This window comes from Lithobates pipiens, unplaced genomic scaffold (assembly GCF_037356315.1).
Source record: "Lithobates pipiens isolate NorthernLeopardFrog02 unplaced genomic scaffold, aLitPip1_a1.2 Scaffold_16, whole genome shotgun sequence".
In the NCBI taxonomy this organism is placed as follows: Eukaryota; Metazoa; Chordata; class Amphibia; order Anura; family Ranidae; genus Lithobates; species Lithobates pipiens.
Genome location: NW_027507748.1, coordinates 644998472 through 645070305, shown reverse-complemented (window position 1 = coordinate 645070305; position 71834 = coordinate 644998472). Strand labels below are relative to the sequence as shown.

General features: G+C 44.8%; 2 protein-coding genes across 2 annotated transcripts; both read left to right on the top strand.

Annotated features, from left to right (window-relative positions):
- Positions 1–26960: 26960 nt before the first annotated feature.
- Positions 26961–68033, top strand: LOC143984043 (hydroperoxide isomerase ALOXE3-like). Its single transcript, XM_077484321.1, has 14 exons — positions 26961–27136; positions 28807–29011; positions 38065–38146; positions 38379–38507; positions 40410–40513; positions 47185–47357; positions 47697–47840; positions 51494–51697; positions 61281–61367; positions 61738–61907; positions 61987–62108; positions 63612–63712; positions 64470–64644; positions 67677–68033. The coding sequence occupies exons 1-14, from the start codon at positions 26972–26974 to the stop codon at positions 67871–67873; spliced, it is 2058 nt and encodes a 685-aa protein (XP_077340447.1). The 5' UTR covers positions 26961–26971; the 3' UTR covers positions 67874–68033.
- LOC143984042 (uncharacterized) lies at positions 43097–46291 on the top strand. The gene is made up of 2 exons (XM_077484320.1): positions 43097–45971; positions 46183–46291. Exon 1 carries the CDS (start codon positions 43224–43226, stop codon positions 45966–45968), a length of 2745 nt encoding a protein of 914 aa, XP_077340446.1. The 5' UTR covers positions 43097–43223; the 3' UTR covers positions 45969–45971; positions 46183–46291.
- Positions 68034–71834: the final 3801 nt, after the last annotated feature.

The following is a 71834-nucleotide window of genomic DNA, read 5'->3' as shown; positions in this document are numbered from 1 at the left end:
CCTACTCCATCCTCCTCCCTCTCCTCCTCAGCTGCCTCCTCCTTTTCCGCTGCTAGCGTCTCTTCCACTGCACCGCCCAAGCTCCCCAGAACCTATTCCACATGCCAGGTGAGACGTTGCCATGCCGTGCTGCGTCTGTTGTGCCTGGAAGCAAAGAGCCACACTGGCCCGGCACTCCTTTCAGCTTTGCGTTCACAGGCAGATGAGTGGCTAACACCGCTCAATTTGACAGTTGGTAAAGTGGTGTGTGACAACGGTGCCAATCTGCTTAGCGCATTGAAACAGGGCAAAATCACGCACGTGCCGTGCATGGCACACGTCTTAAACTTGGTCGTGCAGCGATTCCTTGTCAAATACCCTGGGGTCCAGGACATCTTGCGGCAGGCAAGGAAAATCTCGGCCCATTTCAGAAGATCTTACACGGCCATGGCTCGCCTTGCTGACATTCAGCGGCGACACCATCTGCCGGTCAGACGTCTTATTTGCGATTGCCCGACGCGATGGAACTCAACCTTCTATATGCTTGATAGGCTGCTCCAGCAGAAACGTGCAGTTAACGTCTACCTGTATGAACTCTGCGAAAGAAACGGTTCTGGGGAGCTGGGTTTTTTTTCACCGCGCCAGTGGCTGCTCATGCGCGACACATGCAGACTTCTGCGGCCATTTGAGGAGATCACCAAACTGGTCAGTCGCAGCCATGGCGCCATCAGTGACATGGTACCTTATGCCTTCTTTCTGGAGCGTGCATTGCGTCGTGTCATTGATCAGGCTGTGGAGGAGCAGGAGCGGGAAGATGAGGAAGTCGCAATGCTGGATGAATTCCCAGGGGGGGCTACTCTATCTGAGACAAGTCAACAACAGGAGTCTGATGAGGAGTCAGAGGAGGATGGTGCCGGGGCGGATGAGCAGGAGCAAGAAGAGCATGCTTTAAACCTTTCTGGGATCCCTGTTGTGCGAGGATGGGGAGAGGAGAATGAAGAGGACGACATTATCCTGGATGATGAGCAGGAGCCAGGCCACCACACCGCTTCCACTTTAGTGCAAATGGGGGCCTTCATGCTCCAGTGTTTTAATAGGGACCCCCGTATAAAAAGCATGAGGGTCAAGGACCAGTACTGGGTGGCAACGTACTTAGACCCCCGGTACAAACACAAAATGGCGGAAATGTTACCGCCGTCGCAGAGGGCTGTCAGAATGCAGCACTTCCAGGCCTTGCTTCGAGAAATGCTGCATTCTGCTTTTGCGTGCGCTGGCAGAGGAGCAATTCCCACTCCCAGAGAAGGATTTGCGGGTACCAATCCAACAGCGCCTGCAAGAAGAGGCCGGTTTGAAGATGTGTTGGTGACTTCGGATATGAGGTCATTCTTTCAGCCGACCCATCGACAGGTGTCATCCGGATCCAGCATCAGGGAACGCCTAGACCGTCAGGTGTCCGACTACATTGGGTTAACGGCCGATGTGGACGCTCTGAGGAGTGATGAACCCCTAGACTACTGGGTGGGCAGGCTTGACCTCTGGCCAGAGCTTGCCCAATTTGCAATCGAACTGTTGGCTTGCCCCTCATCCAGTGTCCTGTCCGAAAGGACGTTCAGCGCAGCAGGGGGGATTGTGACCGATAAGCGTACTCGCCTAGCTCACCACAGTGTTAACTACCTCACATTTCTAAAAATGAATGAGGCATGGATCTCGGAGGAATTCAACACATGTGATCAGTAGACCATGTATATGTCTATAAACAATTTTTGGAATCAAGCACACAGACCTTCTTAATTCATTTGGCTCACTTCCCTGACCCAAAAAAGCACACCGTACTATATGCCCCTACCCTCCTCTTTGAAGAGGTTGAGCGGTGTCATATTTCTACTGGGGCTGCTTATTATGAGGGGTTCCCACCATCCCTGTGCTGTGCTGACTTCCTCCTGGGTGTTCTTATTATGAGGGGCTCCCACCATCCCTGTGCTGTGCTGACTTCCTCCTGGGGGTTCTTATTATGAGGGGATCACACCATCCCTGTGCTGTGCTGACTTCCTCCTGGGGCTGCTTACGGTGCTGCTGTCAGCGCTGTATGTCACGGAGCTGCTGTCAGCGCTGTATGTCACGGAGCTGCTGTCAGCGCTGTATGTCACGGAGCTGCTGTCAGCGCTGTATGTCACGGAGCTGCTGTCAGCGCTGTATGTCACGGAGCTGCTGTCAGCGCTGTATGTCACGGAGCTGCTGTCAGCGCTGTATGTCACGGAGCTGCTGTCAGCGCTGTATGTCACGGAGCTGCTGTCAGCGCTGTATGTCACGGAGCTGCTGTCAGCGCTGTATGTCACGGAGCTGCTGTCAGCGCTGTATGTCACGGAGCTGCTGTCAGCGCTGTATGTCACGGAGCTGCTGTCAGCGCTGTATGTCACGGTGCTGCTGTCAGCGCTGTATGTCACGGAGCTGCTGTCAGCGCTGTATGTCACGGAGCTGCTGTCAGTGCTGTATGTCACGGAGCTGCTGTCAGCGCTGTATGTCACGGAGCTGCTGTCAGCGCTGTATGTCACGGAGCTGCTGTCAGCGCTGTATGTCACGGTGCTGCTGTCAGCGCTGTATGTCACGGAGCTGCTGTCAGCGCTGTATGTCACGGAGCTGCTGTCAGCGCTGTATGTCACGGAGCTGCTGTCAGCGCTGTATGTCACGGAGCTGCTGTCAGCGCTGTATGTCACGGAGCTGCTGTCAGCGCTGTATGTCACGGTGCTGCTGTCAGCGCTGTATGTCACGGAGCTGCTGTCAGCGCTGTATGTCACGGAGCTGCTGTCAGTGCTGTATGTCACGGAGCTGCTGTCAGCGCTGTATGTCACGGAGCTGCTGTCAGCGCTGTATGTCACGGAGCTGCTGTCAGCGCTGTATGTCACGGTGCTGCTGTCAGCGCTGTATGTCACGGAGCTGCTGTCAGCGCTGTATGTCACGGAGCTGCTGTCAGCGCTGTATGTCACGGAGCTGCTGTCAGCGCTGTATGTCACGGAGCTGCTGTCAGCGCTGTATGTCACGGAGCTGCTGTCAGCGCTGTATGTCACGGTGCTGATGTCAGTGCTCTGTATTACGGTGCTGCTGTCAGTGCTCTGTATCTCCTGCACCCTCTTGTTTGCCTACCCTGGTCCCTGACCTTCCCTCTCCTCCATTGCCTTCATTAGCTCCATAGTCCTGAATTGTCAGAACAATTTCCCAAATAAAAAAAAAATGCTTGTAGTTATCGATCCCAAATTCACCTCATACATGTATTATGCTATTGTCCAGGTGGTGGGACTACGTGCTACCCCCTAATAATTACCCCGTGGCCGCAAATTCGACCTAAAGGTTTGCGAAATTCGCCTCCCATTGAAGTCAATGGAGCCCGCGGCGAACGGTCGTTTTCGCGAACGTTTGTGTCCGTTCGCGTTTCGCGTTCGCGAAACGTCCCGTCGGAAGTTCGTCCATCACTACCCCATATACTACCGCATAAAGCCCCCTGATTGCCCCCTAGTTAACCCTTTCACCTGTGATCACCATATAACTGTTACAGGTGACGCTGGTTGGTTAGTTATTTTTTTATAGTTTCAGGGCACCCGCCATTTATTACCTAATAAAGGTTTAACCCCCTGATCACCCGGCGGGTGTCATTTGTGACTAATAACTGTTAGGGCAGTTAGGGTTAGCCCCCTTTAGTTCTAAGGTACCCCCCTAACCCCCCCAATAAAGGTTTAACCCCGTGATCACCCCCCGTCGCCAGTGTCACTAAGGCTGGGTTCACATTGCAGCGGTTTGAGAACGGATGTGATTCGCACCGCACTGCAGTGCAAATCACATCCGATCTCTGTGCGATTCGAGTTCAGCCATTCGCCGCACCCGCCACACCCGCCGCACCCGCCGCAAATTCGCACGGGACCCTTTTTTTGGCCCGCAGCAGAATCGGATCGCATGGGTGTTCACACCATGCGATCCGAGTTTGCAGATCGCACTGCGATATGCGAACTGATCTGGGGGTGTCAGTAACATTTCACTGACACTCCCAGCAGTTCGCATAGGGCAGTGTGAACTGCCGCCGGGAGGCATGCGATGCGGGAACCCGCCGCGCATTCGTGGCGTTCCCGCATCGCTCCAGTGTGAACCCAGCCTAATAAGCGATCGTTTTTCTGATCGCTGTATTAGTGTCACAGGTGACGCTAGTTAGGCAGGTAGGTATTTAGGTTCGCCGCAGCTTTTTATAGCGCCAGGGACCCCCATATACTACCGCATAAAGCCCCCTGATTGCCCCCTAGTTAACCCTTTCACCAGTGATCACCATATAACTGTTACAGGTGACGCTGGTTGGTTAGTTATTTTTTTATAGTTTCAGGGCACCCGCCATTTATTACCTAGTCTCACTAGTGTACCCCTAAATTTAGGGGTGTCTACTTTCCAAAATGGGGTCATTTGGGGGGGGGTTTGTGCCATCTTGGCATTTTATGGCCTTCAAAACTGTAACGCCCTTAGAAAGCCTGAAGGCGGTGCTTGGTTTTCGGGGCCCCGTACGCGGCTAGGCTCCCAAAAAGTCCCACATATGTGGTATCCCTGTACTCAGGAGAAGCAGCAGAATTTATTTTGGGGTATCATTTCACATATGCCCATGGCATGCGTGAGCAATATATCATTTAGTGACAACTTTGTGAAAAAAAAAAAAAAAAAAAAAAAGTTTGTAATTTTCCCGCAACTTGTGGCAAAATATAAAATATTCCATGGACTCAACATGCCTCTCAGCAAATAGCTTGGGGTGTCTACTTTCTAAAATGGGGTCATTTGTGGGGGTTTTGTGCCATCTTGGCATTTTATAGCCTTCAAAACTGTAATAGGTAGTGAGAAGTGAACTCAAAAATTTACGCCCTTAGAAAGCCTGAAGGCGGTGCTTGGTTTTCGGGGCCCCGTACGTGGCTAGGCTCCCAAAAAGTCCCACATATGTGGTATCCCCGTACTCAGGAGAAGCAGCAGAATTTATTTTGGGGTATCATTTCACATATGCCCATGGCATGCGTGAGCAATATATCATTTAGTGACAACTTTGTGAAAAAAAAAAAAAAAAAAAAGTTTGTAATTTTCCCGCAACTTGTGGCAAAATATAAAATATTCCATGGACTCAACATGCCTCTCAGCAAATAGCTTGGGGTGTCTACTTTCTAAAATGGGGTCATTTGTGGGGGTTTTGTGCCATCTTGGCATTTTATAGCCTTCAAAACTGTAATAGGTAGTGAGAAGTGAACTCAAAAATTTACGCCCTTAGAAAGCCTGAAGGCGGTGCTTGGTTTTCGGGGCCCCGTACGCGGCTAGGCTCCCAAAAAGTCCCACATATGTGGTATCTCCGTACTCAGGAGAAGCAGCAGAATTTATTTTGGGGTGTCATTTCACATATGCCCATGGCATGTGTGAGCAATATATCATTTAGTGACAACTTTGTGAAAAAAAAAAAAAAAAAAAAAAAAAAATGTTGTCATTTTTCAATCGCTTGAGGCAAAAAAATAAAAATATTCAATGGGCTCAACATGCCTCTTATCAATTTCCTTAGGGGGTCTACTTTCCAAAATGGGGTCATTTGGGGGGGTTTTGTACTGCCCTGCCATTTTAGCACCTCAAGAAATGAGATAGGCAGTCGTAAACTAAAAGCTGCGTAAATTCCAGAAAACGTACCTTAGTTTGTAGATGTGACAACTTTTGCGCAAACCAATAAATATACAATTATTGACTTTTTTTTTACCAAAGACATGTGGCTGAATACATTTTGGCCTAAATGTATGACTAAAATTGAGTTTATTGGATTTTTCTAATAACAAAAAGTAGAAAATATCATTTTTTTTCAAAATTTGCGGTCTTTTTACGTTTATATCGCAAAAAATAAAAATCGCAGAGGCAATCAAATACCATCAAAAGAAAGCTCTATTTGTGGGAAGAAAAGGACGCAAATTTTGTTTGGGTACAACATTGCATGACCGCGCAATTACCAGTTAAAGCAGCGCAGTGCCAAAGTGTAAAAAGACCTCTGGTCATTTACCAGCAAAATGGTCCGGTCTGAAAGTGGTTAAATAAATTCTGTTTATCTAACAGATATAAGGAAATAGCAGGCAACTCCATCTTGTGGCAGTATGCTAGTACTTACAGTATGTTAGTGGTTTATTAAGACCAGTTTAACGCATTAATATACCTGTATTTATACTGTAAAGCACTCAATCTGACATTTGCCAAACATAGCCAACTGGTGCAAGGACAGTGACTGATTCACTGCTGTTTAGATCCCTGATAGCTCACCAAAGCCCCGTACCAGGGCTGATAAATAAAAGAATAAAAAATAAAGTAAAGGAAAGTAAAAATATCCCCCAAATGACCCCCCTTTTGGAAAGTAGACATGCCAAGGTATTTAGTAAGATGCATGGTGAATTTTTTGAAGTTGTAATTATTTCCCACAATTCTTTGCAAAATCAAGATTTTATTTTCTTTTTTTTCACAAAATTGTTATATTAGCAGGTTATTTCTCACACACAGCATATGCATAACACAAATTACACCCCAAAACACATTCTACTACTCCTCCTGAGTATGGCGATACCACATGTGTGAGACTTTTACACAGCGTGTCCACATACAGAGGCCCAACATGCAGGGAGCGCCATCAGGCATTCTTGGAGCATAAATTACACATATAATTTCTTGACTACATACTCTGCACTGTATGTAATGCAATCCTGGTAATTAGTGCCCCTTTAAGACCCTCCTACTGTTCATGAAATTTTACTGACCACACCCACTATTTGATGTGATTTGGAGGGTGTATGGGGGGGAGGGGTCTTGGGGGGTCATGGTTGAGTTCCAGCACCTATTGTTTGAGAAAAAAAAGCCTCTCTAAGGCCTTGTTCACACCATGGTGCAGAGACGTTGATTTTTGTGCACATGTTCTGCATGGGCACAAAAAACGAATTGTTCTCTATGTGCTCTGTTCACACCACAACACTGGTATCACATCAAGATGTCATGCACATATGTTGTGAATGAGAAAGAATTGATTCTATTATGCAACAATATGTAAACGGTAAATGTAATAAGAGAAAATGTTTAATAAAGACTGAATTATAAAAAAAAAACTGACACTTTTTCTGGACAGCTTGGTCTGTTAAAGGAAGCTGAAAAAAAAAACCAGACCTACTGGCCAATATTCCAGGTTAAAGCGGAGGTCCACCCTAAAGTGGACCTTCCACTCATTGGAACCCCCCCCCCCCCTCCGGCGCTACAATTGGCACGTTTCAGGGGGGAGGGGGGTGCAGGTACCTGTACAGTACAGGTATCTGCACCCACTTCCGGCGTAGATTCTGCAGAAGGTACGCCCCTTTCCGAAGGTCCCCCGCTGCCTGCTGGGAAACACACGGATCCCAGAGACAGCGGGGACCATCCTTATTGCGCAGCGCGACTCGCGCATGCGCAGTAGGGAACCGGGAAATGAAGCCGAAAGGCTCCACTTCCTGATTCCCATACCCAAGATGGCGGTGGCAGCATCTGAGAGACGATCGAGAGATCGGCTTCGGGTGCCGACATCGTGGGCGCGCTGGGCGGGTAAGTGTCATTATTTTAACAGTCAGCAGCTGCAGTGTTTGTAGCTGCTGGCTTTTAAAAAAAATAAAAAAAAAATAAAAAAATAAAAAACACGGCGGACTCCCGCTTTAACCACTTGCATACTGCAGTTGGCATATATACGTTGGCAGAATTGCATGGCTGGGCAAAGTAACGTACCCATACGTTACTTTGAAAATCCTGCCGCGCGCTCCATGACCATGCCCACAGGACCTGCGGACTCAATCGCAGTGGGGATCCCCGCGATTGTGTCACAGAGCTGAAGAACGGGGAGATGCCGATGTAAACAGCATCTCCCCGTTCTACCTAATGACTAGACACTGATCGTCTGCTCCCTGTCATCAGGAGGAGAGATCAGGGTCATGTCACACAAGCCCATCCCCCAATCAGTTAGAAACACTCCCCTAGGACACACTTAACCCCTCCCTGACCCCTAGTGGTTAACCCCTTCACTATCAGTGACATTTTTACAGTAATCAATGCAATTTTAAAGCATTGATCGCTGTATTAATGGCAATGGTCCCAAAAATGTTAAAAATGTCCGATGTGTCCGCCATAATGCCGCAGTCATGATAAAAATTGATGATCCCCGCCATTACTAGTAAAAAAAAAAAATTATTAATAAAAATGCCACAAAACTATCCCCTATTTTGTAGACGCTAGAACTTTTGCGCAAACCAATCAATAAACGCTTATTGCGATTTTTTTCATCAAAAATATGTAAAAGAATACGTATCGGCCTAAACTAAGGAAAAAAATGTTTTTTTAATATATTTTTTGAGGGATATTTATTATAGCAAAAAATAATGTGCTTTTTTAAAATTGTCGCTATTTTTTTGTTTATAGCGCAAAAAATAAAAAACGCAGGGGTGATCAAATACTACCAAAAGAAAGATCTATTTGTGGGGAAAAAAAGGACACCAATTTTGTTTGGGAGCCACATCGTACAACCGCGCAATTGTCAGTTAAAGCAGCGCAGTGCTGAATCACAAAAAGTGCTCTGGTCAGGAAGGGGGTAAATTCTTCCGGGGCTGAAGTGGTTAAAAAGATAAAAGAAAAAAAAAAAAAAAACCTAATGCAACCATCACATGTAAAACCCCATACACATTATCAGTTTTTCTGCTGTTTTTTTTCCTTCAGATTTACCAAAACTATATAATATGAGGTCAAACCTTAGGAGTTTCAGTTTGTATGCAATCAGGCAGGCCCTTACACTACATGGTTTTGGTAAATCTGAAGACAAAAATCAGTAGAAAATCTGATAGTGTGTATGGGGCTTTAGAATTGTTAAGCTGCAATATATAAACGGTTTGCTTTTGAGTTTAAGCCCTGGTTCACACTGAGCTGCGGGAATTAAGCCGTGTGAGTTCAGCTGAATTTGCACGATTTCATGTCAGTCTCGATTTCGGTGGCGATTTCACAGACATCTGTGTGGGTTTCTGCACAGATGTCAATGGAAATCGCAACCCAAAAATCGCAAAAAGTAGTACAGAAGCTAGTAGTACATGTAGCACTAACCCCCGAAGGAGCTGCTGGTTATTTTTGGGCTTATCGTTACCTTCCGTTCTCCTTGTGACACGTCTAGGGGATGTCCCGTGGTAGATGGCCCAGTAACTTGAGACTGACAATAGATCCACTTGAATGGATTTTGTTTGCAAAAACTCAAACCATTGAACAGTCTTTCATCTTGGGATCAGAAGGTTGTGAAGGAGGTTCAGGCACTGTCAATGTCAAAGTCTATAAACGTTAAAGAACTTGCTTACTTTGACTGCATCCAGAGAATAGCCATTCGCAGCTGGATGAACACTCAGGTTGGACAGTCCCTCTCTAGCAGCCAACAAGGTGCTTATTCAAGAACAAAGTCTTTGTCACAGACGTTGTTGCAGAACACTTAGGGGAAACTAAGCTGTAGAACACTTAAAGGACACCTGGATCTTTCAGCCCGCTTGGCGATATCCACAAGACCGGATTCTCTCGGTTACTTCAGCCCTTCCAGGATCTTGTCAAACGGTAAATGTAACATGGTGTTCTTCTAAAGAGTCCTCCCCTGGAATGCTTGAAGTACAATGGGTCTCTCCCGAACCAGACCGCACCCAACCACCTCAGAATCCTCCTTTAGTTTCCCTGCCTCAGGCTAGCCAGCCCCAAGGCATTAAAGTCGGGTGGATCCGCACCCCAGGCCATAGCCTTCCTGGGGGCTGGTCAGGAGGACCAGGACCAAGTAGTCAGCACATCATACTGGACCGGAACCCTGAACCATGTGACGTCCGTGTCTTAAATACCCTCTCCCAGAGAGCACAGCGAGAGGACCACTCCCACTGACCTGGCTCCGAAAGAGAGTAACTTAAGCGCCTTACCAGACCATAGTTCCACGCCTGCCACAAGAGACAGTGCCCCCTGTGGCCAGGCTGAACATCTCACAGCCCAGTCAGACTGACACAGAAGTCTAATTTAGGCAAATAGACCCAAACCAAACTGTAGCTTGGGTAAAGTTTTAACTTTGAAAAAACACATAGCGCATGCTCTTCAGGAGCCCGCCGCTACATACAGATGCAAATGCAGCGTCGCACTGATTAGGTCGGTGCAATTGCCACCAATTTGACATGCGATTTTACATGTCAAATCACACAAATGTGAACCAGGGCTCATATCGCTTTAAATCTCCCAGTGGCAAAGAGGTGTGATGTGCTTGTGTGGCTACACCCCTCTAACACACCCTCTATATAAGTGCTCTTTGGTTCTCACTACACACTCTGCTCTCTAGTCTGCTGTCAGGTGAGTAATCAGACTGGACATGGGCAATAAGTGTGGCTGGCCTGTCTACCAGGATGTTTGATGTAGTTGGCTGGTTTAAATGTGTTAGTTACAATGTTTTATGATGCAGAGTGTGATTAAAAAAAGCATGTGTGTATATATGTGTAATAATATAATATATTATAATGCATATTGTATTTAATTATATTAATAATCTTAAAAAAAATAAAATAAAAAAAGTGTATGTATGAAGCTGTGATATTTTGGCACTGAAATCAAGGCTACCAGTTAAACTGTAGCATACAACGCCATGAGTATCCTTGCTCCAAGCTGCATATTAGGGTTACCACCTCATCCCTTTAAACCTGAACACATGAATTACATAGGTTCTAAATCTAATTCAATGCAGATAAGGCACTAGGTGAGTTTAATCACCACCTTAACCAGCCACAGAACCTGTGTAATTTAAAGTGGAGTGCCACCCAAAAATGGAACTTCCACTTTAATTACTTGTGGCCCCTGACATGCCATGTTTGTAATGTAATTGTTTTTGGGGGGAGCAGGTACCTAGTTTTCACAGGTACCCAGCTCTCACTTTCTCTCAAAAGTTCACCCCCCTTGCAATCTTCTGGGACATGTCACAGGTCCCAGAAGGTTGCCTTGCCCATGCTCGCCTGGCTGTGAAGCCACAGCTGGGTGCCCACATTTGCAATGGAGGGGGAGAGGAGCGAGGCTTTGGGTGACTGCATCGTTGGACCGTGGGACAGTTTAAGTCAGCAGCTACACTTTTTGTAGCTGCTGACTTTGAAATGGGTGTCACTCCGCTTTAACGTGTTAAAGGGATGAGGCAGCAACTACTGCATATCCATACTGACACTAGTTACCTTTTTCGTGGAACCCCCACTATCTGCTGTGTTAAATGGGTGACTGACCTAGGCATTGAAATTAAAGCATTTGTTACCCTAACATATTTCTCTGTTCTATCTCTTTATGTGAAATCCCTGGTGATCCTGCCAGTCCCCTTGCTTTCCTATTAAACGCTGACCATGCTAAGCAAGAGAGCACATATTGGTCAGTTCTCTAGCTATGCTAGGAAATTGGTATGCTCTCGGCACAGCGCTAATCACAGGCAGTGAGACATTGTCACATCTGTGCGTTTCCTTGCATTTCAGAACTGCTCTGCACCAAAAATCGCAGTAAAAAAGGCACCAAGCTTCGCTCTAAAGTTCTGAAGTGTCTTTGAGGCGATATGTATAGGGCTGACCTATGCGTGATGAGTGAAAATGCTCAAATGCCTCCCCCTCGCTTAAAAAAAAAAAAAGGCATGTGGGAATGTGAGTTCCTGCTATGCAGAATTATGAACGGGGCTTGAAAGCTGAGTGTTTCTGTCCACTCCCTCTTATGTACTTGCATAGTGTATGGCCATCTTTATACAATCTGATTGTATGTTGTGTATATTTAGTGAGAAGGGTGATCACTGATTGCATTTCATTTTAAAAAAAAGTGCAGCTTGGAGGGTAGATGATGTAGGGTGTGTGCTAATGAGGTCAGTTGGTCAACGCCTTCCTGTGTCATGACCTATAATCTGTCCAGGAAGTAAGGCAGAAGCAATGGATACGTTTGGAAATGTGGATGTGGAAGGTAAGTGCTCTGTAGATTTTAGACATGTGCTGTTCGTTTCGTACGAATTTCCAAAAATTCATACATTCGGAAGCATCCGAAATACTAATTTCTATGCTTCCGAATTGTATACGAAATTTCGTTGACAAATTTTGGATCCAAATTTTGTTACAACGGAAAAGTGACTGGTGTTTTGTTGACCAATCAGGTTTTCTTCTTCTGCTGCTGAGTGATGGTTGGGAAAATTACCTTTTTTTTTTTTTTTTTAATATGGGAGTTGGAGACTGGTACCTGTAGTCGGTGGAAGATTCAGACTCGGACAAAATAAGAATGTTTGTTAATATAGTTTTATTATGGTCATAATAATTACAAGTATTCGTTATGATGAAGTTAAAAACCCAGGAAGTCAGCACAGCACAGGGATGGTGGGAGCCCCTCATAATGGGCACAGCACAAGGATGGTGGGAGCCCCTCATAATGGGCACAGCACAAGGATGGTGGGAGCCCCTCATAATGAGCACAGCAGGGGTACAGTCCCAGGAGGAAGTCAGCACAGTACACGGATGATGGGAGCCCCTCATAATGAGCACAGCAGGGGGCCCCAGGAGGAAGTCGGCACAGGGATGTTGGGAGCCCCTCATAATAAGCATAAGTCAACGACTGCCATATTGAGAGGTATATTTTGCTTCTTAAATTCATCATAACGAATGTTCGTAATTGTTACGAAAAGTAACAAACCTAACAAATTCGTATTTTGTATGAATCCAAACTGAATTTCGGAACACGAATTGGGAAATACGAATTAACGGCTAATACGAAATGAAACAATTTGACGGCGCACATGTCTAGTAGATTTAATGGAAAGTGTGTGTATGAGCTGGAATTTAGAAAGGGGGGGGGGGGGGGGGGTGAACTTATTGAAACGGCAAATTTTTAAGTATCGCCAGAGTGGTGCTGTGGATAACAAAGGATACACATGTGACATCACATACATTTTGAAAGATTACAAAGATTGGTACTGGACTTTATAAGCACTGAGATTCAAAGTATTTAAAAAAAAAAAAAAAACACCTTTTATTAACGGTGATTATTAAAAGGCTCTGCAAAGTATAAAATTGCCTAATGTACTATATCGCCACAAACCCATGTACCAACAATTCCTGAAAGAATCCTAATATTAGAAGGCTTGGTATGGGTAGATCAAAAAATGTGCAGTGGCTCGGCTCTACATGTTACACGTGTGAACGCTGCTTTAGGCATATGTTAATATATACAACAAACAACCAGGGGTAAAAACCACCATAAAGAAATGTCCAAAAGAATGCAGTGGAATTTGAAGATGTGTATCATCACAGGTGTAACTGATCAGATCTATGGATACTATACAGGAAACCCCGCTTGCACGGTATTGACCATGGTATGAAATATTGTATAAAGAAAAGGCAATGGGAGCCTAGAAGTCCTACACAATGGTGAGGCCCCATTCACACCTGAGCATAGAATTTTCAGGCAGAAAATCGTGCTATTTTTTTTTTAAGGCATTTTACTGTGATTTTTGTGCAGGGCAAAAGGTCACCAATGTAAAAAAGAAAAACGCCCAAATCTGGACTTTTTATTTATTTTTTTGTCGCTCAAATTGGGCAGAACTTGTTTGAGCTTCAGGTGTTGGGCTTCAGGCGACTTGGAGTGGAGATGTGAACCATCTCCATTAAGAATAATAGATTTTTTTTTTTTTTCCCCTCCAGCGTTTTGTAGCTTCAGGCTTCAAGCTACAAAACGTTCAGGTGTGAATGGGGCCTGAGGGCTTCAAAGCTTTCAAGTTCTCAGTGACTGCAGCAGGAGGGGGATAGTACAAGGATTCATGTACACGGGACGTTTTTACAACCTCTCCTGAACGATTTAACTTGACAGATGGTAACTGACATTTAAAACATCAGTTTTGCCGTATTTGCGTTTAAAAAAAAAATTAAATAAATGAGACCGCATGGGAACTAAACAAGTTACTGCGTTTGGATGCGTTTAGCGCTTGAAATGCCTGTAAACTCAGCTTCTGAACGTGGGGATCCATGCAATTCCAAGCCTCAGGGCTAGATAGCCCGAGGCGAAGCAACTGCAGGGACAGGCCTGTATGGATACGGGGCCCTAATGATTCAAAGGTGGTCCGGTGCCGTCTCATCTAAGGAGAGGCCCAGCAACTGGAGAAGCATCCAGGAGAGGACTCTTCGGGAGAAGGCGATGCGCAAGGCTGGCTTCTCTGAAGGAGTCTGGAGGCTCAGTTGAAGGACACTTTGTGGGATGTTTTTCTAAATTTGTCTGACCCTCCAGTACATCCAAGTCTGTGGCAGAGACTTTGCTTTACTTAACACCCTACCAGCTGCTATAAAAGAAATCCAGAGAATTACCGTTTCACAACTGGATTCTCCCAACCCCCGGATAGACCTCCTCTCACTAGGCCTAGCCGCTGGTAGGGTGTTAAGTAAAGCAAAGTCTCTGCCACAGACTAGATGGAGGCGAGGTCAAGAAGGTAACGGTAAGCTTAATAAAACCAGCAGCTCCTTCAGGGGTTAGAGTTAGTTATAACAAACTATGAAACAGTTGTTCAAAATTTTCGGCCCTTTTTTGTTTTATTTAGCAAAAAAATAAACCCAGCAGCAATTAAATACCACCAAAAGAAAGCTGTGTGCAAAATATTTCATTTGGGTACACTGTAGCATGACCGCGCAATTGTCATTCAAAGTGTGACAGCGCTGAAAATTGGTCTGGGCAGGAAGGGGGGTTTAAGTGCCCAGTAAGCAAGTGATTAAAGTGTTACTAAACCCACAACCGTAAAATCGGCCTGTATATTCCGTAAAGCATGCTTGTTATACTCACTGTGGGGAAGTGGTAATTTTGGCAGCAGTTTAGTCTTCTGCAATTGTATTGATCTTATTTAGTTGACTAAATCTCCAGTACATTTTAGTCAATTAAAATCTAATGGGTGTAGCTAAATTTTATAATGCATTTCTATACAATTTCTAAACTCTTGTACTGCTGGAGTGAAAAATCTAACGTTTATGGTATTAAAGAGGAACTGCAGACTGCTCACAAAATTTGTAATATCTTTGCCACTCTGAAGCTTTCCTCCAACCACTTTGCATATTTTATATATACTGTGATTCTGTACTTGCCAAATATGCTGCAGAAATCTCCCTCCACTGAGTCTGGCTGCAGCCATTTTAACTGTGGGCAAATGAAGCTGCTGCCTGTTCGCTTCCTGGATTTACAGAGGCACACCTGCAGCTCTCATTGGCCCTCCTATGACTCACACCCCCCCCCCCCCCCCCCTTCCTGGCTAACTGTCACGAGAGTGAGAGCTGTGCATGTCATAAGCTTGGGCTTTTTACCAGACACGAAACAGGAAGTGGGCCTGTAGAAGGTATTTACTGGCAGAAAATGTAATAGATGAAAAGTTGGAAAAATGACTGATGGTCCGCTTTAAGGTTTGAACATGCACTAAAGACCAGTGTTACCTTTGACGTCAAATTTCAATTTAGTTTTGGTCTTACTCTTTTGACTATAAAATTTTCCTTTTAGCCTTTTGACTAAAATAGTTTTAGTATTAGTCGTCTCAATTGTTTTAGTTGACTAAAATAGTATTTAGTAGACAAAAATGTTTGTCTATAAAATTAACATTGCTCTGGGGTTAATCCTTTGCATTGTGTAAAAAGGCTGTGTGACTGTTGTCTGAATTCCCCCACCCCTTCCAGAGTCCCTAAACCATCTTCAGTGCAGAGGCTAGGGGACAGGCTGCACATGCTAAATTTAGTGTGTATTGCTAGTGTGGCGGTTTTCTCCCTTAGCCTTTCAGGTCAGCACCTTGGAGAAGAGCGCAGCTCCACCTCTTCACAGGAAATACTGTGTGACAACAGCCCCTTAAATTCAGCTGCTTCCACCATGCCATCAGTTTGTTTCCTCTGCCATGGTGGAAGGGCTGCGCTATCTCCAAGGAGGGGGGTTTTGAAAGTACCTTTTTCAGTTTTGGATCGGCAGACCAGCCCAGCTCTGCAAACACCCCCCCCCCGCACGAGACGGTGGGGTTGCTCTGGTGCTCACGTCATCCGTCTACCCTATTATTATTATTTTTTTTTTCCCCTTGCACTTTGGGGTGGGGGAAGTGTGCTCAGATTGGGTGTACATGCCAGGTCTCAGCATGTCTGCTCCAAGTCCCAGATGGCATGTGATTTCAGTTGCGGGGGGCGGGAACTTCTGGTGGGGCATCAGCTGCTGCGGCGCTTGTGGTGGAGGCAGTCGCCAGCAGTGATGGTGGATGCAGGGACCCAGAATCCCAGCCAGGCCCAGGTAGGAGAGGTGCATCTTTCCTTCACTGGGGTTTATTTGTGGTTGTGTGATTTAACCTGCAGCTGTCTGTTATAGGGGTACATCCTCCTAGCAGCTCAGCATGGATGGGAGACTCTGGAGCACTTTTGGTGGTTGCTTTGGGTCTCCCTCTCCCCTGTGGGTTTTTCTGTCATGTAGAAAGTCACTACCAAAACAGAACTACAGGAAGAAAATGCCCTTCATGCAAGAACCCACTAAGGGACTCATGGGCCAAACTGCTCTGCAGCTCTTGTATTGTGGGACTAGTAAGGTAGGAGTCTGCACAGAAGTGAAAGGGGCTCTTTTCCTTGGTGAGAAATATTGGCAGAGACTCTAGGGTCAGTACAATCCCTCATAAAGAAGCAGGGCCAGAGTTCCAGACCCCCCCCCCCCCCCCAACAATCAAATCAAGTCTATACCACCCTGGAAATTCAAGAAAGCCCAACTATCGTTGCATGACGAAATGTACCAGGGTCTAGAGGAGGCAAAACAGTCTTCCTAGTTCATAAAGTAGTGGCTGACATAATTGGGAAGAAGTGGAAGAATCTGGAAAAGTGTGTGGGTTTTTTTTCTCCCTTCACCTTTCAGGACCGCTTTTTGGACAGAGCGTAGCACCACCTCTTCAGAGGAAACACTGCGTGACAACGCCCCTTTTAAAAGCGGCTGCTTCCACCATGCTGTCAGTTTTAGCGTTTCCTCTGCCATGGAACCACTGCTGGGGAACCAGAGGGGCTGCGCTGTCTTCAGGGAGAGGGTTTTGGCAGTACCTACAAGTTTTATGCTCAGACCAACCCAGCACCTTCTCGTACAAGAGGGGGGTGTTCCGGTGTCCCTTCCTTCGCCAGCTCACAGGAGTAATTGGCTGCTGGAGGTCATCTGCCCATGGTGTTCGGGGGGCCGCGGGCGTGCTCAGAACGAGCATTCCATGCCAGGCCTCGGCATGGCAGTACCAAATCTTAGACGGCGAGTGACGCCAGTTCCGGTGGGCAGAGACTTTCGGCGTGGGCATAGCAGCGATTGGTTACGGCTGCTGGAACGCAGGAGGAAGGGGTGGGCTCTCTGTCCAGGACTTCCTTTTGTTTGGCACATGGAGGACACCATTCAAAAGCACACAGGCGGCAGCTGCTGCAACGTTTATTATGGAGGAATCGTCAGCATCAATGGTGGATGCAGGTGCCCAGGTTCCCGGCCAGTCCCAGGTAGGAGAGGTACAGCGGTACCTCTTTCCTTTTTGTCACTAGGTGTTTTTTATTTAAACAAAAACCTGCAGCTGTCTGCTTTGGTGTAAATGTTCCATTAGCAGTTCAGCAAGGAGTGAGACTCTGGGCACTTGGGGTGTTGGCTGTGGGTGCTATCTGTTCTCCTTTTTAGAGGCTATAGCTAATAAAGGACCTGGGGGTTCTTTTGTTTTCTTCTGTTTCAGAAAGCTACTGCCAAGGGAGAGAATACCCCTCATGCAAAAATCATTTAAGGGTCTCTTGGGCCAAACCCCTGTGCAAATCCTGCATTGCGGATTTAGTAAGAGTCCTCACAGAAGTGCAAGGAGCTCTTATCTGCTGTAAGAAAATAATTAAGAGGCCCTAGGAACAGTGTGTTCCCTTGGGAAAAAGCATGGCCAGAGTTCCAGCCAAGAACAGAGCTCAGTCTAGTATCCCTCTGTCCACTTCCATACAGGTGGCAAGTGAGTCTGGGGAAGAAAGGGGAAAGCATTCCTCCCTCAACCATTGATGGAGGAGGAAAAAAGCAAGATCTAGATATAAGTTTTCACTTGAGGTGGATGAATTACTCAAGGCAATTTATACTACCCTGGAGATCCAGGAGGAAAAAACCCAGCTGTCAGTACATGACAAGATGTACCAGGGGCTGGAGGAAATTAAACAGTCTTCCCTATGCATAAAGTTTTAATGGACACTATTAAAAGGGAGTGGAAGGCTCCAGGAAAAGGGCAGTACTTTAAAGCCCTTAAAAGGAGGTTTCCTATTGAGGAAAATTAGGAATTTGCATGGAATAAAAAACAAAAATAGATGCCACCTTTTCACAAGTGTCTAGGAAGACTGATTTAGCCTTTGAAGATATGGGGATTCTCAAAGATGCAATGGATGAAAGGGCAGATGGGCTAATGAAGAGAGCCTGGGACTCCTCTTTAGCCAATCTGAAACCCGCAATGGCAGCTACAGTTGTGGCTAGGAATTTGGAGTGTTGGCTAGACCAACTTAATCATGTGGTAGCAGGTACCTCCAGTAAATATATATTGGAGTCCTTCCCTACATTGCGTAAGGCCGTCAAATATATGGTAGATGCCTCTGCAGAATCTATCAGGATGTCTGCCGGATCCTCCATGCTTCTTAACTCAGCGAGAAGAGCCCTCTGGCTAAAGACTTGGTCAGGGGATTCCGCTTCTAACGTAAAACTTTGTGGAATTCCCTTTTTCAGGGGACCTGATGTTCGGGCCAGAACTGGAGATTGTCCTTGATAGGACTGCAGACAAAGAGAGCTTTCCCTCAGAAAAAGTGGTGCAACAGAGGAAAAATTTTCGACAAACCGATAAGGAAAGACCAGACAAAAGACCCTGGAATCCTCAAAGGCAGAGGCAGGGTACTTTTTAGAAACTCTGAGCAATCCCCTAAAAAAACCCAGTAGGCGGGAGACTTCAGGATTTCTTGCCAGTTTGGGAAGAAACGACAAGTCCATTTTGTTCTGGGGTTAATCAAACAGGGTTATCTAGAATTCTTACAAAGTCCCCCAAGTTGGTTTTACATCACAAACCTGCCAAGGGATCAGGAGAAGGTTCTGGCTATGAAATCTCTTCTACAAGAGCTGATAAAAAGTAACAGTACAGCGCAGATAAAAACTAACAGAATAAGTATAAATATAATACCTATAGAAAAGTCTATAAATGAAATATAAGATGGGCTAAATAGGTTTTCAAGAAGAGTCCACATGTGCAGTGTGTCTTCATTCAGTAAAAACAGGTGATTATGTGATCCCTTCCACCAAAGGGCAAGATGGACTCTCACCTCAAATACTGGACCCCTGATAAATCGGACAGGTCAAAAACGCATATTCCCATCAAGGGTTAATCACAACAATCAGCATACAAACAGGAGTGCTCCGGAGGTGGATCCTTTTATGTCCTAAATGCCAGCATGATTCCATATAAAAGCATAAAAGGCAAGATCTAGTGCTCTCCGTTTATGAAGGATTTATTAAAAGAAATACAAAATAAAGTGATACACACATGCTTTTGCACTGATCTCCAGTGCCGAGTGGTAAGCAATGGCATAAATACAGGTACATTCAGATGTCCATGCACGGATCAGTGTTGCGGCTTGCGGGTGACGTCACGACTTAAGTCACGTGGTCTGTACACGTTGCGTCCCCGAAAGTAGGCGGGACTTCATCAGCGGCGACGGCATGACGTCGGACAGCCGCTTTTAAGCTAGCAACACTGATCTATAGCCAATGAGAAGAGCAAGTGTGCGCAAGTCAGCTGCACAGGGCAATTACAACAAGCGTGACCCCGGAAGCCCAATGCGCACACAATGAATGTCAATAGGGAGAGGAGGTACAAAATCAACTAAAAATCACAATTGTTAAAAATAACTGGAGGGACACAACAAAAACGTAGTCATTGGTAGTGATTAGTATGCCTCAAAGTTAGAGCATACAAGGTAAATACTACACCTCCAGCTGTCCTTTAAAAAGGACTGTTTAAACACATATCCCACACCGAGATAGCGATAAAACATTACCATATATATATATATATATATAATTTTTTTTTTTTTTTTTTTTTTTCTCTAAATGGAAATAAAATTTGTACAAAAAAATAATAAAAATACATCACCTATCTGAAATAAAACAATTTAAATCGAAATCAACATTCAAGAACCTTGGCTTCATGAATCCAGTATGATTCTCGCTGACTTAATTGGCGTATGAAGTTACCTCCACGCCAATGTTTTGTAACTTTTTCAATCCCCCCAAAAACTCAAACTTTTTGGGTTTTGAGCATGTACCAATTTAAAGTGACGAGACACATTATGTGTTCTAAGGCCTGCCTTAATATTATTGACATGCTCACCAAGCCTAACGTGAAGGGGCCTAGAGGTCCTACCTATATATTGAAGGCCACAGCCGCATTGGAGCATGTACACAACCCCCACCGTAGCACACGTAATTGATCAATTTTATATTCCCTCTTACTTGCAGCAACAAAAGATTTCCTCTTTTTTATATTACATCTGGAATGTTTGCATGCTGTACACCGTCTGCACACATAGAAACCGGACAAAAAGGAAAATGGCCTACTTTCTGTTTGCACAGGGGGATCAATAACACTAGGGGCTATCTGATCACGTAGTGAGGGGGCCTTTTTGTATATAAAAAGGCGTTCAGGTAAGAGGTCCCAATTCCCAATCCTGTTTCAGTATGAACCAATTTTTTGCCACCAATTTTTCAAATTTTTTGTACTGTACATTACAGTCCAAGACCATTCTAAAATTAACACCTTCTCCTATTGGTTCTTTTACTCTATCTCCAACCAATATAGATCTGTCCAACTGTTTAATTCGAGTGACTTCATAGTCAAGCCCAGGTTTGTCATAACCTTTCTCCTGAAATCTAGAGGACAAAATCAGAGATTGACGCACAAAATCAACCACATTGGAGCAATTACGCCTCAATCTAACATACTGTCCTCTGGGGATATTACACAACCAAGACTTATGGTGGCAACTCCCGAAAGGAATGTACGAGTTGCGATCGGTTGGTTTAAAGTAATTTTTTAACAACCACCTATCTCCATCTCTACTAATCTCAAGGTCCAAGAACACCATCTTATCCTGACTAATATTCCAGGACAACTGAATATTCTTATTGGCATTCATGGTCCCAACAAACCTATCCAAACAAACGTGATCCCCCTCCCATATCATAATCAAATCATCAATAAATCTTTTATAACAAATTAATTCAGGGGGCAACTATGGAAAACGACATCCTCCTCCCAGTGGGCCATAAATTGGCCACACTGGGAGCGAAGCTGGCCCCCATAGCCACCCCTCTTGTCTGCAAATAAAACTGTTGATTGAACCAAAAGTAATTTCTTGTCAAACAAAAGTCTAGACACTTACGGAGGTACTTTTTATGGCCCTCAGAGATCAGAAAATTTGGACATGGCCCACTGTACCGAAGCCAGCGCATCATCCTGCCCAATGATAGTGTAAAGTGAGCCTACATCAGCAGTGACAAGAGAACACTATGCCGAACACTCTGATTCAAGAATTTGAATAATATGTTTGGTATCCTGGAGGAATGCCTTGGTTTTTGACACTAGGGGCTGTAAAAAGCTGTCAATATATTGACCCACCCTAGAAGTGATGGAATCAATGCCATTAACTATAGGCCTGCTGGGAGGATTAACACAATCCTTGTGTATCTTTGGCAGGCTATATATAATGGGAGTTCTACAGAACAATGGATCTAAATAGAGTCCCTCTTTTTTTATTAAGAATGTTCTTTCCTTTCCCTTCCTCTATCAACCAATGTAATTCATCCTTATACTGCAACATAGGATCCTTACTCCAAATTTGATATGTATCAGCGTCACTTAAAAGTCTGTTCAACACACATCTCCCAGGTTCCTCAAGGTCGAGGGTTTTTATGGTCAAAAACCATCAGGAAAGTTCCGCTTGAATCGATCCATAAATTACAAAAAATTCAGGATGGATACGATTTTTCTCGGTGAGGAACTTACGGACCCCCCCCCCCCAAATGTTAAATGGCTTCCATCGACTTGAGAGATGCCCATCTCCATATTCCAATAAGTTTCCTGTGTCTTGCAGTCAATCTGGGGGAAGGGCCTTTCCTCCTCCCAGAGTATTCACAAAGGTGATGGCAGAAGCCTTGGCGCCCTTGAGGCTGAAAGGGATTCCAATAGTGCCCTATTTATATGATCTGCTACTGTTTGCCAACTCAAAGGGTCAAGTAGAAGTCAATCTTCAAATAACTCAAGCACATCTAAAGAGTTTGGGTTGGCTTCTCAACCTTCAAAAGTCAAAGCTTATACCATCTCGAAGGGTAAGGTTTCTGGGGTACGAAGTAGATTCATTAGAACAGAGAATATTTCTGCCCCAGGAGAAAATGGAGAAGATTCAGTCTGTTCTGAGAGCACTTCAATGCAACTCAGATTTCCGTAAGACAAGCCATGTCGGCTCTGGGCCTGTTGACAGCGGCAATTCCCTCGGTACAGTGGGTCAGGTTCCATGCCTGTCCACTGCAGGTGGATAGCTTGAGGGTTTGGTCCAAACCAGAGGCAAGAAGGTCGTCTAATTGGAGAGAGTTGAAGGCTATTCGCCTAAGCCTTCTCACCTTCCAGGAAGTTCTAGTGAAACAGCATGTCCAAATATCGTCGGACAATATGACAGCAGTATATTTAACAAAGCAAGGAGGCACTAAAAGCAGAACCTTGATGGGGCTAGCTTATCAAATCCTGAGATGGGTAGAGCATGTTGGCATCTCTATCCACAGTCCATTTGAAGGGGATGGAAAACGCCTTGGCGGATATCCTCAGCAGGAGAGAAATAAGGGAGGCTGAGTGGTCTCTAAATAAGGAATTATTCAAGACTATCTCCAGGAGCTGGCGTTTCCCTCAGGTGGACCTCTTTGCAAAACAAGAAAATGCTAAATTGCCAGACTTCTTCTCCCTTCAGAGGCAGGATCAAGTTCTTGGAATAGATGCGTTGGCCCACAAGTGGGACTTCCTGCTGTCTTATGCTTTCCCCCGTTTCAGCTGATTCCAAGGATGTTAGCCAAACTCAGGCTGGAATCCACAGAACTAATCTTAATGGCTCCTTATTGGCTGGAAAGACCCTGGTTTTCAATATTGATAAACCTCAGTGAAACCTCCTTAGAAGTTGCCAGTCAGGGTGAGAACCTCCATCCAGATCCAGCTTATCTCAATCGAACAGCATGGTTTCTGAAGAATAAATCTTAAGACAGAAGGGCTTATTAAAGAAACTTATTAGGCCTCATGCGCACGAGACGCAGGTGAAAACTCTGCTAAAAAAAAACTGAAACGCGCGTTTTGCTGCATTTGCATGCCGCGTTTGCGTTTTTATAAGCGTTTATAAAGATAACATCATGTAGACCCTCCCCAAGCTCTCAAAGCATGTTTTTTTTAACTATTTCTGCTATTTTGATCAGAGTGAGCAGCAGCATAGAGAGCAGTTGTACACTTGCATTTGCCTCTTTCCGTGGTATATATATTTTGAAATGGATCCCATATTGAATATATGTCAGGAAATGCTCCTGATGTTGCTCTTGATGAGACGGCAACATCGTCGCAAATTTCGTGAGAGGTCCAGAGTCAGAGCTCATCGATATTGGACCCATCTGTTGATGGGACAGCGAATGTCCGTTGGATATTTCACAAACCTGTATGTGCAGCTGCGTACCTACCCCGACAAGTTTTTTTTTTTTTTTTTAAATTTTAGCCAGATGTCCATTGTCACATTTGATCTGCTCTTAGAAAAAGTACGACCTGGTCTGACATTCGTGGACACCAATATGAGGAACAGTGTGTCACCAGAGGAACGTCTGTTGGTAACGATCAGGTATGTGTATATATTTATAAAATCTATTTATCTATAGATGTACAGATGAATTTTTTTCTCTGTCCTTTATTTTAAAAAAAATGTCTATAGCAAATTATCCAATTTTTTTAAAATATCAAAAATTTTCTTGTGGCAATTTTTAACATGTTTTCATTATTTCTAATATAAAAAAATATTAAAATTGTTAATTATTTTTTAATCTTAATATGTTTTTATTCACTTTTTTTCTAGTTTCAAATTGTTTTATTTAAAAGCAAATCTATGTTAATTAGATTTTTTTATAATTGTTTTTTAAATTTATTTGGCCAATTTTTTTAATATATTTTTAACATGTAAAAAATTGCCACAAGAAAATTTTCGATATTTTAAAAAATTGGATAATTTGCTATAAATGGACATTATTTAAAAAAATAAAGGACAGAGAAAAAAATTAATCTGTACATCTATAGATAAATATAGTTTATAAATGTATACACATACCTGATCGTTACCAACAGCAGTTCCTCTGGGGACACACTTTCTCATATTGGTGTCCACGAATGTCAGACCAGGTCGTACTTTTTCTAAGAGCAGATCAAATGTGACAATGGACATCTGGCTAAAATTTAAAAAAAAACTTGTCGGGGTAGGTACGCAGCTGCACATGTTTTATATTTTTATCGTGAAATATGTATTAATATATTTTAATTCTTTGCTGCTGTATATGGTAGTATAATATTTTTTAATGCCTTATTAAAATATCCAGAATCCTAACACTAACCCTATCCCTTACACTAAGGCTCCATGCACACTGAAGCTCAAAAAAGCTATTTCTGGACGCCAGATTGCTGGCAGAAAACGCTGGTTGAAAAACCTGCTTTTAACAGCGTTTTATACTAGCGTTAATGGGCGTTAATGAGCGTTTTACAGCGTTAGCGTTAATGGGCGTTTTTTATAAAAATACACAGAGGACACTCCAAAAATCCCACAATGCATTGAAAAATAGAATGCCGAACACTAATGAATGAGCGTTAATGAGCGTTTGTCGTTTTTTGCCGCTGAAAAACGGCACTTTGAACGCGAATTTCTGGCGTTCAGAAAAAAGCCCATAAACTCCACTGCTCATTAAAGCTGAAAAACGTCCATGTGTGCATGGACACATAGGCTAACATAGAGTGGAGTTTATGGGCTTTTACAAAAAACGCCCAAACTCCAATAAACTGCAGTTTATCAGCTTCAGTGTGCATGGAGCCTAACCCTAAACAACCCTAATCCAATCCTTAATCCTAAACAATAACCCTAACGGATAACCACTTGCCATAACACCCAACCCTAATGACCAAATTACATTGCCGCAGATGGTCACAGTTGACTTTGATGCAGAAAAGTGCATGACATTGGGGTTCCTGGCAATAATTGGCCCCAAGATTTGGGCCCCCAAATTCGGGTCACAAAATGTCATTCTCAAATCATATTTCTGAGTTTTCAGGTCCAAAAAATTGGGTTCCTTTAAAAACGCATATAAACGCGTGTGGAAATTTTTGCATCTGAACCCATTTTTTTTTTTTTTTGCTTCTGGAAAAACGAGGTTAAACGCAACTGCATAAAAACTGCAAAAAACGAGACTGTGCATGGACACATAGGATAACATTGAGTTCAGGAGCAGTTGAAAAGTGTCCAACTGCATCTGAACACACGTTTAACTGCGTCTCGTGTGCATGAGGCCTTACTACCCATCTTGCAAGTAGGAAAAAAGTGACAAGGCATTAATTTCAAAGTCTGGAAGGTGTATAAAACCCGGTGTTCCAGAAAAAAACTTTAATTTGCTTTTAGTACAATTTCGGTTTTGGAATTTCTTCAAGAAGGATTGGAGAAGGGGTTCGCAGCAAGTACACTCAAGACGCAGGTAGCTGCTTTATTTTTATTTTTTTTGCTAAAGTAAAACCTAGACCTATTTTCCCAAATGGTAGTTATCTTTTAGTTTTTCAGGGACTGACGTTTGAGCCTATAGAAGGATCATTGTTAAAAAAAAATTGACATTAAAAACTGTTTTGTTGCAGCAACTTGCAGCAAAGGAAGAATTTTCAGCAAGCCCATAACGAAAGATCAGACTCAAAAGACCCTGGAACCCCCAGAGGGGGAGAGCCGGAGGGGTGCTTTTTTGACCCCTCGAGCGCAGGTCAAAAAAAGCAACGACTACCATCTCCCAGTAGTCAGCAGGCTGTAAGCCTTCTGCCAAGTTGGGGGTCAGTACCCCACCATATCGCTCTCGCTCTCGCTCGCTAAGAAAAGGTAATTGGCAGTTTAGTTACACTAAAAAAAATAGCATTTTAAGTTCTGTCAGAGTACAATAGGGCACCAGGAGGCATCCTCAATCCATCCTGATTTTGTGGATGGGGGGGGGGAATCTTTTTATTTTATTTTTTTTCATTCAACGCACTGGCTGAATGAAGCATGTGTACCCAGGTTTAGCAGTGATTGATACTGTCCAGACAGATGCCAGACACTTTTCTGGAGTATAGAGGATGTCCGACTCCTTAACAGCTTGTGGGCAGAAACGCTACTACAGCCACCACATAACTTGCAACTGTAGTATTGGGGTGGGGGTTTAAGTAGTTCTGGCTGCTTAACCAGAACAAATTAAAATGTGTAATGGATGAGACATCAGTCATATTGTGGTAGAGGTGATATGCATATGAACAGTGGAAAAGTTGTGTAATGGGAACTAATTGTATATTTTCTTGCAAAAAAAGGAAAAGTGGGGTCCCTGGCCCCCTATCCCCCATGCACTTTCATCCCTGACTGCACTTCAGTTGCAGCTATCAGCAACCTATTGGCTTAATTTGTAAAAAAAAAAAAAAAATGATAAAACTGTTAGGATTTTGGCTTTCCTTTCAAGTATTACAGGTGCAAAAAAAAAAACCCACCTTTCCAGCAGTAGTAAAGTTCAGACACAAGGCTGGTCCATTACACTGGTCTACTAATACTGTAAGTCCTAGTGCTGGTCATCTTACATGGTGTAAGATTCTTGTCTTACAGAGCTGTCATCTGGCATGTCGTCATCTCAAGCCATGGGAGTCTACAAGCTGAAAGTAGCCGCAGGGAAAGACCTGACTGCTGGTACCTATAACAACATCTTTATTGTGCTTGTGGGAGTGAATGGAGAAAGTGGCAAACACCAACTGCCCCGTCAGTGGAACAACTACTTGCCTGGATCTGTAAGTCTTTTTTTTATTTTTTTATGGTTGTTAGTGCATAGCGTAACCATGTGGCAAAGTACAGCAATCCATGACTAAGTGGTAGGTATGACTAAACTAAAAGTTCATAGTTGCATAGTAGGTGAGGTTGAAAAAAGATAACTCCAAGTCCAACCAATTCATATGTAAAGGCAAAACTTCTAGTTTTGGGATAGAGTGGATTTAGATTAAAACACTTGTTTTTATTGTTTGTGTCCCCTGATGGAGCTTCACCTTTGTCCTGTTTACTATTATCATTGAAAGTGAAGGTAAAAAAAATCCCATATCCTGGGCTGTCTCCAGAAAAGTAATGGAGGGTCCCCAAGGAACTTCCTTAATTTTTAGGGATTTCAAAACTTCCTGTTCGGCTATGGGACAGGAAGTAAAGGGAAATCTCCACAATGGGACAGATTGCAAAAAAGTGACAGGGTATAACTATGCTCTATCCAAAACTAAGAACGTTTTGCCTATAGTTGTACTTTAATCATAGAACATGTGTTAGAATGTGTGTCTAGACTTCAGAGAAGTCGCACAAGCCTGCACAAACTGTCCCCTCACAGGTGCCACATGATTACCTTTTCCACCTATAAAGCAGTGCTTGTAGATATTGATGGCACTGCCTATCAAGCTGCAATCATCACAACTTTCAAGCGGTTGTTATATTGCCTGGGTGGCTGTCACTTTAGGTCTTTAGACAGATCACAAAACCAAAATGATGCACCCCACCAAGAAGACCTGCGCATTCATCAAGGGGGGCATCTTCCTTTTATTTATTTTTTTAAGGTCGGGACCAACTGTAGTAGTTCGGCATGTGGAACATACTGCGTCAACTTTTTTGGTCAAATTAGGTAGTTTTCCCCCATACCCAAGACCCCCTCACCACAGACTAAGGTGCCCATTTGTTTCTTACCAAACATTCTCGCATTTAATTCAAGGAATGCATGACTTTTTGGTGGCAACATTGGCCCCTTTTTAGTCTTGCATTATTTACAGTGTCAGAAGTGTACTGGAGTATAACTTTCTTACATGGAAACATGTTTTGTAAAATGGCACTATAATTTTATTAATGCTTATTTAACAAAGTTAGCTTGCAGGTAGAGATTGAGGAAGGACTAAGGACAGAGGCACAGGTAGAACAGATCAGTCCTTGGTGCATTGGTAAAGGGTTGAAGATCTGACGGCCCTTAAAACTGAGAAAAATTATAAAATATATTGCTGGCTATCTGTATAATTTTGTACATGAGAATGCCATTCAATATGTTGAGGTATGGAATTTCGGGCCATAAATGGTTTTTACGCCATCTGTGCAAAAAAATCCTAGTTAAACCTCAAATTCTTTGCAGATGTATGTAAAACGAGAGATTTCCACGCAATTCAGGTGGAATCTTGATTCGGTGCTTTATTTTCAAAAAAAGCCCTCATCTTAACTCCAGCTAAGTGTCTGTTTTGGTTACTGTACAAAAGGGCTAGAGCTTCTATAGTTCCCTTAAATTTCCTGTCAGCAGGGTGTCACTTGGCCCTGCCACTTGAGCAAGGAGACGTGCTGCACCACTGTTGCACATCAGACTAGTATGTCATGTGCAATATTCAGATTCTCCATCAATGAAGACACAGGAGTTGTAATGGACAGATCTGACTTCTATTCTTAACAGGTGGCAGTGATTGATATAAATGTCGAGAAAGATCTTGGAGAGCTCCTGCTTGTTCGGGTGTCCATGGAGCCCTACCTAAATTTCCCTCTGGATGCTTGGTTCTGCCAGTATGTCAGCGTGACCTGTCCCAGTGGTCAGATCAACCAGTTTCCATTCTATCAGTGGATATCAAAATTTATGACGGTGGAGATACCAGAGGGGAAGGGTAAGATGTGTTGTGTGTGTGTGTTTTTTTTTTTTTTTTTTTTTTTGTAATTTTCTCTGTATTTAACTCTGTGATGTATTACTCTAAGCCACACTCTGTGAGGATATTCCACTCACTGGACAACAATCTAAGTGCCAGCGGTTATTTTGGTGGGTTAACGTTTCTATTAACACACAAGGTAACCCACATGTGTTTTTTAAGTTAACGCTGTTCATAGCATTTTCTGTTGCACTCCCTGATATGCCCATTTTAAATTTAGCAGCAGATCGGAGAGGCGGGGATGCCTTTCTTTTATATGGAGCCTTTAGGGTTTTGGCACATTTTTAATGGAAAGAAACTAGTAAAATCTTTACAGAAGATTACAAAAACAGACCTTAAAAGAGGAAGCAAGAGTGTGTGTGTTTTAATTGCCTGCAAAAGCATGTGCTAGTATGCATACATTCTGTGACACTTGCCTGCAAACGCAGCCTCCAGTGGGGACGACGAGGGCTTCATCTCTCTTCACCAGTCTTTGTTCTGGGTCCGGACTCTGGCTCTGACTGGCTGGAGCTGCACAACATCACTCCCACATAGGAGCAGCCAGTCGTGGCACAGAGCACTGAAGAAATGGTGCGGGCAGCCGCTCCTTCAGAGCATGTGCCAATGACTTAATCAAAGCAGTATACAGTAAATATCTTCTACTTGCACAGTTGAGATTTACAGTACCCATTGGTAAGCCTTATTGGCTTGCCTATAGGTAAAAGCATTAGAGGTAAGTTTACATTCTCTTTAAGCAACCTCAATAAGACTTAAAAGTGAAAAGGTATCTGATGTATCAGTCACTGGTTCTTGTGAATGGCACTTGGCATTCCTTGCTTTGCTGGTAAGCAAAAACTAAAATGCAATCTGCACCAACGAAGAGAAATTTTTATAGGGCAACTGGCAATGACTCAATATGTAAATTCCCAAAAAAATCACCTTTTCTGCAGCTAACAAACTAATGTAATGCATACTTTTTTTTATATATATATAACATTGGTAGGCACTGCACACATTTTGTGATAAGTGAGAACTCAGGACCTGCCAGTGCAGCCATTTCTTCAGGTCCCTGAAGAGGGCATTTGCAGACATGGTGCCACCAGTGGGTCTGAGGGGTGTGCTGAAGGTGTTGCAGTGACTTCTGGTAAGCAGACATGCCCTTGATTAAAATTTTGATAAATGCATCTACAATGAATTTCCATCTGACAAGGTGAACGTTTGCACTATGACCACCAACATATTGGGCAGAATGAAATTACAATTCGTTTAGAGACCCAATATGAGCTAAATCCGATGCATATATTTGGGAGGTTATATTCATTTTCATCTGCTCAGTGTTTGGTGTCCTAGTTGATTGATTTTCTTGCATCTGGACACAAAGCCATAGTACTTACTATGTGGGTTATAGGGCCACTGATAGGTGATGGACACTGGCATGCCCTAAGGCAAGAAGTATACTCCCTATATAACCCCTCCCACTACAGGGAGTCAGTTTTTTCGCCAGTGTCTAAGGTGTTGGTCACGAGTAAAGATGTGCTGTGCTCCACTGGAAGCAATCCTTGCTGGGGCTGGCCATGCTGACCGGATCTGTTATGATGTCCTTTTCATGGGCTAAATGGATGGTATCCAGGCCTCGTATCTGAAGAAATTAGGTTTTGCTGGCATTCAGTACTTTTTGATAGTAAGGCCATAAAGTAGTTTACTGGCAGGGTGCTGTTGCAGGTCCAGGATTGTGGGTAACCTGAGGTTCCCCTGTTCCTGAAGGTTTTTGGAGGTTTGTGAAGGGTGAAGATTTTAATTTTTTTTTTTTTTTTTCTTCCCCCCCCCCCCCAGTTAACCCTTCTGCAAAGAAAGGTAAGGGAGATTTTCTCAGGAATTTCTCCTATGTATAATGCTGTCATGCCTGTCCCACCACTGGGGGCTGTATTGAGCACTCACCAACCTGATGCTGGAAACGGTATGGAAGCCTTCATTTCTCCTCTCCTCCGGCCACAAGCCGATCCTCTGGGGGGGGGGTCTGGTTCGCCTCCTGCACTCTAATGTTTTTTTCCCTCCCCTTTTGGGGGATTGATATGCCAAAGTTTCCTTCTTAAAAAAAAAAAAAAAAAGACAGTGTCGGCCGCTCCAGTGGAGGATTTACCCCCCCTGCCATGTCTGCTGTTTCACAGGATGCCACTCGTGCGGGAAAACTTTCATTTGAAAGGAAAGGTGGGGGGCTGTAATTCGTGCGGGAGGGGGGGGCATGGCTAACTGCATCAGACACCGGCCACACATGCAGGAAGTTGAGCACTGTATGTGTGCAGCTGCTGCTGGCTGTGGATGGACAGAACAGGAGGATGGCTTGTTTCAGGTCGGTGACACAGGCATTTCCCTTTGACACATTATACTTTACCAGGCTAGGATTAATGGCGTCTATTAGCGCTGGACTATTACCTAGCAGTGTACATTCTTTTGCTGGTAGTGCCTCTGCTTTATGCTTCAGGCTATGAATGGTAATGGGACCAGGAACTCCTAAGGGTTCTAAGGTGGTCAATGGTTTCACAATAAACTAAATCCATTTCCAAAAGAAACTTGGCAAGTTCAGTAGCGCAACCGGTTCTTGCTGCAATGGGTGTATCCCAGTCCATTAAGGAACAGTTTGTGGAGATGCTTAAAGATGCTTAAAGTTCTGACTGATCAGCAGTCCCAGCAATGAGCTGGTGTATCGGATGCACTGTCTCACAGTAGATGCTATGAAAGATTCTATTATTTAAGCCTCACTGCTTTTGCTTGGACTAGTGCATTCTCGCAGAGTTCTATGGCTGAAAAATGGTCAGCTGAAGCACCCATTAAAAAGCTCCTAGCCAGTTTCCTCTTTACATGGTGAACGGCTATTTGGAAACAATCTGGCTAAAATTCATCCAAAGGATCTCTAATGGGAAAAGCTTTTACCAGTAAAAAAGTTAAAATATTTCTCTTAAGCATGCTGCCTCTCCTGTGCCAGGGGCATCAGCCTCTAGGCAGTCTCGATGGCCTCAACCGTTAGGTTCAAGGGGAAGACCCCAAGGGCAACACCAGGGTCAGAAGAGATCTTGGGGCAGAAAGCCCACAAAGCAGGATGCTAAAGCCTCATGAAGGGGTGCCCCTGCCCGCTCAGGTGGGGGTAGGCTCCTGCAATTCTCAGAGGAACAATGTCAAGACAGATGGGTGGCTTCTGCAGTTTTCGCTAGGTTGCAACTAGAGTTCCGAGAGTTTCCATCTCCTTCTTCTTTTTTTTTTTTTTTTTTTTTTTTTGTCAAATGTTCCCAAGGATCCAGAGAGGCTTTCTGGATCATCTATTATTCCAGTCGGTGATATCGGAGGTTACCTTAGTGCATGGGTCTTCAAACTATGGCCCTCCAGTTGTTCAGGAACTACAATTCCCATCATGCCTAGTCATGTCTGTGAATGTCAGTTTTACAATGCCTCATGGGATGTGTAGTTTCACAACAGCTGGAGGGCCGTAGTTTGAGGATCCCTACCTTAGTGGAACAGGGCACAGGTTTTGATTCAAACCTTTTCACAGTTCCAAAACCAAACTGAGGCAAGACCCATTCTAGATCTCAAAGATTTGAATCGGCACTTATACATCCAATCCCTTCACATGGAGTCAATGCGATCGGTTGTGTCCATCCTGCAAGGAGGGGAGTTTAAGGCTTCAGTCGATATCAAAGATGCACATCTCCACATGCCAATATTTCCCACTCACCAGAAATTTCTGTGCTTTGAAATAGAAAAATCATAATTTTCAGTTGTGGCCCTGCCATTCTGTTTAGCCACAGTACCATGGGTGTTTTCAAAGATTCTGGCACCTCCTTTAGCCAGATTAAGGGCTCAAGGCATAACGGTCCTAGCCTATTTAGACTATCTAATTTTTAATGGATCATTCAGTCTCTGGTCTAAACCAGAGTCTGATCACAGCTGTAAACTACCTGGAATCTCTGGGTTGGATACTCGTCCTAGAAAAATCCTCCATTAAAGAGGAAGTAAACCCTGATGAGTTTACTTCCTTTCATTCCCTGCAAAGCATAATGGACTACTTGCATCGCATAGTAGTCCATTATGTGTCACTTACCTGACACGGGAGCCAGCGATGTCACCGCTGTCCCCTGTAGTCCGGCGCATCCATCTTCACGGTGGGGTCTCGCTGCTCCGCCGCTGTCATTCAGCAAAGCCGCGATGACGTCACTCCCGCGCATGCAAACGGAGCCGATGCGCGCGGCATCTTCGTTGACGATGCTGCGCTCAGTGCGCCGTAGATAGCGGTGCCTGTCTTTTGGCAAATATCTCCTAAGCTGTGTAGGTTTAGGAGATATATTTCTTGGACCTACAGGTAAGCCTTAATCTAGGCTTACCTGTAGGTCAAAGTGTGTAAGGGTTTACAACCACATTAAAACATCAAGGAGATTATAGTACTTGGGGCTGATTATAGATACCGTACAGAGGAAGGTATTACCCCCAGACAAAAATCTGTTCCATTGTAGGACTAATCAACTTCTGAAAACAAAGTAAAATCCTTCCATTCGGCTATGCATGAGATCATTAGGAGAAATGGTGGCCTCCTTCAAGGCTGTCCCTTGCATGTAGTTTTCACTCAAGACTGCTTCAAAACACCATTCGGTTGGTCTGGAATAAAGATTCATGCCTTGGTTTTTGGTTCTTTTTTTGTTTGTTTTGTTTTTTCCCCCAAATGATTTGGCTCCCGACTGAAGTCAGAACATAAATTGGTTATCCAGCAAAAGGGAAAATCTTTTCTACCTGTATCATGGAAAAGTGTTAACAGATGCCAGCCTTCTACGCTGGGGAGCAGCCCTGGAAGAAGATTCTGTCCAGGGGAGATGGTCCAGGTTGGAGGACCTTGCCTATCAACATTTTGGAAGATTCAGGCAGTAAGTCTGGGCTGGTCAGATTACCTGACTGTCCTGTCAGAATTCAGGCTGTGGCTTACATCAATCACCAGGGGGGCACAAGAAGTCGTGCAGCTCAAAGAGGTGAATAATGTTCTAGCTTGGGCAGAACACAACATTGCTTGCCTATCGGCAACTTTATTTCCAGGAATAGAAAATTGACGGGCGGACTACTTGAGTCGCACACAACTATTTCCGGGAGAATGTCTCTTCACCCCGACATCTTCCTAACGATATGTCAGAGATGGGGCATTCTGGACATGGACCTATTCGTGTCCAGATTCAACAAGGTCGACAATTTTGTGTAGAGAACAAGGGATCCGCTAGCAGGTGGAACAGACGCATTAATCTTCCCATGGGATCAGTTTTACTGATCTATGCATTTCCTCCAGTTCTGCTACTTCTGTGCCTTCTCTGCAGGAATGAAAGAAGGTGATTCTGGCAGCCACAGCGGGTCCCAGAAGTTCTTGATTTACTGAGATCATAAAGATGGCAATAGAAGTCCTTTGGACTCTGCCAATATAGCCAGACCTTCTCGCACAAGGTCCAGTATTCCATCCTACCTTACGGAAACAAAATTTAACAGGATTGACTGTTGAATCCCACTTTATAAAGGATCATGGGTGATCTCCTTCGGTAGTGTCTACTTTGCTTTAATGCCAGGAAGCCAGCTTCCAGAATCATTTTACTATAGAGTCTGGAAGGAATATGTTTCTTGGTGTGGATCTAGGGGTTGGCACCCCAGGAAGTATGTCATAGGCAGGATCCCTGATTTCCTGCAATTGGGATCTGAAATGAAGCTGGCCTTAACTATCAAGGGCCAGATCCTGGCCTTGTCTGTTTTTTTTCAATGGCCTCTTGCTTCCCAATCTTGGTGCATAGCTTATTCAGGGGCTAACACGGATCAATCCCCCTATCAAGGCACCTCTGAATCCTTAGGATTTAAATTTGGTCTTATCGGCTTTGCTGAATCAGCAGTTTGAGCCTTAAAGCGGAGGTCCACCCTAAAGTGGACCTTCCGCTCATTGGAATCCTCCCCCCCCCCCCCCCCCTCCGGCGCCACAATTGGCACCTTTCAGTGGGGTGCAGGGTACCTGTACAGTACAGGTATCTGCACCCACTTCCGGCATAGCTATCTTCGGAAAGGGGCGTAGATCTATGCCCCTTTCCGAAAGTCCCCCGCTGCCTGCTGGGAAACGCACAGATCCCAGAGGCAGCGGGACCATCCTTATTGCGCAGCACGACTCGCGCATGCGCAGTAGGGAACCGGAAAATGAAGCCGAAAGGCTCCACTTCCTGATTCCCATACCCAAGATGGTGGCAGCAGCACCCGAGAGACGATCGAGAGATCGGCTTCGGGTGCCGACATTGCAGGCACACTGGGTGGGTAAGTGCCCTTATTTTAAGTCAGCAGCTGCAGTATTTGTAGCTGCTGGCTTTAAAAAAAAAAAAAAAAACTGCGGAACTCCCGGCGGACTCCCGCTTTAACAAGAAATTTCCTTGGTTCTTTTGACTACAAAATCTTTCTGGTTGCCATTTCTTCTGCTAGAAGAGTATCGGAACTAGCGGCTCTGTCTTGTAAAGAGCCATATTTGATCATGCATAAGGATGAGATGATTTTATGTCCTCATCCTAAATTCCTACCAAAAGTGGTAACAGGTTTTCATTTAAACCAAGCTATTCTTTTCTCTCCAGAGCCTCAATCTAGGGAAGAGAAGGCACTACATTCCCTTGATGTAGTAAGAGCGATCAGTCTATTTAAAGGCGACTGCTCATGGTTTTGTTTTGTACTGCCAGAGGGTCCAAAACGTGAATGGGCAGTGTCAAAATCCATTTTCCAAATGGATTCGTCAAGTGATTGTTTAAGCTTCGGCTGAACAACTTTCAGACCAGAACATTTTGCTGGCTTAAGACCAGACCACTTTTAGCGATTTCGGCTATCGGATTTTTTTTTTCCCCACAAATGGAGCTTTCTTTTGGTATTTTATCACCCCTGTGGTTATTTTTTGCACTATAAACAAAAAGCGACAATTTCTTTTGAAAATGCGTTTTTTTTTTTTTTGCTAAATCACTCAAAAAAAAAATATATATATATATATATATATATATATATATATATATATATATATATATATATATATATTTTAAATAAAATGTTTTTCCTCAGTTTAGGCCTATACATATTTTTGGTTTGCGCAAAATTTTTAGCGTTTACAAAATAGGATAGTTTTATGGCTTGTTTGTTTGTTTGTGTTTTTTTTATTTATTTTTTTTATCACAGGGAGCAGAGATCAGTTTCACTTATTGCTAGGCAGAACTGGGAGATGCTGTTTACATCGGCATCTCCCCGTGAGACTATCGCGGGTATCCCTGCGGCGATAGTCTGCGGGACCCATGACCAGACTCGCGGGGGTCCCGACCGGCACGCGCCGCTGGCACACACGCAATGGCATGGCGGCAATTTCAACTGGACTTACCTGTACGCCAGTTTGTCTGCCCATGCCATTCTGCCGACTTACATCGTCATGTGCCGATCAGGAACTGGTTAAAAAAAATAATTCTTCCTTCTCATGTTGGCGCACACTCATCCAGGGTGATCAATGCCTCTTGGGTGGTGCATCATCAGGCCTCTATAGCTCAGATCTGTAAGGCTGCGACTTGGTCTTCAATTCATAAGTTTATCGGATTTTATCAAATCGCTGTTAAAGGTCATGAGGCTATTGCCTTTGGGCGCAGTATACTGCAGGCTGCAGTACGACTCCTCTGGCTTTTTTTTGCCCTACTTTTTTGTGTATTCCTCCCTTCAGTTGCCATTGCTATATTGACAATTCTAAGCCAGGTCTGAAGCTTTTCAAAGGAATGCATGCTGGGTCTGGTGTATTCCAAAGAATCTGGGTTTGTAAGAGCACAAAGTGGTAAGGGGTAACTCGGCAAGACAAAAGTGTAGTTGCTATGGGTAACCAAGAAAGGAACAAGCTACAGCAACCATAAAGTGTGGTACCTGCTAAAGATGACAGGAGGGGGGGGGGGGGGGGTGTAGCAGACTAGCATTGTGAAGATCTATGGGCCTGGTCATGTGGTATGGGAAGGACAGAGTTGGTGAGAGCACGCATAAGATCTGTGCTAGGTACTTGGGACCCCATTCTGTTACTGGGAGTGAGGTAACAAAGGTGGAGTGGACACAGGCTTTGGACATCCCTCATAACAAGTTGTTTAGTTGCATGGGACAATTTATTTTTCAGAGAACTCTGCATTTTATTACTGCACACAGTAAAGGCTCATCACTTTACCCATCACAAGACTGGGAACTGTCTTAATGTTTACTTTTCACATGACCGCAGTCTGTCAGGTCCCGGACATTGACAAGCACTCTCTCAGCAGGTGTTGCGCCATGTGCACAGGTGCAGTAGACTTGCCCACAACTACCTAGCAAAATGTAGCTCCCTGGTTTAAATCCCTGTTTGCATGATTTGTTTTGACCCTCCTGTAGCTATGCCTAATGACTTGTGGTAAACAACTTGTTGAAATGTAATGTTTCAATAGTTGGAAGAAGGCTTAGAAAACTATTCTAACCCAGAAATGATGCAGAGGAGATTTCAGGTGAACATATGGAATGCTCTGAAGTAGACTGGAAAGCTGCACAGTTGGGTTAATGTCTGGGTTTGCGCCTAGACAAATTCCCTCATTGCTCAGCTTTCGGTAAGTGAATAACACTGGATTGTCAGAAGTCTGTCTAGGATTTTCACTTCAGTTGACTTGTGGTTAATGTGGTCATCAGCTGGTTGCAATTGTTCCTGTAGTGGTATATGGGGGTTGTCGTCTGCACTGGGATTATGCAAATTTATGTGATTCTGATTAAACTTGATTACAAATGGAACAAGTAAATCTATTGCAAAAGTTAACCAATCGTATGGGCCATGAACTAACTAAAGTGCAACATATGATGCACCAGAAAAGTTTGAGATTTACTGGTTTTATAATTTCTTGCACTTTAGTAGGTTCATAGTCCATAAGATTTTGATGAACTTTTTTTGTACTAGATTTATGTGAAACCGTTGTTGTTCCTGTAGTGGTGTCTTATGTAAAAACAACAAATCCTCTGTTTTTCAGGCATTATTCTAAGTGAGAATATTCATCTCGCTATTGAGCAACAAAGAAAAGTAGAATTGGAGCAGACCAGAGAAAATCACAAGTGAGTGTGAACTTTGTACCGTATGAAGGGGGTGGCTATCCATTGTGTACATGCAACTCAAACATGACCCAAATATCATTCTAATATATTCTGCTTTTGACACTTTTTTTTTTTTGTACAGTAGAGTGCGTGTTTTTTTGGTGACCTCAATTTTGAATGATGCCCAATCGCTGTTTAAGCTGTTCCCTTTTTCACAGTAATGCTTGTAATAACCTTTCTATCCTATCAATAGGTGGCGAGTCTATGCAAAAGGTGTCCCTCACTGCATTGATGTAGCAGATGACGAGGTGCAGCACCTGCCCCCCAATGACCAGTTTTCCTTGCTGAAGGAGTCCAGCTTTGGCTTCAATACCCTCACCATGTATGTATGCCTATGCTTGGAACAGGCAACAAATCTTTGGTAGCTGCAACTGTCTAGTTGATGACACAAACATCTTGGTCCATTCTACAGATAACTGATTTCTAAAATATATTTCAAATGTTAATTTCCTTTCAGTCAAGAGCCTTGTGCAAATGCATTTACACCAGAATATCCCAATCTGCAATTACTGCACAATACACCATATTGACAAATTTGTGGTCACCTGACCATCACACAATATGCATTATTAAAAATTTCATGTGCCGTTTATACAGCCTCCACTCCAGGAATGCTTTGTGCAAGATTGAGTACATATGGAAATTTGTGCCCATTTGACCACAGATGTTCAAAGTGGTTGGGGTCAGGGCTTTGTACAGACCAAGCAAAGTTCCTCTTCACTAAACTGGTCAAACGTCTACAGTGGAGGAAAAAGTATTTGATCCCTGCTGATTTTGTACATTTGCCCACTGACGAACATGCACGGCCTGTAATTGTATTGGTAGGTATATTTTAACAGACAGAATAACAAAAATCCAGAAAAAAATGCATTTAAATTTTTTATTTTATTTATTTGCATTTAAATGAGTGAAATGTATTTGACCCCCTATCAATTGGCAAGATTTCTGGCTCCCAGGTGTCTATGGTATACAGGTAACAAGCTGAGATTAAGAGCACTCTTAAAGGGAGTGCTCCTAATTTCAGCTTGTCTGTATAGGACACCGGTCCACAGAAGCAATAAATCAAGTTCCAAAGAGCTGTCCTCGTGGAGTTTCGATCCTGAACTGTGGGGGATCAGCCCAGAACTACACAGGAGAATCTTGTCAATGATCTCATGGCAACTGGGACCATAGTCTCCAAGAAAGCAATTGGAAACTACGCCGTGAAGGACTAAAATCCTGCAGTGTCCAAAAGGTCCCCCTGCTCAAAACAGTAAATGTAAAAGCCTATCTGAGGTTTGCTAATGAACATCTGAATAATTCAGAGGACAACTGGGTGAAAGTGTGGTCATTCGCCAAAATAAAGCTCTTTGGTCTCAACTCGCTGTGTTTGGAGGAGGAATGCTGCATATGGCCCCCAAGAACAAAATACAAATCCATTTAACTTTTTCAAAATGCGTTTTTCTGTGTTTATTCTGTCTCGCTGTTAAAACCTACCATTTAAAATTTATAGACTGATCATTTCTTTGTCAGTGGGCAAATGTACAAAATCAGCAGGGGATCAAATGCTTTTTTTCCCTCACTGTATGTGTAGATGACCAGACTCCTGCTACAAGGTTGTAAGCACACAATTGTCTAAAGGGGAATGATTTGCTCTGTGCCAGGGGTTCGTGGCCCTCTTTCCTTTCTAAATAAAAGATTTGTAAAAAATAAGGGGGGGGGTGGCTTTTTTTATTTTTTATTAGACAACCTAATTATTCCACACTGAATAACGGCCAGCATCCCTGGTCCCACCTATGTCATGTACCCACCCTCGGCCGAAGACTGGCAGAGGCTGCACAACGAAGTCATTATGCTGCTCTTATTGGCATTTGTCTTGCCAGCACACGTGACAACTATAGCTGTTTACCCCCCCACCAAAAAAGTAAAACCTTTAATGATTAATGCTAGAACATGGTGTGCCTGCTAAAGATGAGTATTTAAGTGTAAAACAGCAATGTTTATATTTTCACTTTCCAGTAGGCCATCACCTTATGTGATGATTAGATCTTTACACCCAGCATTAAGGAACCGGTTTCCATGTAGGCTACCATCCAGTGTTGAGGCCTTCAATTCACCAACGTCTGAAAACCAAATGAAAAGATCAGATGTGCTTGTAACAAGCACTATGGCTGGAATAAGAAATGCGCAACCTTGGCTATAGAGGAGTCTATAATATATGTATGAACATGTTTTCTTTTCTCAGTGAATTAGAAACCAAGCTGAGAGGATTTACATGCAAAACTGATTCATGGCAGAACATACAAGACATCAAAAAGGTATCAAGCCTACACAGATCGCAGATCTCAGGTGTGTAAAATCTGCTTCTCAATTCTTTATAAAACACTACTTGTAACTATACAATGTAGTCCATTATGCTTTATAAAACAGAAGCTGTAGCTTTCAGTTCTTAAATTGGTGTTGGCAGGAACTATGCAACCCACGAGCAAGGCTTTGGATCGTGGTAAATCCCTAACAATGATGGGGGTGCCAACAGAATAGGGTTACTTGGTAGTTTCTCCTCTCTGCTGAACTGTAATGCCCAAGTGCCACTGCAGAGCTGCACTATCTAGGTGATAGTCCAGGCAAAATAAAATCTGATTTGCAAGGTTACCCTGATCATTGTCCAATCAAATTATGCTTTTTTTCCCTAATCGTCTTTCAGGACAGCCACTATGAGAGATAGACTCCTCCTCTTCCTCTGGAAACACTGCGCCAGCCCATAAATTCTTACTTCCCCTGCCGGACCTCAGTTATTAGTGTTTCCTCCGGCGGGGAGACACTGTGCAAGGAACTAGGCCGATCAGTCGGGGAGGCTGTGGCCATTTTGACGTTAAAGAGCCCGGTGGATAGAAGCAGGGGCTTCGTTTTAAAAAAGCCGGGTTCAAACCGTTCACAACCAACGTCCGCGTGTCGGACGGGTCGAACGGTTTACTTGCCTTCACCAGGTACTGCCACCCCTTCCGAGTCGAGCGCGGCTTCAGGTCGTGGGGGACTCCTATCGCGTCTACAGGGACGCAGCTGGCAAGCCGTTCGGATGATTTCCCTGTACGGGGGTACAGTCCGCCTCCTTTTTTTTCTTGAACCGAGCGGGCCGAACGACGGGCGACGTCGTATCCGGCGGAAAACGAAGGCTTGACCTCGATCGACTTCTGGTTCCGGGTCGTGGAGCTGATAGGAAGGCCGGGCACCAGCTGGAGATGAGTTCAGAACGCGCGCAGGCAGCGTGGAACTCGGTGTTAAGCAGCCACCTGCAGTCATGTCGGAAGCCGAGGCTCAAACGACCGACTTTGTCTCCAGCATTCCTAAGGTAAGAGCGCCCTGGGGAGGGGTTCTCTTTATCTAGGATCCCCCCCACCCCAATGTATGGTTCTATCATGGGTGGGGGGGCAGACCCCCTGGGTGGCCAGGGGGGAGGGGAGGCGCAGATCCCTTCGTTTTATAAAAAGGGTCTAGTGCACTCCCAGGGTTGTATCCCGAGCTTTTGATTGACTCTGTTTTTTCTGTTTTTTCTTTTTCCTTTCTTTTAGAAAGCTGCGGAAAAAACTAGGTCTACGCATAGCTCTAGAAGGAAGTGTGCCTCCTGTAGGGACATTTTAGGGGAATCTTGGACCAAGGTGTTGTGCAAAGGCTGTATTGACTCCCTTGTTAGGGAAAGGGAATCTGAACAGGAGTCAGGACTAGCAGCTTCAGTTAAAGAGCTCTCGTCCACCTTCTCTTCTTTTAGGTCCCTTTTTGAAAAATTCCAGCTTCCCACGGGTCCATCTCCCCAGGATACAACCCCACCTCTAGCACAGAGTTCTGCCCCGGTCCAACCCCCTAGTGTAGGGGGGACAGAGGTTGCAGGCCCTTCAGGGACAGATAGGGAACTTCCAGACAGTTCCTCTTCTGATTCCGAGGAGGGTTCCGAGGGGGACCAGGATGGGTCCAGGAAAGCCTCCAGATACAAGTTATCCCTTGATGAGGTAGAGGACCTCTTAAAGGCAATTTATACAACCCTCGGTATCCAGACGGATAAAAAGCCCCTTACCCTGCATGACCAAATGTATTCTGGTTTGGGGGAGCCAAAGAGAAGGGTGTTTCCAGTACACGATGTGTTAATGGAAACAGTTAAAAAGGAGTGGCAGGATCCGGAGAGAAAACCCTTTTTATCCAGATCCCTCAAAAGAAGGTTCCCATTTTCAGAGGACCCGGCATGCCTTTGGAATAAAAGTCCCAAGTTGGATGCCGCTTTCTCCCAGGTCTCCAGACACACAGACTTGGCGTTTGAAGACATGGGGGCGTTGGCAGATGTCATGGATAAAAGGATTGACTCTCTGCTTAAAAAGACGTGGGACTCGGCCATTGGCAATCTTAAGCCTGAAATGGCAGTTACAGTTGTGGCTCGCAATTTAGAGCACTGGCTCTCACAGATCCAACAACATATTGAGGCAGGTACAGATAAGGAAACCATTCTGTCATCCTTCCCTACTATGCTGCGAGGGATCTCTTACATAGCAGATGCCTCTGCTGAGTCCGTCCGCATGTCGGGCAGAACGGCGGCTCTAGCCAATTCGGCCAGAAGGGCCCTCTGGCTAAAAACATGGCCAGGGGATAATGCCTCCAAGAGTGGGATTCCCCTCACGGGGGACCTCCTTTTTGGCCCAGGGCTAGAGACGGTTCTAGACCGGACAGCGGACAGGAAGAAGTCCTTTCCTCTCAAACGGAAAATCCCTGTACCAACAAAGAAGGGGTTTCGTCCGCAGGGGCGTAGTGAAACCTCTAAACCAGAGACAAAAAAGAAAACCTGGCCCCAAAAAGGCAGGGGCAGAGGAGGGGCGATTTTTCGCCCCCCTATCCAGCCCAGTAAAACCCAGTGACAGTCCAACTACAGTGGGAGGAAGACTGGGGGGCCTTTCTTCCACAGTGGGAAGCAATATCCCCCAATCAATTTATTTTAGGGGTAATAAGAAGGGGGTACCTCTTGGAATTCCTAAGACCACCCCCTCAAAGGCTCCTTGTCACGCATCTACCCAGGTGCATGGTAAAGGCCGAGGCCTTGCTAGAAGCTCTGAGGGAGTTAGAGAATCAGGATGTTATTCGCAAGGTCCCGAGAGCAGAAGAGGGAAGGGGGTTTTATTCTCACGTCTTCATAGTAAAAAAACCCTCAGGGAAGTTCAGGCTGATTCTGAACTTAAAGCCTCTAAACGCTTCAGTGACATACAAGAGATTCCGCATGGAATCGATCTTTTCAGTAAAAGCGCTCCTGCCCCACAACTGTTTCATGGTGTCTCTGGACCTAAGGGACGCGTATTTGCACATCCCTATAGCGGAGGCCTCGCAGAAGTTTCTACGCCTTGCCATAGATCTGGGCGGGGAAACAATACATTTTCAGTTTCAGGCCCTGCCATTCGGGCTATCCTCTGCACCCCGCATTTTTACCAAGGTCCTGGCAGAAGCCATGGCCTTTCTTCGGCTCCAGGGGGTATGTGTAATTGCCTACCTGGACGACCTGCTTCTGTTTGCAGCATCCCCAGCTCAGTTGGTCAAGGATCTCAATCTAACCAAAAGGGTCCTTACAGACCTGGGGTGGCTTCTGAACTTGGAAAAATCCAGCCTGATCCCCTCACAACAGATCTCCTATCTAGGTTTTCTGTTGGACTCAACACTGTTGAGAGTTTTTCTGCCAAAAGAAAAGGTACAAAAACTGGACAGTGCGGTGGCCTCTCTTCAAAACAACCAGCTGGTTTCCATAAGGGTTCTGATGTCAGTACTAGGTCTCCTTACATCCACCCTTCCAGCAGTACAGTGGGCAGGGCTACACTTTCGTCCCCTACAAACCTTCATCCTAGGGGTGTGGGACCACAGTCAGGAGGCCCTAGACACCCTGGTACATATTCCCCTCCAGGTAAAAAGATCCCTCTGGTGGTGGAGGAAAGTGACAAATCTGTCGCAGGGTCGTCTGTGGCTCATCCCGGTTTCTCGGGTAGTAACCACAGATGCAAGTGGAAAAGGTTGGGGGGCACATCTGGGTTCCCTTCTAGCCCAGGGCACTTGGGAAGACGACGAGTTGACTCGATCGTCCAATTGGAAAGAATTGAGGGCAGTGGGACTAGCCCTCAGATTCTTCAAAAAGGAGCTTCAGGGTCACCACATTCAGGTGAGGTCGGACAATTCGTCCGTAGTGGCCTATCTGAACAAACAGGGTGGCACCAGAAGCGGAACCCTGTTGTCTTTAGCAACAGAGATTCTGTCCTGGGCCGAGACCTACACCCTTTCGCTCTCAGCCGTTTTCCTGAGGGGAGAGAAAAACGTAGTAGCAGATTTTCTCAGCCGAAAGAAGCTGAGGGAGGGCGATTGGGTTCTCAACCAGGAGGTCTTCAATCTCATAGTAAAGAGATGGGGGGTCTCCGGAGGTGGACCTGTTCGCGTCCAAAGACAATGCAAAAACCCCCTGTTTTTTCTCCCTAAAAAGGGGAGAGGGAGCTCTAGGGGTGGATGCCTTGAGCCAGGATTGGCATTTCGGAACTTGCTATGCCTTCCCACCTCCAGTGTTGCCAGCAGTTCTGAGGAAGTTTCAGATGGAAAACACATCTCTGATTCTGGTGGCTCCACATTGGCCAAAGAGAGCATGGTTCTCAGTACTAAAACGGTTGGCGATAGAACCTCCCCTGCTCTTGCCCCTTCGGGACGATCTCCTCTCTCAGGGGCCAGTCCTATGCCCACAGGTACACCAGTGGAAGTTAGCGGCCTGGCTACTGAGGAGGGTTTGTTAAAATCTAAAGGATTCTCAGAGAAACTAGTTTCTACCCTTCTGGTCAGTAGGAAGAAGGAAACTCGCCAGATCTATGAAAGGGTCTGGTTACGTTTCAACAAGTGGTGCGCAGAGAGCTCTTTCTCTGTACGAAGCTCCTCCGCAGTGTTGGAATTTTTACAACGTGGGGCAGATAAGGGGTTATCCATCAGTACCCTTAGAGGTCAAGTATCAGCCCTTATTGTTTTTTTGGAGGATCATTTGGCTACCAATCCATGGGTAGTCAGATTCTTTAGGGCCCTGTCCAGACAGAGACCGGTCCAGGGTCTGTCTTTTCCCAGATGGGATTTATCTTTAGTTTTGCAGAGTTTAACTGGACCCCCCTTCGAACCTTTGAAGGAGTGTTTTCTGAGAGAGCTTACTCTGAAGACAGTATTCCTGGTAGCAGTAACAACTGCCAGGAGGGTCAGTGAGATGGAGGCCTTATCAGTCAGGGCTCCCTTTTGTGTTATTTTTCCGGATCGGATAGTTTTAAAGACCGATCCAGCCTTTTTGCCGAAAGTGGCATCCAGCTTTCATAGAAGCCAGGAAATTGTTTTGCCCTCTTTTTGTCCCAATCCCTCCGGTGAGAAGGAATTAAGATTTCATTATTTAGATGTTAGGAGATGTATCCTACACTATCTGGAACTGACCAAGGCATTCAGAAGGTCAGATTCCTTATTTGTGTTGTTTTCCGGGGCCAGGAAAGGTTGTAAAGCGTCCCGGCGCACTATTGCTAGGTGGCTCAGAGTAGCCATTGAGCAGGCTTATTCAGCAGCAGGGAAAGAAATCCCAGTGGGTATTAAAGCACACTCCACTAGAGCTATGGCAGCCTCCCAAGCAGAAAGAGCAGGAGCTACGCCAGAACAGATCTGCAAAGCAGCAACATGGTCCAGCTATTCCACCTTTGTTAAACACTACAGAGTGGATCTGGTGTCGGCAGGTGAGCAAACCTTTGGGCGGAAGGTTTTGCAAGCTGTAGTCCCACCCTAACTGGTAAGTGCTCGCTTATCCTCTCATAGTGGCTGTCCTGAAAGACGATTAGGGAAAATTAGAGTTACGCTTACCGGTAACGTCTTTTCCAGTAGTCTTTCAGGACAGCCCTAGTTCCCACCCGAAAATTGGGGGGAGTCTTACAAAGACCAGAGCGCAGCAAGATAATAGTATTTGATAAATATGTTATTAATGTGTTCTTGTGTCTCCCCAGCTGGCCGGAGGTATTCTCGATATAACTGAGGTCCGGCAGGGGAAGTAAGAATTTATGGGCTGGCGCAGTGTTTCCAGAGGAAGAGGAGGAGTCTATCTCCCATAGTGGCTGTCCTGAAAGACTACTGGAAAAGACGTTACCGGTAAGCGTAACTCTAATTTTTTGTCCTAACAAATTGCCTATGGTCATCTAGTTTTTGCACTTCATTTACCATTTCCACCTTTGACCGGACATCGCTGTACAGCTGCAAACCAAATGGCTTCTCCCTATATTCCAAGTACTTGGTGTACATTTTAGCATTTAACAGGGAGTGCAAAGGCCTTGATGGCAAGAGCTCTTAAGTTCATGGTTATGCCTTTGAAACTACTTTAAATTTGCGAAACCCTGTAATCTTGGCTGCCATTACTGTCTCACTCTTCTAAATGCTAGTTGCTTAGCTGTCAGCTGACTCAGTGTCTTCCTTGTCTTGAGTGGATGAGGTGTTCTGACATTTGCTGTGATATGTTCCTAAGGCAGTTGGCATTAGCAAAAGGTAAGTAATGGCAGCCTACATATAGTTTCATTTATAAATATAAATATTATATATATATATATATATATATATATATATATATATATATATATATATATATATAATTACATTTTTTTTTTTTTTTTTATTTTTTTTTTTTATGTAGAGTGCAAAAATGTGCCAGTATGGGTGTGTGGACAACTCCTGGTTTTTGAGTTAACACTGCATCTGCTACACTATAAAAATCCCAATCAGTATTAATCAGTCCTGCCTCTGCTGGATCTACAACCCCCCCCCCCCTTCATCCTAGAACCTGAGCCACGTTTTAAGGGAATCGGTCATAACTAAATACATGAAGCCATTTGGTTAAAGCACGGAATTAACCAGCAAGGTTGCATTCCACAACAATACTAATGCTTTGTATAATTTATAAACAAGACTTTAGAGGCTCTTAAACTTAATCCATTATGCTTTTTAATATTGTATTTCAGATCTAGTGTGCGAGATATGGAAGGAGGATCAATTCTTTGGTAGCCAGTATTTGAATGGCCTTAACCCCATTCTGATCAAGAAATGCTTTCGAATCCCCAAAAAATTCCCAGTTAATGAACAAATGGTGGCTCCCTCAGTTGGGGCTTCAACAAACCTAGAGAAGGAACTCCAGGTGGGCATATCTGATGCAGCGATCAATTATAATGTGAATTGTTGGTCATTTTCTCCTAATTCCAGCCAAAAGGTTTAATTTTGGATGGGAAGTATTCAGATTTTTTCATAACCCTAATAGAACAGGAAGAGACAGGATTTGATCTTCTGTGTTCCATTGATGGTAATTATCAGCAGCACTTCTATTAGTAGGAGGTGTGCAGGGAAATTTTAATAGGAAAAAATGGCAAAAACCTGACAGGCTGTGACACTTGCTATATCTAATGTTCAGTTTGAGGCTACTTTAAAAGTTCTAATATATCTGTTGTTGGCTAAACTCAAATTCCATAAACTGTTACAGAATGGTCACATTTTCCTGGCAGACTATAAGATTCTTGATAAGGTTCCTGCAAATAACTCAATCAATGGAAACCAACAATACCTTGCAGCCCCTATGTGTCTACTGTGGAAAAATCAGGATCAGCTTGTCCCAATTGCAATTCAGGCAAGTTCACATCTAACACTTTTGAAGCTTAACAAGGTATTTGCCCCTGTATATGCAAGTCTGCCATAGGACATGTTTGATTATTAGAAGGTCTACATCATGGAGAATGTGTTGGCATATGCAAATCTGTAAATTTGCCTCAAACCTTGTGTGGCCACTAAGGATGAGCTGAACACCCCCCCCCCCCCCCCCCCCCCCCCGGTTCGGTTCGCACCAGAACCTGTGAACAGACCTAAACTTCGTGTGAACTTTAGAACCCTATTAAAGGGATTGTAAAGTGATTTTTATTTAATAACAAACATGTTGTACTTGCCTCCACTGTGCAGGTCGTCTTGCACAGAGTGGCCCCGAACCTGCTCTTCTGGGGTCCCTCGGCGGCTGTCGGGGCTTCTCGCGTTCATGCGAGCTCCCTCGCATGGTGAGAAGCATCTGTGGGCGTGCTCCCGTGATACAGCCAGCGGTTATAGCTGCTCGCTGTATCGCATGGCCCGGCCCCCCTGTGCTCCACATCAGTGGATGTGATTGACAGCAGCGCGAGCCAATGGCTGCGCTGCTTTCCATCCACTCCAGGCTGAACGGTGGAAAGGATGTCGGGACGAGCGTGGGACTTTTGGGGGGGAGGTAAGTAAAACGGGGGTCTGGGGGCACAGGCACTGTAAGATGTTTGTTCACCTTAATGCATTAAGGTGAAAAAACATTTACCTTTACAACCCCTTTAAAGTCTATGGGACTCGACCGTTCAAAATCTAAAGTGCTAATTATAAAGGCTAATATGCAAGTTACTGTCCTAAAAAGTGTTTGCGGACCTGGGTCCTGCCCCAGGAGACATGTATCAATGCAAAAAAAGTTTTAAAAAATGGCTGTTTTTTCGGGAGCAGTGATTTTTTTTTTTTTTTTTTAATGCTTTAAGTGAAACAAAAGTGTAATATTTAAATTTCATACCTGGGGGGTGTCTAGTATGCCTGTGAATGGGCGCATGTTTCTCGTGCTTAGAACTGCCCCTGCACAAAGTGTAACTTCTGCAGGAAAAAGTCATTTAAAATCACTCGCGGCTATAATGAATTGTTGGCTCCTGTAATACAAAGAACACTCATTGAAAGTCATTGATTTAAGAAAAAAAGCGTGTGGGGTTCCCCCAAATTCAATTACCAGGCCCTTCAGGTCTCGTATGCATATTAAGGGGAACCCTGCATCAAATAAAAAAAAATTGATGCGGGGTCCCCCTAAAAATCCATACCAGACCCTTTATCCGAGCACACAACCTGGCAGGCCGCAGGAAAGGGGGGGTGGGACGAGAGAGCGCCCCCCTGAACTGTACCAGGCCACATGCCCTCAACACTGGGAGAATGCTTATCAGAATCTGGAAGCCCCCCTTTAACAAGGGGACCCCCAGATCCCGGCCCCCTGTTTGAAATGGTAAGGGGGTACCCCTACCATTTCACAAAGTGTAAAAAATAGTTAAATAAACACTTTATTAAAAAAAAAAAAAAGATTCCAGCGGTGGTAATCCACTCTTGCTATCCAGTGACGGATGATCATCTCTCCTGGGTCCAGCGATGGCTGCTCTGATCCAGCGACGGGTGATTTCTCAGTCCAGCGGAGTCCATCCATGCGGTTGATGTTTCTTATGAGGAGGGCGGGGCCACCTGTCACCTGACCCCGCCCCCTCTGATGCTAGTGAGGGAAGCCAGGCTTCCCCAATGATGTATGGGTGACCCCACCCCCTCTGATGTAACGCAGGTTTCCTGGGGGTCCCCTTGTTAAAGGGGGCTTCCAGATTCTTATGAGCCCCCTGCTCGCAGACCCCCACAACCACCGGCCAGGGTTGTGGGGATGAGGCCCTTGTCCCCATCAACATGGGGGACATGGTGCTTTGGGGGGACCCCAAGCATTCTCCCAATGTTGAGGGCATGTGGCCTGGTACGCTTCAGGAGGGGGGGCACTCTCAAGTCCCCCTCTTTTCCTGCCAGGTTGCGTGCTCGGATAAAGGGTCTGGTATGGATTTTTAGGGGGACTCCCACATCAATTTTTTTAAATTTGATGCAGGGTTCCCCTTAATATCCATACCAGACCTGAAGGGCCTGGTTATTGAATTTGGGGGAACCCCACGCTTTATTTTTTATTTTTAAGTCAATGACTTTCAATGAGTGTTCTCTGTATTACAGGAGCCGACAATTCATTATAGCCAGAAATGACACTTTGTGCAGGGACAGTTCTAAGCACAGGAAACATGCGCCCCTTCACAGGCATACTAGACACCCCCGGTATGAAATTTAAAGGAATATTACACTTTTATTTCACGTTAATCATTATTAAAATCACTGCTCCTGAGAAACTGACATTTTTTAAAACTTTTTTTTTTTTTTTTTCATTGATCCATGTCCCCTGGGGCAGGACCCAGGTCCCCAAACACTTTTTAGGACAGTAACTTGCATATTGGCCTCTAAAATTAGCACTTTAGATTTCTCCCATAGACTTGTACAGGGTGTTCTGCGGCTTTTCGAATTTGCCGCGAACACCCCAAATTGTTCACTGTTCGCCAAACAGGCAATGTTCGAGTCTAACATGAATTCGACTCCAACTCTAAGCTCATCCCTAGTGGCCACTGCACAGGCAGTATAAATCCCTTGTTCCAGTTACCAGGAGCATTAGGTGTAATAGACTGCAGAGTGTATTCAAGACTTGACTGGCAGTGAGAACACAAAATGGGAAGCTATGTCTATTGTCTGTTCATAAACTAGACCCTGCAGTAAATTCTTGCAAGCTAAAAAGCTTTGGATTGTTATGCAATGTGGGTGGCACCATCAGGAGTGATCACCTGAAAAATGGGGCCTGTAAAGTACTGGCTTTTTTTTTTTTTTTTTTTTTTTTTTTTTGTGCACAATGGGGCATGTGCAGGAGGTTTATGGAGGTGGGTAGTATGTGCAGAAGAGTACGGCATGGTGCCAGTAGAACAATGGACAGTGAGGAGGGGGGGGGGGGGAGCCACAATGATTTGGGGGGTGGGGAGGAGGTAGTAGACAGTGACAGTAGGGCAGTGGATGGTGCCAGCAATTGTGTGGTGTGTGTGTGTGTGTGTGTTTTTTTTTTTTTTTTTTTTCCCTGCTTTTTGGAGGGTTGGGACTGGACAGTGTCGGTAGGGCAGGGGTGGTGTTGGGTTTTTATTTTTTTTTAATTTTTAAAAATTGCAATAAATATTACAAAATTATCAGCCCTGTTGGTGGGCTTTGGTATCTCAGGGATCTAAATGGACCCCTGACAGATTCCCCAGTCCCTTTCTCTGCAGCTGACAGTTGCAAGCACGATCTTCCTGTATGTCATTTTATCTGACAGCAGTGGGAGGGAGAGGAGAAGCGGCTGTCTGGAAAGCCATGCAGGGAGCTTGGTGCTTGCAACTGTCCCCCTGCCCCACCAATCATCCCTGGCTGTAAGGGACAATTGTCTGTGTGCAGAGTGGGTCACAGTGGGGCCCCCATGTGCAGTGAATACCCTGCACACATGGCTGATGTGCCACTGACCTGTAGTAATCAACATCTAGTTAAGAAAAAACACTTGCATGATTTGCCATTAATCCTGATTGCAATGCAATTTATGAACATGCCATTTCTGAAGATCATGTTTTTTCATTTAACTTATTGGCTCTTGTATTCCAGTTATCTCAGACCCCCGGAGATGATGCTCCAATTTTCCTGCCCAGTGACTCAGAATTTGACTGGTTACTGGCCAAGATCTGGGTGCGTAATTCTGATTTACAAGTGCATGAAATTGACACTCACCTTCTCCGCACACATCTCTTACCGGAGGTCTTCTCCGTTGCAACCATCAGGCAGCTGCCAATGGCACATCCAGTGTATAAGGTGAGTGGTGTCGCAAGTAAACTCTTTATCATACATCATAGGACACAGAGCCTCACGTATTTACTTGGTGGGTTATGGGCCTAATTTCAGGTATTGACACTGGTATAACCAATACAGGAAGTTGACTCCCCTATATAACCCCTCCTCCTTCCAGGAGTACCTCAGTTTTTTTTTCGCCAGTGTCTAAGGTGTTGGTCACGAGTGAAGATGTGCTCTGAGGAGCTCCTAGAGGGATCCATGACTGATTTAAAGAACCTCCAACAGATCCATCCTTGCCACTGAGGCCATAGGATGGTACCTGGACCTCGGTTGAAGAACAAGATTTTTTGCCTGTAACTCTTCTCTCGGAGAGCTGGGCCCTAGGAACCGGGACTTTTTTTTTTTTTTTTTTTTTTGGTCTTGTCACACTTCCTAAAGTTGTCCTGAGGGGTGCTATACAAGGCCCAAAGGAGCGGAACCTGTTTTAAAAGGGCCCCAGTCTTTGAGTGTGTTTAAATGCAGCCCATAATGGGTGAAGTTTGGATCTGCTGTGTCAGCAGCATCCTGCAGCAAGGACAAGGTAGGGAAAAAGGTTATGCTTTTTCCTTCATGTATCTTATATGCCTAAAGTCTCTTTAAGGGGACTAAAAATGTGCACACCTATGCATGCCTGTTCAGCAGCGCTGTCTCACTATATATGTTGTCCCAGCAGAGGGCAAAAAACTTTGGGCAAAGGCTATTTTTTTATTTTATTTTTTTATGCTGGCAGTTGCTGGGGATAAAGTTTAAAAAAAAAAGACAAAGATGGGAATTTGCTGTCAGAAATCCCCCCCCCCCCCTCTTATAATGCATCCGCTACTTACTTTACTATGGAGGAAAATTCACTAAGATGGAAGGTTCCAGCAGTGGACGATGCGGTTTCCAATGTGAACAGAAGTTTAACTTGTCCAGTGGACAATCCACATATGCTCAAGGAGCCAACAGATAAAATATTGGAAGGTCTGTTAACCTTTTTTCCTTAGCAGGGACTGTAACTCAGCTTGCAATAGCGGCTATAGGCATCTGTCAGTCCTTAAAGGACCAATTTAAAGATGATCTCAAAGAGCTTCCTGCACAACAAGCTCAGGAGTTAGCCAAGCTACCTAGGGCATTATGCTTTGCCATAGATGCTATCAAAGATTCTATTTACCAGGATTCACGCCTGGTGCTTGTACTTATACACATGCAAAGGACCCTTTGGTTAAAGGGTTGGTCAGCTGAAACGCCTTGTAAGAACCTTCTAACTAGTTTCCCCTTTAAGGGAGAACAACTATTTGGCAATAGTTTGGATAAATGCATTCAATTTCCAGTGGAAAGAGTACTCTCTTGCCAGTCAAAAGAAAATATAAACATCCTTCATTTACAAAAACTTTTTCCCCGGCACCAAGGGCATCCACCTAGGCAACTGCCTCCACCGTCAGACTCTACGGGAAGATCCCAGGGTCAAACCCAGGCACAAAGGAAGACCTGGGGCCGCAAGCCTGCAAAGCAGAACACAAAGGCCTCATGAATGGTGGGGTGAAGATTTGAGGTACTCAGAAGTCTGGCAAGAGGATATTCAGGACAAATGGACTCTCTCCACAGTATCCCTAGGATACAAGCTAGAATTTCAAGAGTTTTCACTGTCCCGTTTTCTGAGATAAAACGTTCCCAGGGATCCAGGCAAAAGGCAATCCCTGTTACAAGCATTAGACCGATTTATTGGCTCAAGGGGTGATCAGACAGATTCCCAAACAAGAGCAAGGTTTGGGGTTCTACTCAAACCTATTTACGGTGTCAAAGCCAAATGGGGATATCGGACCAATTCTAGATCTACGGAATCTAAATCTGTTCCTGAGGATGCGCTCCTTTTGCATGGAAGTCAATCAAATCAGTAGTTTCTATTCTACAAGGAGGAGAACTTCTGGCATCCATCGACATCAGATGCATCTCTGCATGTCCCTATATTTCCTCCTCATCAGAGGTTTCTGCATTTCGAAGTAGAAGAAAAGCACTTTCAGTTTGTAGCTTTGCCCTTCGGGCTTGCTACAGCACCCCGGGTATTCACAAAAGTACTAGCCCCACCTCTAGCCAGGCTAAGGGCACAGGGCATAACTGTCTTGGCTTATTTGGACGATCTGTTGATAGACCAGTCAGTGGCTCGCTTGAAGCAAGGCGTAGCCATTACAAGCAGTTACCTGAAAGACCCGGGTTGGATTCTTAACCTAAAGAAGTCCTCCCTAAAGCCACCAAAGAGGTTGGAGTATTTGGGCATGATCATAGACACAGCCCAGAAAAGGGTCTTCTTGCCTCCCACAGAGATCGGCTCCATGAAGGAGCTAGTGAGGATGATCAGATCAAAAAAAAATCCTTCAATCCGCCTTTGTATGAGTTTGTCGGGGAAGATGGTAGCTTCATTCGAAGCAGTTCCCAATGCCCAATTCCATTCGAGACTGTTTCAAAACAGTATCCTATTTGCTTGGAACAAGATAATTCAAGCTTTAGATTTGTCAATGCGGCTGTCCCCAAGAGTGTCCCAAAGCCTCAATTGGTTACTATCGCGGAACCTGCTGAAGGGAAAATCAGTCAGACCAGTTATCTGGAAAATGGTAACAGATGCCAGCCTTTCAGATTGGGGAGCAGTACTAGAAAGGACTGTCCAGGGACAATGGTCAAGAACCAAAAGAGCATTGCCCATCAACATCCTAGAGATTTGGGCAGTATATCTGGCTCTAAGGACCTGGATCTCCAGGTTAAAGAATTGTTCTGTCAGGATCCAATCCAACAATGCCACGGCTGTGGCATATATCAATCACCAAGGGGGCACCAGGAGTCAGCTCAGAGGTGAACCAGATTCTAACTTGGGCATGTGACATTCTTCTGCCAATCAGCAGTTTCCATTCTGGGAGAGAATTGGCAGGCGGGCTATCTGAGTCGCCAGCAGTTATTCCCGGGGGAATGGTCTCTTCATCCCAAAGTGTTTCGGGCTGTTTGCCAAAGATTGGACTCCAGACGTAGATCTTCTTCTGGTGTCCAGATTCAACAGTCAACTTTGTCCAGGACAAGGGACCCACTCGCCTACAGAACAGATGTGTTGGTGACCCTGTGGGATCAGTTCTCACTGATCTATGCATTTCCCCCCCCGATTCAGTTGCTACCACAACTTCGTAGGATCAAGCTGGAAAGAAAGCCAGTGATACTGGTAGCACAAGCATGGCCCAGAAGGTTATGGTACGCAGAGATTGTAAAGATGCCAGTGGAGGGTCCGTGGCCCCTCCCACTAAGGCCAGACCTGGGGGCCGATATTCCATCCTACTTTGCGGTTAACGGCTTGGCTATTGAGACCCACATTCTGAAGAAACGTGTGCTTTCCAGGTCGGTTATCTCTACTTTGATTAATGCTAGTGTAGCGATGACACTTTGTCCAAAGTGTCTGTCATGTACAAATGTAGTTTTTGCCTCAGAACAGTAAAGGGGTTCTGAGGGTTAACTGTGTAGGTTTAACTTTGACATCAGTTTGGCTGGGCTGTGTTTAGAGTTCTGTCTGGTCATGTGTACAGTTGGGTGCACATGACGGGCTCAGAACCAGGCCTGGTTGGACGCTTTGGGTATCTGCGTCTCCGGAGCCAACCAGTGGGTGCGCCGGGCCCCGCTGAGGAGTCTGTTGAAGGGTACTTAAGATGTTGAAATCACGTGTTCTAGGTTCATTTGTGAGGCCTTAGCGGTCTGTTCCTGATTCTGTACCAGGGTAGCCCCACGAGGGTCCTGGTCATGGGCGCATTAGCCAACTGAAGCATGTTGCGGATCGATGAACACCAATAGACCCGCCTGGTCTGGGATGGGGATCAGTCTGTTTCCGAGTCTCGGAACCAGCTGGTCTGAGGCACAGTAACTGAGGGAGGATTCAAAGCAACTGGGTGTGCTCTCGGCTTGGAGGGGCAGCTCGTGTAAGTGACCAGGGGGAGGACTCTTTGAGAAGTGCCTGGTTGCTGAGTTGTGAAGGACACTGACGAATTCACTTTTTTTTTTTTTTTTTTTTTTACTTTTTTCCTGTACTGTCGAGACAGAACGTTCCAGGTACTGAGGAAAAAGGTTCCTGTTCACTTCTGTTACCAGTTACTCAAGGTCAAAGATTTCACAAGTTCTGGATCAAAGTGCTGACTGCCATAATCTCTGGCTAGAGATTTGTTCAGCCTTGAAGCGCCCAGCTGCGAGTGGCTACTCTCTGGGTGGTATTAAACTTTATTAGCAGTTCAAGGTGCCTGAGTTTCTTCCCCCTTGCCCTCTGTTCCCATATGAGACTGTTGGATGTTACCCCTGCAAATAAGCCTTTTCTAAAGAACTTTTATGGTGTCGGCATCCAAAGTTGTTGGGTACTAACTCTGGGAACCCCTAGATGTGGAAGAACCAGCCAAGTGGAGGTAACCGGTAAGGCCAAAAGTTAAGGCTGCCCTGCCAAGGGTCAAGGCCGCTACACTAGGAAGACAGCTTCTAGAGCTGTAATAGTCTGGAAGACTTGTGTTTCTTGGTGTGAATCCAAGGGTTGGCACCCTCAGATGTAGGCAGAATTCTTGCCTTTCTACAGTTAGGCATAGAGATGAAGTTGGCCCTGAGTACTATTAAGGGCCAAGTCTCAGCCTTATCAATTTTATTTCAAAGACCGTTTGCTATGCATTCTTTAGTCCGGGGTTTCATGCCAGGAGTGCTGCGGATTAATCTGCCAGTCAAAGCACCCTTAAGCCCTTGGGACTTGAACTTAGTTTTGTCTGTTACAAAAACAGCCATTTGAACGTTACAGCATATTCCTTTAGTCCTTTTGACAAGGAAGCTGATATTTCTGGTTGCTATATCCTCAGCAAGGAGGGTGTCAGAATTGGCTGCTCTTTCTTGTTAGCCATATTTGATTATTCATGAGGACAGGGTGGTGTTATGCCCTCGTCTAGATTTTTTGCCAAAGGTGGTTTCAGGCTTTCATCTGAAGATATTGTCCTGCCTTTGTTTTTTGTTTTTGTTTTTTCCCCCAAGCTCGGCTTCCAGGGATGAAAAGTCACTACGTTGTCTTGATGTGGTGAGAGCAGTGAAGATCTATTTGAAGAAAACCTGCTCAGTCGTAAGACTGACATCTTATTTATTCTGCCAGAGAGTCCTAAAAGGACAGGCAGCATCTAAATCCACTGACACTAAGTGGATTTGGCAAGTTATAGTTCAAACTTCTGATTTAAAGGGAAAGATTCCCCCTTTTCAAGTTAAGGTGCACTCTACCAGAGCAGTTGGTGCTTCTTGGGCAGTGCGTCACCAGGCCTCTGTCTCAGATCTGCAAGTCCGTGACTTGGTCTTCAGTGCATTTGCAAAATTTTATCAAGTGGATGTAAGATGGAATGAGGATATTGCATTCAGGCGCAGTGTGCTGCAGGCAGCAGTACAAGTCCTCAGGCCTGGGGGTTACCCTATGGGTTGTGTCTCCCTCCCCTCCAGTAGCATTGCTATGGGACATCCCACTAAGTAAATACTTGAGGCTCTGTTTGCTATGATGTACAATAACCCTTTCATGACTAAGCCTATTTTTGGAATTTGGTGTTTACAAGTTAAAATCCATATTTTTTTGCTAGAAAATTACTTGGAACCCCAAACATTATATATATTTTTTTAGCAGAGACTCTAGAGAATAAAACGGCGATTGTTGCAATATTTTATGTCACACGGTATTTGCGCAGTGGTGTTTTAAACGCAACTTTTTGGGAAAAGGGACACTTTCATGAATAAAAAAAACAGTAAAATTAGCCCAATTTTTTTGCGTAATGTGAAAGAGATAATGTTACGCCGAGTAAATGGATACCAAACATGTCACACTTTATAATTGCGCGCACTTGTAGATTGATGACAAAGTACGGTACCTAAAAATCTCAATAGGCGACGCTTTAAATTTTTTTTACGGTTACCAGGTTAGCGTTACAGAGGAGGTCTAGTGCTAGAATTATTGCTCTCGCTCTGACGATCGTGGCGATACCTCACATGTGTAATTTGAACACTGTTTACATACGCGGGCACGACTTCCGTATGCCTTCTCTTTGCTTCGCGAGCTCGCGGGGACGGCGGGCGCTTTAAAATTTTATTTATTTTAAAATGACTAAATTGTTTAAAAAAAAATAAATAATAATTGATCACTTTTATTGCTGTCACAAGTAATGTAAACATCCCTTGTGACAGTAATAGGTGGTGACGGGTCCTCTTTATGGAGGGATCGGGGGTCTAAAAGACCCCCCCCACCCCTCCTTTACACTTCAATGTATTCAGATCGCCGAAAACTGCGATTCTGAATACCGGATATTTTTTTAAAACCGGCGCCATTGGCAGCCGAGTAAACGGGAAGTGACGTCATTTACGATGAGGAGACTGGAACGAAGCCGATTACGCAGCAGCCGGAGGCGTCGGATCTCTGATCGGTGCTCCCGATTGAGCGGGAGCACCGGTAACAGCGGCGGGAGGGGGGGGGACGTCCCCTCCCGCTCCTCCGGCATAACAGCCGAGCGGCTTTTAGCCGCATCGGTTGTTATGCCTGGATAGCCAATCGCCTGCTGCAAAAAACGGTGCCGGGATGATGCCTGCATCATCCCGGTATAACCCCCGGAAGCAGAGTACGCATATCTGCGTACGCTCGGCGGGAAAGGGTTAAAGAAAATAGGATTTTAAACGGCTTACCTGTAAAATCCTTTTCTTGGAGTAAATCATAGGACACAGAGTAAATTGCTTATATTGCTTGGCTACAAAAAATTGGGTACTCCTGGAAGGAGGGGTTATATAGGGGAGTTGACTTCCTGTATTGGTTATACCAGTGTCAACACCTGAAAGTAGGCCCATGATCCACTAAATACTTGAGGCTGTGTCCTATGATGTACTCCAAGAAAAGTATTTTAAAGGTAAGTTTTTTTTTTTTTTTTTCCCCCCTCTCCAGTACCTGTATTGGTGGATTGCCAGGAACCTCATGGGTCATGCTTAATTCTCAACTACTGTACAAGGCAATGCTGTCTTTACTTTATGACCCAGTAAATATTTCCCCCAATAGTTTCTAAATGAGATCTCAAAAGGACACATTTAAAATGGGGAATGCTACAGCACTTTCATGCAGGCTGCTGTGATGCCCTACAAAGGAATGGGAGTGGGCATCTCTCTAAGCTTTTCTAATCCATGAAAATATGATCTTTGATCTTCGCTTTGAGTCCCATTCTGTTTTTGTTTTCCCATTGACAGTCCAACCATACAACACATGTTGATGCATTGCTCAGATATGAAAGGGGCCTTGGTTTAACAATTAATGTTTCATGAAATAGTTCATCTGTCTTGACAAACTTCAAAATGGTAAAGCAAAATGGCAGATCATTGCTGACATTCTCTAGAAATGCTTAACCAGTTGCCGACCGCCGCACGCCGATGTACGTCGGTAGAATGGCACGGGCAGGCATAAGGACATACATGTACGTCCCTTGCCTCCCGCGGGTCGGGGGCCCGATCGGGCCCCCGCCCGGTGCCTGCGGCGGTCGGTTTTCATCCGGGAGCGATCCGGGACGAGGGGGCGGCCATTCATTCATGGCCACCCCCTCGCGATCGCTCCCGACGAATAGAAATCCCCGGTGACATCACTTCCTCTCCTGTAATGTAAACACAGGAGAGGAAGTGATGTATTCTCTCCTCCGTGTCGGTATTTTTCGTTCCGACACGGAGGAGAGCGGATCGGTGAGTTGCACCAACACTCTACACACACAGTAGAACATGCCAGGCACACTCACACCCCCCCTTTACCCCCCGATCACCCCCCCCCAATTACCCCTGCCCCCCAGTCACAGTGACACCAATGTCATTTTTTTTTTTTTTTTTTTTTTTTTTTTTTGCATTGGTGTCATTTGTGACTGTAATAACTGTTAGGGCAGTTAGAGTTAGCCCCCTTTAGTTCTAATGTACCCCCCTAACCCCCCCAATAAAGGTTTAACCCCGTGATCACCCCCCGTCGCCAGTGTCACTAAGGCTGGGTTCACATTGCAGCGGTTTATGAGAACGAATGTGATTCGCACCGCACTGCAGTGCAAATCACATCCGATCTCTGTGCGATTCGAGTTCAGCCATCCGCCGCAAATTCGCACGGGACCCTTTTTTTGGCCCGCAGCAGAATCGGATCGCATGGGTGTTCACACCATGCGATCCGAGTTTGCAGATCGCACTGCGATATGCGAACTGATCTGGGGGTGTCAGTAACATTTCACTGACACTCCCAGCAGTTCGCATAGGGCAGTGTGAACTGCCGCCGGGAGGCATGCGATGCGGGAACCCGCCGCGGATTTGCGGCGTTTCCGCATCGCTCCAGTGTGAACCCAGCCTAATAAGCGATCATTTTTCTGATCGCCGTATTAGTGTCACAGGTGACGCTAGTTAGGCAGGTAGGTATTTAGGTTCGCCGCAGCTTTTTATAGCGCCAGGGACCCCCATATACTACCGCATAAAGCCCCCTGATTGCCCCCTAGTTAACCCTTTCACCAGTGATCACCATATAACTGTTACAGGTGACGCTGGTTGGTTAGTTATTTTTTTATAGTTTCAGGGCACCCGCCATTTATTACCTAGTCTCACTAGTGTACCCCTAAATTTAGGGGTGTCTACTTTCCAAAATGGGGTCATTTGGGGGGGGTTTGTGCCATCTTGGCATTTTATGGCCTTCAAAACTGTAACGCCCTTAGAAAGCCTGAAGGCGGTGCTTGGTTTTCGGGGCCCCGTACGCGGCTAGGCTCCCAAAAAGTCCCACATATGTGGTATCCCCATACTCAGGAGAAGCAGCAGAATTTATTTTGGGGTGTCATTTCACATACGCCCATAGCATGTGTGAGCAATATATCATTTAGTGACAACTTTGTGTAAAAAAAAAAAAAAAAATATTCAATGGGCTCAACATGCCTCTTATCAATTTCCTTAGGGGGTCTACTTTCCAAAATGGGGTCATTTGGGGGGGTTTTGTACTGCCCTGCCATTTTAGCACCTCAAGAAATGAGATAGGCAGTCGTAAACTAAAAGCTGCGTAAATTCCAGAAAACGTACCTTAGTTTGTAGATGTGACAACTTTTGCGCAAACCAATAAATATACAATTATTGACTTTTTTTTTACCAAAGACATGTGGCTGAATACATTTTGGCCTAAATGTATGACTAAAATTGAGTTTATTGGATTTTTCTAATAACAAAAAGTAGAAAATATCATTTTTTTTTCAAAATTTGCGGTCTTTTTACGTTTATATCGCAAAAAATAAAAATCGCAGAGGCAATCAAATACCATCAAAAGAGAGCTCTATTTGTGGGAAGAAAAGGACGCAAATTTTGTTTGGGTACAACATTGCATGACCGCGCAATTACCAGTTAAAGCAGCGCAGTGCCAAAGTGTAAAAAGACCTCTGGTCATTTACCAGCAAAATGGTCCGGTCTGAAAGTGGTTAAACTGCAAAAGAAAATGCAAGGTTAGATCTGACTGGAGTCTTGTATGTGTTTTTTTTTTTTTTTTTTTTTTTTTTTTTTTTACATTGCTTAACACATTTGTATATTTTTCTAGCTGCTTATGCCACATCTTCGCTTCACACTGGAAACAAACACACTTCTCAGGAAACAGGTTATTGGACCCAAAGGCTTCTTTGATCAAGTAAGAATGTCTTGGGGATGACTTCAAATATTTTGGTCTACTCTATTGCATGATTTTTTTTTTGTTTTGTTTTTTGCTGCTACCTTGGATGAATCCTTGGCAAAAAGATTGCTCTTGGGGAACCCCTGAATATATTGTATAATATATTCACGAACATTGGTGTGATCGGCAAGCTGTTATAACAATTTTTTGAACTTGCCACAACTGATTTCAAGGCAAAGCTAGAGGGTATAAAGTGTGGATACTTGTGCCTTAATTGGAGGCCTACTTAATGTCCTAATGGTGGCTATTTGTCTTCTATATCCCCAACACACCACTGTTCTGGGAACCATACACTACTTGTATGCCTCTAATATCGGTTTCTGTCCAGGCTTTTGCGGTGGGAAATGGAGGGATCCCAATACTGATGAAGAAAGCCATGGATGGGTTGACCTATAGTAGCCTTTGTCTCCCTGATAACATTGAAAGCAGAGGAATGGAGACAATTCCTAACTACTTCTACAGGGATGATGGCATGAAGATCTGGTTGGCCATGGAGAGGTAGAGGTCTCCTATTGGTGCTAAAAATGTAAAGGAAAACTTTTCTACACCTCCCAATATGATTTTCTGTTCTTTCTAGCTTTGTGTCAAACATTGTAAATTACTACTATAGCAGTGATGAAATGGTTAGCCAAGACCCTGAACTTCAAGCCTGGGTGGCTGAGATCTTCAAGGAAGGATTCCTGGAATATAAGACTTCAGGTATGTTCCCTGAGCAGTGTGTGGGGATTTTTCACAAAAAAAAAATTAAAATGCACATAAACACATTGGCATGTTATAGAGCTTGCCAAAACTAATGCAGCATACACACGATCAGACTATCCGGCGGACTTGGTGTGGCGGACCAGAGTCTGCTGGACAATCCGTCCATGTGTGGGCTCTGGACTTTTTTTTTTTTTTAAATGAACGGACTTTCCCGCACACAAAGAAAAGCCCGTTCATTTTGAACGCGGCTCCAGGTAGCCAGGACTAGCAAAGGAAGTCAATGTCACCACCTTCGGTGGTGAGATTGACACGTCGCTGGCCCCGTCACCTAGTATGGACTTAAAGGGGAAGCCCTATGCCGAAAATGGCGTAGGGGTCCCCCCCAAGGTCCATATAAGACCCTTATCCGAGCATGCTACCCGGCCGGTCAGGAAAGGGGGTGGGGACGAGCGAGCGGCCCACCCCCCCCCCCCCCCCCGAGCCGGACCCTCACTCCGTTTTTTTTTTTTTTTTTTTTTTTTTTTCGCATAACGTGTCAATCTCGCCGCCGAAGGTGGCGACATTGACTTCCTTCGCTAGTCCTGGCTACTTGGAGCCGCATTCAAAATGATCTGACTTTCCTCCATATGGGCAAGTGCAGCCATAGTCCGGGTTGTGTGTGGGCAGGTCCACTCCTTCGGAAAGTCCGGCTGACTTTCCGGCGGTTTGTCCGCTGGATAGTCTGATCATGTGTACGTGGCATTAGGATCATCTGCAAAAACGTGAGCTGCAGAAACAAAACTGCCAGTGCAAGTATTCCCTCTCCAGACCTGATGTCACAATTCTAGCTCCACCTTATACTGGCTCTGGATTATCAGTTTTGGATGGATTTCATTTTTTGTAATCTGACTTTTGTACAGCCCAGTTGATTTAACCGAATTTTTTGAATTTTTTTTTAGCATGAATATGCCTTGACATATTCCTAAATTCTGTGCAGTTTTGACCTAATAGGTGTAAGACTATTTGACATTTTGTGGCTTAATTGGCACAGGTCTTATACAGATGGACCTCCTTTGGTTTCATGTCCCACAAGGGACATGGTCTGTATGGAATTTCTAACTAGAGCAGGGACTGACCAGAATCCTGACAAATGCATGTTGAAAACCTGTATATGGTTTAGTCATGCCCAGGGGTGTTGCTAGGTCTACAAAAGATCTGGGGCTAGAGCCCATAGCAGAAAAGAAAAGGTGTATGTTCTTGCCCGCCTACTCTGGCTCTCCTGCTGTCATGCGCACTCGCATCCCAGGGCCCAGTGGTTGGGGACCCCTGCAGAGACTCAGGCTATGGTCCCAGAAGCCACCCTCTAGCGATGCCACTTTCCAAATGTGTTAAGTCCATGTGTTGTGGATGGAGTACCAATTGCAGTTTGTGCAAGCTTGGATGGAAATGCAATGTGCAATGTTTTTATGGGACTTGGGACAAGTTTTGGAAATACTGTACTAAGACTGTTTCTTGTGACAGAAATCCCATCTTCCTTGGAGTCCATAGGCTCTCTGATCAAGTACTTGACTATGGTGATTTTTACATGCTCTGCTCAACATGCAGCTGTCAACAGTGGTCAGGTGAGTGGAAAAGCCAGTAAATGGCCTGGACTAGCACAGCATAAGTCTGTCTTCAGATTTTTCTCTTATGCAGCCATTACAACATGCTGGTTAGCAGTCATATGGGTGTATGGAAGCATCAACAAAGGCCTCATTGCAAGCCATATTTTATACTTTTGTTGTCTGCAATCTTGTGATTGCATTGATGTGCTTCCCATAGTGCACTGTCTGGCGCTTGAACACAGTGCACTTCAGGATAGAAAATATTTAAAGGGCGTGTGTGTGTGTGTGTGTGTGTGTGTGTGTGTGTGTGTGTTTTTTTTTTCTCCACATTTTTTATTTTTCTGCCTGCAGGGAAGGGGTGGGGGTGGCACACTATTACTAGTGTGGTCTGCACTGTGAGGGGGAGGATGATGCCATGTCAGCTTGTGTACCGTTTTCTGCAATATTCTCACTTTAAATTTGCTCCCTCGGGACCATAGTTTGCATGGTGGATGGTGCTGGGATGAGTTTTCAGTTTTGAACTGCTTGCAGTAATGCTGGGACCTGTAGTCCTCCGGCAGGGAATCCCGAGGAGCGGCGCTCTAAGGCTGCATTACCACCACCTCCAGGTTGCCGCGCATGCACTTCCACATTAACTTTTTAATTTCAAAACAAACTCCTTAATTTGCAGTTTAAAACAAAGCATCAACCTAATACAAGGCCTTTTTTTTATTTTTGGGTATGGCTTGCCCAATATTTATAATTTATACATTTTCTGGATATGTCTCCTGTGCAGTTTGACTTCTATTCTTGGATGCCCAATGGACCCACCTCCATGAAGTGTCCACCACCCACTGCTAAAGGAGTCACTACAATGCCGGATATTCTAAAAGCATTGCCAGATGTGAACACTACAGCTACAGGCATTGCTACAGTGTGGCTCCTCAGCAAGGAGCCCCAGGATAGGCTGAGTGCCAGGGACTGACTAGGAACAATGTACAAATGTGCTGCGTATGAAATGTTTAGTGTAAAGTGGTGTCATAGAACCTTCTATAAATGCATATATGGTGATTTGTGTGTGAAAGCTCTAAGTTGGTGTAACAAAATGCAGCATCAACAACAAACAAGTGGTAATTGCATTACAATAATGGTGAATAATAGCAGATACGATTCCTTGAATTTCAAAGTGTTTAAGTAAATAACATTTTTGCAAAGTCTGATTTTAATTCAGTGGATGATCTAGTATTAAACCTGTCCAAGTATATATCCACCACCTTCACATAAAGTGCATACTCACCAGAAGTAATGGCAGCTGTGACGGCAGCATGAGCACATTATACCAAATGTGGAGATCCCTCAGGATTCATGGAGGCATAGTATCTTCAGGTGGGCTCTCGCTGGCTTTTACTCCTTGCACACACCACACCAGAAACTCCTTCTTGCCTAGCAACCAGGAGGGGTTTCCAGTGTATTGAGAGCCCATCTGAAGGTACAGTTGGTGATGCTATTCTGTTATGACTCCTGAGTGATCTCCACATTTTGGCATAAGGTACACATGCTGCCATTACGGCTGTTGGCTGGTGAGTTCTCACTTTATCTGAAAGTGGTGGATATATACTTGGACATGTTTAATACTATCTGCAGTCGCTGGATTAATCGCACAAGACTCTTCCCATCAGCCCGCTGGTAGTTGTAGTTCCACATTCTTCAGCCAGAAGGTGAATCCATTCCGTAAGGACTAAATGTCGCACATTTTTTTGCTCTGTCTTGTCACTAATTAACCACTTCAATACAGGGTGCTTTCCCCCTTCATGTCAAATCCAATTTTCAGCTTTTTAGCGCAGTCTGTTTATCCACTTTCCACCTGCTGGCTGTCATATGACATCCTTGACGTTGCAGGTATATCTGATACCTGCAGCTACAAGCATCATTCAGATTCCCTACACCAGAACGATGGAAGCTGTTCCACGGCTTGATTGTTCTTGTGGATGGCAAGAGGGACATCCTCCCCCTGCCCTCTGGTGCTTCTACCGACTCACCGCTTCAATCGATGAGTCAGACGGAATCCACCAGCCCCAGATGTTTACCATGGAGTTTTCTGCCAGACCAGATGGTTCATTTTTCTTTTTTTCCCCAGCCTAGATGTGAGATGTGGGGTGTCTTATTGACCCTATATCTCACTGTAGAGGACCGATCATGCCATATTACTATTACAAGTGATGCTTGCATTTCTTGTAATAGGAATAAAAGTGAAATTTTTTTATTTATTTTTTATGTGCTAAAGTAACATTTAAAGTGCCCCTGTCCCCGTGTGCTCACATGCAGAAGAGAATGCATAAGTCCCGCCCACATATGAGAACTGTTCAAACCACACGTGAGGTATTGCTGCAACTATTGGCGCAAGAGCAATAATTCTAGACCACCTCTAACGTAAAACATGTAACCAGTAAAAATGTAAAGCATCCTCTATGGGGATTTTTAAGTACCGAAGTTTGCTGCCATTCCACGAGTGTGTGTGCAATTTTGAAGTGTGACATGTTTAGTATCTATTTACTTGGCGTAACTACATCTTTCACATTATGCAAAAACAGGGGCTAACTTCTTCCTTTTTTTTTTTTTTTTTTTTTTTTTTTTTTTTTTTCTTTTTTCTTAAGCCGGTATTGGTGGTGAGATCTGATTGGCATCATGTGTGGGCACACTGCCACCCATGGCCACTAGGGATGCCATACTGAGTTGGCATCCAAGGGGGGCTGCACTGATGAACAGCGCAGACCCCCCTGTCAGAGGAGCAGCCAATCGGCTCTCCTTTACTCACACAAGTGAGGAAAAGCTGGTAAATGGCTCTTCCTGTTTATATCGTGATTGGATACAGCTGATCATGGTAAAGAGTCTCCATCTGACTCTCTAGATAGATCCGAGTTGCGGTGTGTCAGACTGACACGCCGCAACAACGATCGCTGGGGTGCACATCGGCTTGTTATCCCTACAACGTCATGACGCCCAGTCAACCTATCGCACCCACTTTACCGGCGTCATTTTGCTATATGGCAGGCAGCAAGTAACAGGTCAGCATCACTCAACACTAGAGGGAAACCGCTCCACCCCTGCAACAATGCCACAGTGTTCTGATTGCAGGAATAAGTAGATATCCATCTCCTGGCTACATTTTGTGTTGTCCACTTATACACTTTAAACTTCAAGGCATTTTATCTGCTGTCTATTATTGTGATGTAATTGCCTCTTATTGTTGGCGCTGCACTTTGTTACACTATTTTTGTTTCAAGGTTTGCTATGCTAGCTGCCTCGCTTTCTTTCTACGAAGCACAGATTTTGTCACTTATTTTATATTAAGTCATAGTATAGCTAGTAAGTCATTCACCTGCACTTGTCATGTAATGTTGCAGTTTTGCAGCTTATCAAAGTCTTCAGTTCAGCATTAAAGTAGAACTATAGTCTCATTGTGGAGATTTCCCTTCACTTCCTGTCCCATAGCCAATCAGAAAGTGATGGAATTCTTTAGGGACCCCAGGTCACAAGAACTAGTGTCCCCATTGGAAGATTTCCCCTGTACCTTTTCTGGGGACAACCCACAATTTTGGATTTTTCTTTTACGTTCACTGTGAATGATGGTAAACAGGACAAATGGAGAGTGTGAATCTCCTTAGAGGAGGTCCAGCCTGTACATAAACAAATTAAGTCAGCAGCTACAAATACTGTAGCTGACTTTTTTTTTAATATAACCCTCACACCTGCCCACCATCATGACGTGACAGACTTTGAGTGGGTATATCTGATGCCTGTAGCTACAGATGGCACCACTAACAAATGCGTCCAGGTGCATGTGCCAGCATCCTTGCTAAAGAAAAAAGCCTTAATTATACTTTAATTGTTGGATATTACTGATGTAAAACTTTAACATTACAGAATAAGTAGTTGAATGTGACTGAACTTCTAGCAATTCAATGCTGAACATGTGTATAGGATATTTTATTGCTAACCTCAGGAAGTTCTTCTCTACAGAAGCCTCTAGGAGACTACACTAATGTACGTTTTACAGAGAAGACCCCACAGCATTTAATTAAGGAATTCCAGGATAAACTGGCTAAAATCTCCAAATCCACCCAAGAGAGGAACATGGCTGTGCGTCTACCCTATCCCTACCTGGACCCAACTTGTATAGAAAACAGTGTTTCAGTCTAACAGTCTTTCAGTCTACTGGTGGATCTGCTGGCTGACTGTTTGTTTTCAGTCCATTTTTGGTGGGAATAGCATCTTGTCACTACAGCGGAATGTTTTGTAGGATTATGAGATTTTGTATCTGAAAGATTGCCCTGTATGAGTAATAAAAGATTTCTCAGTGCATGTCTTGTGTGGAGAGATTTGTCTTACCTTTCCTAAAGAGGTTTTAGGAGGACACACTAAGAGTAATTGTACAATTCATGCAACTATCAGGAACAGTCTTAAGAGTTATAAAGGCAGATTTATTTTTTTGCACCTTAACACATACTCTGCATCAAGGAAAACTGTATGCAACCAGATGCACCCCCCCCCCCTCCACCCAAAACTGTAACTCAATCCAGTGATGTGCACAGGAGCAACTCTCGACTTGCTCCTCATTGGCACAGACACAGCAGCGGGAGTCATTGGTCAATCGCAGCCAATGAGGAAGGGGTGGATACACAGCAGGGCTAGGGAGTGACCATGCACAAGTGTATCATAGCAAGTGGCTTGCTACAGGGACACTTGGCAGGGTGGAGGGCCCAGGAGCGCTGGTGGTAGACTGGAGAAGAGGAGAATCCAGGCTACCCACGGCACTCTTGGGTAGATGCAAAGATAATTAGCAGACTCAGACTTCTATAGGTAGATGGTTATACAGTGGAAGACCTGCAGCTTCTCACCACTTCTGTATCCATAGCTTCCAACCGTCCCTGATTTCAAGGAACTCTCCCCAAATTGGAGCAAAGTGCCTCTTTCCAAAACATCTTTCAGGACAGCACCTAAGGGATCATGGCTCCTCCCACAGGAAACGCCTCATCAGTCAAGTCTTTAAAAGGAGGCCTCCATGTAGTTTCCATCAGTTTTGTTTCCTCCAGCCGGAGGAACACCTCTGGTGGGAGCCATGATCTCTCAGGGCTTTCCTGAGAGAGACCGGTTCTCACCTGATGAGTCTTTATTTTATTTTTTTTGGCGACTGATCCTCCCACATGCCTCCTGCTGGACGGTCCCGTGGGCTCCCTCTCCCTCTTCTGTGCTTAGAGAGCCCGTACGACTGGCTGTACTGTTCCCCACTTTTATTTTCAGACAGGCGGCAGCAGTATTTTTTTTATTTATTTTTTTCCCCTGTTGAAGCTGTATTGCGGGATGGAGAGATGGCAGCTGCCATTGTTCTGGTGGCCAAGGAGAGCCTCGGCCGCATCCTGAATGGGAAGGGGCAGTACTTCCAGGTTGGTGCATGGTGTAATTTGTCTGCAAAGTGCAGGGGGAGAGGGCAGGCTCACCTGACGCTTTAAAGTTCCAGGTTGACGCAGTGGTGTTTTTAAACCTGGAAACCAGCGTTTTCGTTCACCACGGGTCCGCAAGCTATGGATAGCGATACAGCAGATAAGGGGGCAGGCCAGGCAGGGCCCCAGCAAGGCTAAGGTAGGAAACAGCATTTTCAGGTAACCTGGGTCCTTTACTCTCCCCCCCACAGGAGAAATTCGCCCTCTCTCCTCCTCTTACCCCTCCCCCCCCCCCATCTCCCTGGGAATGTCTGCTGCCAGTTAAGGCACACTATATTACTGTTTTGCAGTGGGGGATCTTGGGAAGGAGCCATACCTCCTTGAGCCCAGCAAGCCATTACCACCACCTAAGTGCACCTAGATGTTTGTTTGCGCTATGTCGCATTTATTTTTAGTGTGGTTTCCTTGTCTTTTGTTTTGTCCAGGCCAAAAGTGCTGTCCAACCGGTTAAGAAAAGATTCCCTGTCTGCAAAGAAAAGCTGAGCGAAGCTTGGGCTAAAATGCTGTGTGCAGCTTGCATTGCAAATCTGGTCAGGGAGGAGTCTCCATCCATCTGTGGCGATTTGGTTGCAACCATAAAGGATGAACTCAGGGCCACCTGCCAAGCATTCAGCTCAAACCTAGGAGGAGCCAGGGCCCTCAAGGGAGCCTAGGACTCCACAGCCATCTTCAGAACCCCTAGAGGCGATTCAGTTCGCATTGTGCGCTATACAAGTATTTCATTCATTCAAGGTGGTTCCCAATTACTAATATGGAGTCCAATATCCCAGGACACTTAAGTGTCTGTTTCCCTTGCTCCAGATGAGTCGAATTCTGAGGAGGAAAATGAGACCGAAAGCGATGGCTCTGGGTCTCCAAATTGGAGACTTGGATCAAAAAGTCCTGATCCCTGTTCCCTCGACCAGATCAGGGCAAGGGGTTTTATTCCCATATATTTGTCATTTAAAAAGCTGTCGGAAAGTATCAACTTATCCTGAACCTCCGGACTCTAAACTGTTCAATCAGATGCAAGCATTTCCACATGGAGACGGTATTCACAATCAAAAACCTGCTCTAGCCAAACTGCTTTATGGCCACATTGGATTTGAGGGATGCCCACCTTCACATCCCTATCCATCCAGCCTTCCAGAGATTCTTGAGATTAGCAGGCAAGATGGCAACAGACCCTGCACTTTCAATTTCAAGCCCTCCCCTTTGGTCTGTCCTCAGCCCCAAGCATTTTTACAAAGGTGTTGAGGGAAGGGTCTGGCTCCGCTAAGGTTAACAGGATGACCTTGTGGTGGCAGCTATACCAGAAGTTGTTAGCGGATCTCCAGACTGTACAAGACTTCCTGCAGTCCCTAGGCTGGTTGATGAACTTAGAGAAGTTGTCCTTATTTCTGGCCCAGAAAGTGACCTATCGGGTTATGACTTTTGCTCGGTAGACCAAAGTTTTTCTTCCACAGGATAAAATTACAAAAATGATCCAAACTATGTCAGCATTACAGACCAAGCAGTCTGTCTCACTGAGACAGGTTTTGAGAGCAATGGGTCTGATGACCTCATGCTTTCCTGCAGTACCATGAGCAAGACTTCATCACTGTATATTATGTCTCCGTCCCAGTTTAATAGAAACAGTTGTAAGGTCCCTGGAGTCAAGGGTCTGGCTACCTACCATGGTAAAGAGAAACTTGTCAAGCTGGACAAACCTGCACCTAACGAGAGGTCTCCCATGGTCCATTCCTATATCCCAAAAGATCACTACGGATGAGAGTTCCTGAGGATGGGGGCCCACCTCGGCAATGCAGTGGCACAAGAGTGGTCCTTGAGGGAAGCAAGGGCTTCATCCAATCAAAGAGCTGCTAGCAGTTCAGAGAGCCTTGCAGTCATTTCAGACGGAGATCAATGGTCACAATCTCCAAATCATATGACAATATTGCAAAAGTTGCATACCTCAACAAACGGAGGCACGAAGAGCTGTATACTTCAATCAATTGCCTAGGAGATTTATCATGGGCAGAGGGAATCTAGCTTTAATTTCAGCTATGCACCTGAAGGGGATACAAAATTATCTGGCAGATTATCTCTACCGCTGCCGGGTAGATCGAGACAACTGATCCCTTCAACCCAAAGTCTTTGCAGATCTATTTGCAAATCAGAACTGCAAGACAGAGGTTCTTTTCAATGAATCAAGATCTCAGAGCCTCTCTGATCTCAGAGCCTCTACTGAGTCTTCCGAAAAGAAGACTAACTGTTGCAGGGTCCAGTGTTGCACCCCCAGATGGTTTCCTTTTTAAACTTGACGACTTGGTATCTGAAGAAAAGATACTGAGCGCCCAGGGATTCTGACCAAGTAGTAAAGACTCTGGTAAATTGCAGAAAACCTGTCACTAGAGCTATATATTCCAAGGTTGGGAGAAGATTTAACTCATGGTTATTTGAGAAAAAAAGATTAACTCATATTCCTTCAATTTTGGATTTTTTTTTCAAGGGTCTTTCTGTTAGCTGCTGCCAGTACCTTTAAAAGGTACTATCAATGTTTTTCCTCTCCTGGAAAATCCCACTATAGCCAGATTTGTCAAATCAATTTCTAGGGCCAGAACAGTAGTGGTGGGAAGATGTCCAACTTGGGACCTGTCCCTGATACTCCAGAATCGGTTGAATTTCCTTTTTTGAACCTC

Coding starts and splice junctions, on each gene's coding strand:
- LOC143984043 (XM_077484321.1), top strand. CDS start 26,972: ATGTCGTCATCTCAAGCCATGGGAGTCTACAAGCTGAAAGTAGCCGCA. Junction 47,358..47,696: donor ACCTAGAGAAGGAACTCCAG/GTGGGCATATCT, acceptor AAACTGTTACAG/AATGGTCACATTTTCCTGGC. Junction 62,109..63,611: donor CCTGGAATATAAGACTTCAG/GTATGTTCCCTG, acceptor TTCTTGTGACAG/AAATCCCATCTTCCTTGGAG.
- LOC143984042 (XM_077484320.1), top strand. CDS start 43,224: ATGGTAAAGGCCGAGGCCTTGCTAGAAGCTCTGAGGGAGTTAGAGAAT.